Source organism: Lacerta agilis, chromosome 3 (genome assembly GCF_009819535.1).
Source record: "Lacerta agilis isolate rLacAgi1 chromosome 3, rLacAgi1.pri, whole genome shotgun sequence".
Classification (NCBI taxonomy): domain Eukaryota; kingdom Metazoa; phylum Chordata; class Lepidosauria; order Squamata; family Lacertidae; genus Lacerta; species Lacerta agilis.
In genome coordinates, this window is record NC_046314.1 from 15,753,762 (window position 1) to 15,815,242 (window position 61,481).

Consider the following 61,481-nt stretch of genomic DNA (forward strand, 5'->3'; position numbering starts at 1 on the left):
ATTTTTTTCTTTGCTTATCTCAGGCAAAGGCAACCTTCAGTCCTCCAGATTTTTTGGCCTACAACTCCCATGTTCCCTAGCTAACAGGACCAGTGCTCAGGGATGATGGGAATTGTAGTCCAAAACATCTGGAGGGCCGAAGGTTGCCTATGCCTGGCTTAACTACAGGAGTTGGGGGTGTCAGGGGCTGGGCAGAGGAGGAGGAGTGGTGGAGACCGCCTCCCCATTCTGACCCTTCCGGGGGGGGGGGAGGAAGAGGAAGACAGTATAGATTTACAACAGGGGTTTGCGGGAAGTCACAGCACAGAGGCAGACGAGGGGAAAAGTTGGGAAATCATGGGAGAGGAGGAGCAGGCAGAGCCAGAGCAACAGCTGGCTTACACGTTGTCACTAGAAAGCATTCCAGACCCTCCATCTCCCAAAACCTGGCAAGCCTTAAAAGTAGGAGAGCAAAGAGCTTGAAGACAGGGGTCACTTAGCAGCACCTGTAGAGGAGATGATGATGATGATGATGATGATGATGATGATGATGATGATAATGAATGAGGAAGTAGGAGAGAAGGGGGGTAGAGATTCAGTCGGGACAACGCCATTATCCAAGAGGCTGGGTTCTATAGTTTCTCTCTGTAAACTTTGAAATAAAGAAAGAACTGTAAGAAACCTTTCCTTGTCTTTATACTTTCCTGGGCAACCAACTGGGAGACACTGACAGCACCCTGACAGGGGGTCATGATTGTCCCTGAATCTTCAGTGCACAGAGATGTTCATCCAGCCTTCCCCAAGCATGATCCGGACAAAGATCACCCCTTCCTGCCTTGCGCACAAGGTTGTGAGGCTTAGACAAATGGGTGTTGTTAAGTGTTTTGAGTCCTATAGCTGTTGTGTCCTGCGGAAAGGTGAACTGGGAAGCGAGGAGGGGAGTGTTTCCGTTGGGAAACGCTGGCTACCTCTTTCCTGCGTAGAAGTTACAAGAGACCACTTGAGCGGTAAAGATGGCAAGCCACTCTCCGCCCTTCCTGCTGCAGCTAAGGTGGTTGTGTGTGGCTCAGATTGCCTGCCACCGTTACACTTTTTTTAACTGCACAAGGGTGTCAAGGCCAGGAGTCGGCTTCACCTGCTGAGCAGCAGCTTGAAGGAGCAGAAGGCGAAGTGACTTCACCTGCTGCTGATCAGCCTTCTTACTGCTGATGAGAACCACCTAGTTCCAGCTTTCTTAAGTAGGATTTCCAGCCTCAATCAGTTGCTGGAAATGACATTCGTCGTTCCTGGCCGGACCTTGCTTGCTGCTTGCTTTTCGTGACCATGGGCTCTTGGCTTTCTTGACCCCCCCTGACCATCTGACTGAACTGAGATACTCCAGGCAAATACCCCCTGGCCTCGCCCGCCACTCAGCTCTGCCGTGGCTGAGCAGAACGGGACTACAACAAGGGGACAGCTTAGAAGTAAATCGTGGAATCATAGAGTTGGAAGGGATCCTTAGGGTCATCTAGTCCAACCCTCTGCAGTGCAGGAATCTCAACTAAAGTGTTCATGACTGATGGCCATCCAACCTCTGCTTAAAACCTCCAAGGAATGTGGGTCCACCTTCCGAGGAAGACCATTCCACTGTCGAACAGCTTTTACTGTCATAAAGTTCTTCCTGTTGTTGTGTTGGAATCTTCTTTCTTGTAAGTTGAATCCATTGGTTCGGTTCCTCCCCTCCAGAGCTTGCTCCATCTTCCACGTGACAGCTTTTTTTTTTTTGAGTTGAATTATCTTAATAGAATCAAAAGGTAAAAACAAAAATGTGTGAATGCACCCTTAGGTGTACTTTTATCTTGTACACACAAAGATGGAAACCAAATCCTTAAGAACCCCAGAGATGTCAGCGCAATGATTAGCGGTAGTCTTTTTATCATTCCACATATGTTACTATTGATATTATAATATTTCTTGCCATATTATTATTATTATTATTTATTGAATTCATATACCGCCATGTACCCAGAGGTCTCAGGGCAGTTCACAGAAAAGATCAACATAAAAGCCACAAAATATATAATCAGAATATAAACAACAACCCAATAATCCCCCTTCCCGCCAAAAGAGCCACATTTTAGAAGGGCATTGGATGTCAATCAGATCAACCAAAGGCCTGGTTAAAAAGGAATGTTTTTGCCTGGCGCCTAAAGGTGTATAATGGAGGCGCCAAGCGAACTTCCCTGGGGAAAGCATTTCACAGACAGGGAGCCACTGCAGAGAAGGCCTGTTCTCGTGTTGCCACCCTACGGACCTCTCGAGAAGGAGGCACATGAAGGAGGGCCTCAGATGATCTCAGGGTCCAGGTAGGTTCATATGGAAAGAGGCGGTCCTAGAGGTATTGCAGTCCTAAGCCGTTTAAATACTATAAATACTGTGCTACAAATTCTGTTTATTGTATTATCATGGTAGTCTGTCTTGTATTTTATTCCCTTCTAAGGATCACCATATCAATGCTGTCTGGAAAACAATCTGTATTGACATAAACAAATCACTTCCCAGTGTCATGTCAGCATTATTAGCCCACCTCACCAGGGATGCGGGTGGCCACTGAGCCTCTTGGGCTTGCCGATCCAAAGGTCGGTGTTTCAAATCTGCGCAATGGGGTGAGCTCCCGTCGCTCTGTCCCAGCTCCGGCTAACCTAGCAGTTCGAAAGCATATCAACACAAGTAGATAAGTAGGTACCGCTGAGGCGGGAAGGTAAACGGCGTTTCTGTGTGCTCTGGCTTCCGTCACGGTGTTCTGTTGCACCAGAAGTGGTTTAGTCCTGCTGGCCACATGACCCGGAAAGCTGTCTGTGGACAAATGCTGGCTCCCTCAGCCAGAAGTGAGATGAGTGCTGCACCCCATAGTCACCTTTGACTGGACTTAACCGTCCAGGAATCCTTTACCTTGACCTTTTACTTATTAGCCCACTTTGAATGCTCTTTCTGGTGTAAACACACAATCCGTGCCATGCCATATCCAGGCGAGCGCCACTATAGGAAACTAGTTTGTCACAAATAAATACCGTGCCTAAACTCTGCATGCTGGTACACGGTTTACATTTTTGCTCTGGGTGCGTCTCCATACCAGTGCTACTCAGGGTGCTGAAAACCTGACACATCTAACTCCTCTTTAAATGTTGCCTTTTCGCCAGAATATTCCTGCTCAGAGTGCCAGCCAAAAAGCTATGGAGGCGCAGGTTAATCTGGTGTCCAGGGCAGCTGTCTACCAGCTCCATCTGGTACGCGACTAAGACCCTACCTGCTTGTGCACTCTCTCGCCAGAGTAGTACATGCCCTGGTGAACTCCTGTCATGTCTTGACGAATTAAGTAACTGAATACAGAAGAAATCTCATCTGTTTAAGGCCTTGGTTTTTGAGCAGCTGAGGCATTGAACAAACTGAAAACTGCTGGATGAGAGCGGGCCTTTTCTGCAGTGGCACCAGCCATTGGCACCCTCCATACAATCCAAAAGGCACAAACCGTGATGTGTTTTTGACGCTCATTAAAAATATACTGGTTTGTTCAGGCGTTCCTTGACTGTTTATATTTAGGTTGCTCTGCTCCATATTTTGTTTTAGTATTCTGATTCTGTCTTTTTGTCGGTGGTGGGTTTTTCCATTTGCTTTACATTCTAGACTTGCAATTTTATGGTTTTCGCTCTGTCTGTGTCTGTCTATAACAGGGATTCCCAAACTTGGGTCTCAGCTGCTGTTGTACTACAATTCCCATCATCCCCGACCACTGATCATGCAAGTTGGGGATGATGGGAGTTGTAGTCCAACTGGAGACCCAAGTTTAGGAAACTTTGGTGTATTAGTTGATTAAATTAACTAATTGCTTCTCGTCGATGAGAAAGAAGGAAGCAGTAGATTTATTTCCAATTAATAATCTTGTGGGTGTGTTACTTTGTATTTTGTGGTGCAGACGTTCTCTAAATACTTGCTAAAGTTCTTTATATCCCCTGTGAATAGCATAACCTTGCAAGGAGTTCCTGATGATAGCTTTGGTTGGAGCGCCGTGTAAAGATTTCTGTTGCTTTCTCCGGTTGGGAGCCTGTTAACGCTCAATCTGCTTGGAACGTTCTGGCAACTGTTCTATTCAGCCATTTTATTTTATTTTATTTTGCGGGGCGAGATTTTGCTCCGTCAGCGTGAGGGCGAGAATGAAGTTTTACATTAATCTCTTCCCCCTACTGTGAACCAAGAATTATATATGAAAGGGTGAAACACGTGACAGGGATTTGACAGCTTTGTGCTGCTTCCCTCGGCTTTTCCTGCTGACATGACTAAGACGAAAGGCAGTGTCAAAAGAAGCCGGAGAAGAAAGGAACAATGCAGAGGTTTGTCAGGAGTTGCAGTTATTACCAGGGCGCAGCAGGGGATTTGTTAAAACTTACTCATGAAAAATAACACGGAAATTGGCCTATTATCGCCCTGCACAGGATTCTGCACACATCGGGCCCATTTCCTCTCTGTTTATGTTGCAAAACGCAGGGTCAACTGGTTGGGTAGTTCCATCCAGTTACAATGCAAGCAGGTTTTTTATGGCTGGGTCTCTATGACTAATATAGGGTGGGTAAACTCTCAGATTCACAACTAGAAAAGATGGTGCCAGAAACATTACAAAACAATGCAGGGCGGTTTATCTCCGCTGCTATGATCAGCAGCTCTAAGCAGATGTGCTCGGCTGGGATTTTCTCAGCACAATGCTCAGTTTGGTTTAGAAAGTTGGTGTAAGACAACAGGTCCATGCAATGTCAACATTGCCAGTGTGGTGTAGTGGTTAAGAGCAGTAGACTTGTAATCTGGGGAACCGGGTTCGCGTCTCCGCTCCTCCACATGCAGCTGCTGAGTGACCTTGGGCTAGTCACACTTCTTTGAAGTCTCTCGGCCCCACTCACCTCACAGAGTGTTTGTTGTGGGGGAGGAAGGGAAAGGAGAATGTTAGCCGCTTTGAGACTTCTTCGGGTAGTGAAAAGCGGGATATCAAATCCAAATCCAACAGAGCAGGGCTCTTAAACTGCAAAGCCTAACTCTATTGAAGCCAATTCCAAGATTCCCATTGGTTGGAATGATGTTGGATTGAACTCCTCCTTTGTTTTATTAGCAGGTTTGGGGCTGAAGCTAAACACACTGCCCTAATATAAATGAGGACGTCGCTAATTGGTAGGGCTGCCACCCGTCCCGATTTTCTTGGACACATCTGGGGAATGGGCAGCATTTTGGCATCAGGCAAAGCCTTGGAAGATGTTGGGATCCATTTTGTGGCAAACTAGATAATCCATGAATTACCGTTTTCTTCCTCTTGTTAATTAGATCCACAGCCAAAAGCCCTTGATTTACACTTGATAGCTGTTCAGAAATGTTGCGCGTAGTTTGGATTGTAATTAACAATGTAGTTTTGCTAATAAAAAGAAGTAGCTTTTGGGAAGAAGATGAAGGCTGAAGGGGTATAATTAGGATAAAGGATTATTGCAGAATTCTCTGTATCAAGTAGAACAAGGCAGATAATGGCTCAGTTTTACTGAACCAACAAATACAGGGGAATGAGTCCATTACCTCCCCCTTTTTAGGATTTTTAAGGCAGGCTCGTATATGAAAAACTACTGTAAATTAGCACTGACATTTCAAGAGATTCTTGGCTTGTATACGTACATCAAAATCTAGTTGAAGGTGCCAGACCATTTCAAATGGGACAAGCTGGAGGAAGGAGCTGCCTCATTAATATGATTGTCAACGCATATAAAGGCACTTTGGTATTATATATTATAGCTAAATTTTTGCAACTGTTCAAGGCAAACTATGTATGTAGTCAGAATCGGAATAGGAGCACAGCGGTATCTCTGACCACTGTGCATACCAGCTGACTGCAAAAGTGACAGGAAAGTGTTGGTGCCAGGATCTCGCCCACTGTGCTGATTTTTCTCAGCACGGCACAGATTTCCTTTTCCAAGGAGTGGGAGGCATTTATATGCCTGCCCATCAGCACATGTGGAGATAAAAACAACCGTGGGATTGATTCCAAAGGTAGTTTGGAGAAAAGGTATTCCAGTTCCATTCAGTTGTACTGAACTCCAAAACAATGCCGATGATTTAATGTGAACCATCTTGGGCAGCCCTTGGGATGGAGAAACTGATCATCTTCTTTGCTTTCTCTTTTGCCTTTTGCAGGCATAATGGGGAAACAGAATAGCAAACTGGCTCCCGAAGTAATGGAGGATCTGGTGAAAAGCACAGAGTTTAATGAGCATGAACTCAAACAGTGGTACAAAGGGTTTTTAAAGGATTGCCCTAGTGGGAGGCTGAACCTTGAGGAGTTCCAACAGCTTTATGTAAAGGTAAGTTGGAGGTTTTTTTTTCTCTCTTTCTTTCTGCATGGCGACTCTAAAAGTGACACTGCAAGGTGTGACTGAATACCTTTCCGATCAGAAGGTCGGCGGTTCGAATCCCCGCAACAGGGTGAGCACCCGTTCCTCTGTCCCAGCTCCTGCCAACCTAGCAGTTCAAAAGCACGCCAGTGCAAGTAGATAAATACAGTATATTCTGGCGTATAAGACTACTTTTTAATCCAGGAAAATCTTCTCAAAAGTCGGGGGTCGTCTTATACGCCGGGTGGAGAATCTGTGGTCGAGTATATCTCAAACTCTATATTTTAACTGGGAAAGTTGGGGGTCGTCTTATACGCCCAGTCGTCTTATACGCCGGAATATACGGTAGGTACTGCTGTTGTGGGAAGGCAAACGGCGTTTCTGTGCACTCTGGTTTTCGTCATAGTGTTCTGTTGCACCAGAAGCGGTTTACTCATGCTGGTCACATGACCCGGAAAGCTGTCTGTGGACAAATGCCGGCTCCCTCGGCCTGAAAGCGAGATGAGCGCTACAACCCCATAGTGGCCTTTGATTGGACTTAACCACCCAGGGGTCCTTTACCTTAACAACAACAACAACAACAACAACAACAAAAAACCTTTAAAAGTAACCGTTTTCCATCCCTGGAAGGAGCGTGGCGAGCGTTCATACACTGCAGCTGACACACTAACGTGTCGCGACACACAGTTTGGAAAGCTCTGTCATAGCAACCTTTGGTTTCCCAGAAGGGAATTGTCTTCCTGTGGTTCTACTGTCTTTTGCCCTCTTTCTCCTAAGAGTTAACACGGCAATCTCCTCAGCCAGTGTGGACAGCTGACATTAGCACTTCTTCAAGAGCACCTTGGACATCATTCGTGATGAGTGACAAAAGCTGGCATCTGCATGCGCCGTACCGTTTTGTGACCTTTGTGTGTTGGATTTCAAATTCTTTAGCAGCTGTGCCACTTGAGTGCACAACAACTTGTGTTGTGCCCTTTTCTTTTTAAAAGGGTGACAAGACACAAGCAACGCATCTCCCCCCCATTTTGGGAATGCTTTGTTGCCTCCCTAGCCCTCAAGTTTGTTCACTCTCCTGCCATTATTGAAATGCACATCTCCCCTTATTTTATTTTTTTAAAGTGGGAAGCGCAAACCTATCAATTCTCTGCATTGAGGCTATCGCCTGTTAATAATTGTTTGAGCTATGATATCCTGCTGTCGTATTGAGGCTCACATGCGTATAGCGCTAGGTGGAAAATCCAGGTTTTATAATGATCTGTTTCAGTGTTTCCCAAACTTGGGTCTGCAGCTTTTTTTTGGACTCCAATTCCCATCATCCCTGACCACTGGTCTTGCTAGCTAGGGATGAAGAAGAAGAAGAAGAGTTTGGATTTGATATCCCGCTTTTCACTACCCGAAGGAGTCTCAAAGCGGCTAACATTCTCCTTTCCTTTCCTCCCCCACAACAAACACTCTGTGAGGTGAGTGGGGCTGAGAGACTTCAAAGAAGTGTGACTAGCCCAAGGTCACCCAGCAGCTGCATGTGGAGGAGTGGAGACACGAACCCGGTTCCCCAGATTATGAGTCTACCGCTCTTAACCACTACACCACACTGGCACACTGATGATGGCGGTTGTAGTCCAAAAACAGCTGGAGACCCAAGTGTGGGAAACACTGAAATGAAACTGTGGCTATCTCAGTGTTTTGGGGGCCTCAATTTCCCATAAGCCCCAACCAGCATGACCAAGTCATGGTAGCAAATTCCCCAGAGTTAGTCTGTTGCATCAGATACAAAGAGCTTTGTGGCATCTTAAAGACAATGCGACTTGTTGAAGAATGAGCTGTTGATGTGGGCTCTAACTGGCAAAATCTTACGTGGCAATAAAGTGGGTTCATCTTCTTTATTATAATTATTTACATTTATTTATTTATTTATTTATTTATTTATTTATAACATAACAAAGAATAATAACAAATGTGACATAAAATGAAAGCAGATAGAGTTATCCAGAACTAAACATGTTGAGTTCTGTTCGTCTTTAGGGTGCCAGCAGACTCTTGGTAGCTTTGCCGCAACAGATTTAACACTGACCACCACGTCTATTTGGTTATACTTAATTGCAACCACAGATCTCTGTTGGAGTTGTGACATTTGACTACAGTGTGGAAGAAAACCTGAGGAAATGCTAGGAGCAAAGTTGAAGTTAGACTAGAGTTTTGCAGTGAAGTGCGTTATAACAGGGCAGCCAAGGATAGCTTGGCTGAAATAAGGTTCCCCTAGGAGAGTCTAAATTAGATTAGTCTCAGAAAGCGACTGTACTCCTGAGAGGGTGGTAATATTGCAGCTTATGGAGAACCATGTTCCTGTTTTTTTTGGTAGGCTCCTGAAGACCACAGAGAAGAGACCAAGCTTAGCTGCCAATCTTACAACTTCTAACCATTTTCCCTTGACTGCTTTGAGAACTGGAAATGAGAGCTAGGGTAAACACTTGGTTCTGTATCATGGATTAGAGATATAGTCGGGACTGTTTTTCTGAGGTTCATGATAACATTTGATAGACTGTCAGCAATTAATGCTTGCAAACCTCTCAGGGGGAGGTTGGTGGAACTTGATCTGAACGTATCTTTAGACACTTGCTTAAACATTTCATAAACTCTATTTAATGTTAACAACTACTCATGGGGGTATGTAGGATCTGACCTTTCTACGCATGCGTCTTATCACTTGTTGTGTCTTCTCTTCAAATATCCCTGAAGCTGCACTCCGTAGAGCTTTGTATATGAATCTTTATGCCAATCCATCCTTTTAAACAGTTTGCTGAAGGCCACTCAGTGACCTCGTGGGCTTCTTTTTCACAATGTTTGATAGCAATCCATGTCCTTGCATTTTCCTGCCCTGCCTTTTTTAAATGGCATAGACTAAACCAGACCAACAAGCATTTTGTCTGTCTTCAAAATATTTCCGTAATGCAAGTGGGTAGGTGTTTCATAATCCCAACAATTTTTTCCCCTCCTCAAATGCCAAGTTGGATGTGTGGGATGTGCAGAATTCCTTTGTAAGTTTTTTTTTTTTTTTAAGAATACTTATCTACCCACTGGCTGATTGACAGTGTTTCACATGAATAGTTTTTAAATAAATAAATCACACATTAAATTTATGACCTTTGTGCAAGTTGCCCTTTCAGTAGGTAATAGGAACACAGAAGAGGACTGGAGCTCTAGACCAAGAATAGACCTATATCCCTCCCAGATGTGTCCATTATCCCTGATCATGGGTGGATCTACAGCTATACAAATAAGTCAGAAATTAAATTGTTATAACAAAAGAAAAAAAACGCTATTGAAAACCGCTTATACTTTTTTTGCTCTCTGGTGCCATCTGGTGTTGCATGTTTATAAAGCATTCAGAACACTGTTTCTTGACTAATGTAGCAGAGTCCCACGAATGGCTGATGGGGTTGAGCTACAACAACATCCTCTAGACAGTTTCAGGTTCCCCATCCCTGCTCTAGACAGTGGCCCTAAAACTCAACTCCCATCTTTCTTTATGGCAAGATCAGTAGCAGCTGGTGAGATGACATGGGTATGGGTTTTGTTCCTCTCCCAGTTTCCCAACATAGTGGGCTGCTGGTGCTTAATGAGAGGGGGAGTGGATGAGGTGCAGGCAGCTCCAGCTGCCGGTCCAATGGTCCAACGCCCAGCTCTTCTCCCACTTGGTAGACTCCAGTGCCCCATTATGTTGGGAAGCTGGGAGAGCCTCACTGCCCGTCACTAGGCAAGATACATCTCCCATTGAGTCACATAGCTGCCTCTGCCCATATAGGGATGTGGGTAGTGCTGATCAGAAAGTCAACGGTTTGAATCCCTGCAACGGGATGAGCTCCCATTGCTGTGTCCTAGCTCCTGCCAACCTAGCAATTCGAAAGCACGCCAGTGCAAGTCGATAAATAGGTACCACTGCAGCGGGAAAGTAAATGGCGTTTCCGTGCGCTCTTTTTTCCGTCACGGTGTTTCGTTGCGCCACAAGCGGTTTAGTCATGCTGGCCACACAGCCCGGAAAGCTGTTTGTGGACAAACGCCGGTTCCCTCGGCTTGAAAGCGAGATGAGCGCCGCAACCCCATAGTCGCCTTTGACTGGCCTTAACTGTCCAGAGGTCCTTTACCTTTACTTCTGACCATATAGCTTTGCAATTGTTTACATGGTATGCATGAGAACGATGCACTTGCTCACCCAATATGAAGCTGGAGAGATGAAGGGGAGGGAGCACTGAAAGCATGCTCCCCATAATATGTGCTTTCATACTAAAAATTCTGCCAGTTTTGTAAAGGGATAAGTTAAGGTGACAGACTTATCCATCCTTAAAAAATCAGCCCTGAGTGCTCACTGGAAGGACAGGTCCTGAAGTTGAGGCTCCAGGACTTTGGCCCCCTCGTGAGAAGAGAAGACTCCCTAGAAAAGACCCTGATGTTGGGAAAGATGGAGGGCACAAGGAGAAGGAGACGACAGAGGATGAGATGGTTGGACAGTGTTCTCAAAACGACTAGCATGAGTTTGGCCAAACTGCGGGAGGCTGTGAAAGATAGGCGTGCCTGGCGTGCTCTGGTCCATGGGGTCACGAAGAGTCAGACACGACTGAACAACTGAACAACAACAACAAGGTGACAGATAGCACCCACAATCACCCTGTGAGCTTCATAGCAAATGGGGGTTTTAATCTGGGTTTCCTTTGGCCCCAATCAGACAAATAAAAGATAGCACATCTGAAAAACAAACAAGCAATCTTTCAAAACTAAAGTCACAGAGCAAAGATTGTGCTTTCCTGTTCAGCTCAACGCAACTTAAATGTGCCTCACACTGGTTTGGATACACCCAAAGGGAACACAAAGTTAATCAAGCCGTAAGCCTTTTCACTGGGAGTTTGCTACTGAATCTTTTAAAGTGCTGTTATGTAGCGAAGAAGAAGATAATCTGAGTTGTTACAACCCAGCAATTTTTCATAAAGGATGCATTGTTGCCAATGCAACATTTTGTTTTGCCTTTACTCAGCTTCCTGTAACGCTTCTGTTGTCACTGTGAATACACCTCCTCCACACTTGCACTATGAAAAGAGGGTGTTGCGCCAAACACTCCCTTGCATAGTAGGCAACAACCGTTGCTTGTGACCTTGCAATTCTTACGGGAGCCAGAAATGTGTTGCGCCTGCTGCCACACATGCCAAAATGATTCATATTTAGGCCCAAATCTTCCCATGGGGCAAGAACAGGGCCAGGCCCTCCAGCATCTCATATCCTCATTTCCTAACAGTTCAGATTTTTTGTATGGGTTAGGGGTGTTCGCAAAGGGGCAGGCAGAATATTCGCAGTCAGTGATACTTCCTCATGTGCCAGGTAAAACAAAACAAAATAAAACAAAAACATTTTGTGTATGTGTGTGTGTGTGTGTGTACACACACACACATACACACCGTCCATCTGGCAGGCTTTCCCCAGCCACTCTGGGTGGCTCCCAACAGAATATTTAAAACACAATAAAATATCAAACATTAAAAACTTCCCTAAACAGGGTTGCCTTCAGATGTCTTCTAAAAGTCAGATAGTTGTTTATTTCCCTGACATCTGATGGGAGGGTGTTCCACAGGGTGCGTGCCACTACCGAGAAGGCCCTCTGCCTGATTCCCTGAAGCCTCACTTCTCACAGTGAGGGAACCGCCAGAAGGCCCTCGGAGCTGGATTTCAGTGTCCGGGCCGGACAATGGGGGTGGAGACGCTCCTTCAGGTATCCAGGACCGGAGCCGTTTAGGGCTTTAAAGGTCAGCACCAACACTTTGAATTGTGCTCAGAAACGTACTGAGCCTCTTGGGCTTGCCGGTCAGAAGGTCAGTGGTTCGAATCCCTGCAATGGGGTGAGCTCCCGTTGCTCCTCACGTACCATAATGAATGGGTCAGAATTTTGCAGAGTTCGACTTCCGGCGGCTGGCGCCATTGCGGATGGTCCTGGGTTGCTTCGGTGGCGAGGCACCCAGTTCATCCCGGGGGTTAGGAGCCCTGCAGCCGCATGCAGGGCTCTGGTTGGGGCGCGGGAAGAGCATCCCGCGCCCTGGGCTCCCCGGCTATGCCCGTTGTGCTCCGAACCCTTCCCCCGCGCCCCCTGTAAGGGGGGAGTGGGGGTGAAGGGACCACGGAGTCGGGCTTCAGGGGACATGCCCCAACCGGGATGTTTACATGCGGCGGCAAAGTCCGTGAGGAGCGTCTCTGTTCTACCTGTCATTAAGAAGTTGCTAAGAAACCAGAAGCTGTGAGTAATTGACTGACTCTTTGTACTTCGGGAAAAGCTCTGGGATCAAAAGAAAAGGCAGCCCGCCTCTCTCCCTTCGGGGGTTGGAAGGAATTAACTCTTTAAGTGACTGCTGCTACACTAATCATTTGAAAGTGCTTGGAATTTGAAAACTGACTCTGTAGAGATTCCCTCTTAGGGGTTAATTGAGGAAAAATATCTCCATTTGAAGTTTTGGTCTTTATACTCTGGCTTCGGAAGAAATGGCGGCGATTGGGAATTGCGCAGGAGAAAATTGAGACAAAGGAGGAAAAAGACAGGAAATGTAATTTGATACCCACCTCCCTTCCCCGAAGATGTTGGACTTTGCGCTCATGCTGGCACAGAAGGACTGGGAGGTAGAGGAAAAGCTCACTGTCTTTCAATTGGAGCTGGCTAATCGAAAATTAAGAGTCTTGTGTGGGATTATAAATGGAAATAATCTGTATTCCACAGAGGAGGCTTTCCAAAAAATCTACTCAATGGAAACAGACTTTTGCAAAGAGCTGGAAGATGTGCTGGAAGGATGGTCTGAGATGGCAGAGCAAATCCGATTGGAACAGGGACTGTTTTCAGGGGGTGGCAGAAACCCTGAAACGGAAAGTTTTTTAATATCTAGATTCCGAGGTGGCAGCTCGGGGTCGAGGGACAGAGAATTAAGATTTCTACAAGAAGAAGAATTTTGGTACAAAGCTACGGAGAAGCTCAGAATGCAGAGGATGAACATCTTGGAGCTCGATGCAGGGTTTGTTGTGGTTGTAACCTGGATCTGTGGACATTCAGAAGCATACAATAGGGGATTCGGTTCTGGTGAAAGACAGGAGAAGACAATGGACAAAAGGGGAGTGGGTTGAATTAATCATTGTATAACATAGATGGTCTGCCATGGTATCCGAAATCGGAGTGTGAAGTTTGTTAAATAAGTTTATTTTAAATAAGTAAGGAGATATTGAATTTAAGTTAAAAGCAGCATGCTAAATGATAGAAGAAATAAGTTTAGCTCTAAGAATATTTGGTTAAGTTTTAGGTTATAATGCAAAAGATAAGACAAAGGTGTTTTTTCTTTCTGTATCAAGATAAGTTAAACTTCTATGGAGAAAAGATGTTAAGGAGAAAGTGTATTGTATTAAAACCGAAGGTGTATAGGCGGGGGAAGTCAAGTGTCAAGATTCGGAACTAGAATTTTTTTTTTTTTTTCTATAGCAAGATATACAGATAAGAAGAAGAATCCTGACATTATGTGTATGTGTATTTGTATTTGTGTTTGTTTTGATATTTGTAGGTGTGGGGGTTGGGTTTATGTTGTTTTGGGAAAATGCCAATAAATTCTGTTAAAAAAAAAAGAATTTTGCAGAGTTCGCCAAACATTCGCAGGAACCGGCTGCTTTTCACGTGTAGTCAGTTTCACACATTACAATGGAGCTGTCTTTTTTCATTCTTCCGGAGTCGTCCCATCCATGCGGCAATGTCTGTTCAGAATCAGTGTGCAATTGAATGCCAGTTGATGGGAGCAATATTAAGAGAGGGCTGTGGCCTCTGACTCGTAGACGACTTGTGGGATTCCCAGAGGTGCTAGATTGGCCCCAGGCTGTAAAGGTTTCACAACATTGACCTAGAGTGTGCTTCAATAAAGAGGGAAAAAAATCTTCCATTTTCTCCCCCCCCCCCCCCAAGTTGCACTTTGCTAGCTAGAAATACTGAGAAGTTTGATCAGTTTTAGGGACATAAAGTGAATATTTAAACAAGTTGCTGGTCTTTTCTTTTTAAAAGTGTTTCAAAGTAAAAAAATAACCATTGTCTGTTCGGGATGCACAGTGCAATCCTATGCTTGGTTAATCAAAAGTAGTAGGTCACACTGTGTTCAATGGGGCTTAATCCATCAGAAAGCATGCTTTTTAGAATAGTAACCTCAAGTAAACGGTCAAATTATTTCCTTTGTACAGTATATGTGCGCGAGCACATGATACAGTATAGGGCAGCAACATTCATCTAGATCAGGGTTTCCCAAAGTTGGCCTCCAGCTGTATCTGGACCACAGATCCCATTATCCCTGACCATCCCTGACCCACCGGATCCTTTCAGTTATGCTTTCCGCGGTGCAGTCTGCATGTTGTACATGGACGGGAGAGATGGTTGTCTGGGCCAGCCTTTCTCAACCTCGGTTCTCCAGATGTAGGACTACAGCACTCACCGTCCCTCACCACTGGTCCTGCTAGCTAGGGATGATGGGAGTTGTAGTCCAAAAACAGCTGGAAACCCAAGTTTGGGAAACACTGAATATGATCAGGTACGAAGTGATCTCTGCACTTCAAGGATTCATCGGATAGTGGAACGCTTGCTGTTGACAAGAGTTTCAAGCTCCTTCTTGAGTGACCTTATAGGTTCCCCTGAGGAGAGGCCTGATACTAAGACTGGAGTGGAAAAATTGCTTCTGCGATGAAGCACTGTGGAATTTTTAAGTACAGGTTGTTACTTCACTGGAAGAAAAGGCACAGCCGTAAGGAACAAAGATTTTCCCCTTTTTCCCCATTTCATGACCCCTCTTCCTTACTGCTTCTGCTTTCTGCCACCCCCAGCTGTATATATAGGATGGCAATGCAACGCGGTACAGTGGTACCTCGGGTTACATACGCTTCAAGTTACGTACGCTTCAGGTTACATACTCCGCTAACCGAGAAATAACGCTTCTTTGCTTCAGGATAAGAACAGAAATCGTGCTCTGGCGGCGCAGCAGCAGTGGGAGGCCCTATTAGCTAAAGTGGTGCTTCAGGTTAAGAACAGTTTCAGGTTAAGAACGGACCTCTGGAACGATTTAAGTACGTAACCAGAGGTACCACTGTACTTTGATAAAGTAGAGTAAGTGCCATAAGATTCCTTGTTTTTGCTACAACACATCCCAGGGACAAACAGATGCCTTTGGCAAAGCTTTATAGGAAGTTAGCACAGCCTTGATTATTGCCTCCATTGAAGCAGCCACCATTTGTAGGATTTTTTTTCCCTTCAAAGGCTATTCCACACCGAACGCACACGCACCCTGAACTTTCCCAGTACCTCTGTGCTTTCGTTACATCCACTGTGAGTCAATATTCTAATCCAGCAGCAAGTTAGAGTTTTGACTCTGTCAATTTCGCTCCCTTAAAACAGAGTTGGAGGATCTTGAGACACCGCTTGAGCACAGCTCTAGATTTCAAAGATCAGCTTTGACATTGCAGGAGTTGCAGTGCAGTCCTAGCCGCCTGATGGTGAGGGTGGGCAAGATTATGTTTAGGCGGAAGTCCTTCCCTGCCGGTGGGATAGGGAGGCACCTCCTATACACAGTGTTAGAAACTGTGATATGAAAGCTAGGAGCTGAATGGCGCCTTAAGCCTAGGTTACGGGCGCAACAACGGAATGTCTAGGCACACTTTTCTATAACAAGAATACGTAGCTGAAAATGAATGAACTGCAGCTAAAACATTACGTTCCTTTTTCACAAGGTCTAGTCCTTCCCCTGCCAACCCCTTAATATTCTTTTTCTATTCTCCAGTCTTCAGAGAGTAGCTGGAAGTGGGGAGGCAGAAAAACGCTCCCCTTTCCTTCCACTCTACAGTTTTAATCTGAAATCTTAGGTGCAGTACCGCACCCGGAGCTCAGAAATTGCTTCTGCTAATGAAATTCCCTGTCACAACATGCACCTAGAACAATGGGAGTTTTGAACACTATGATGGCATTGGAAGCTAATGTTGGCGTTGCTTCCAGCAGTAGTTGGCAGAAGGCCCTCCAAACAGTGGGGAAGAGGAGCAGGACCAGTGACAGCAGGGCCAATGGATGCAAAGCTGGCCCATTTCTTGGAGAGAGACCTGATGCAAGAGCCTCTCTCTGCTAGTGTGGCGAAAACAACCACAGCATCCACTCTGCCCTGCAGCCTGCCCTTAGGATTGTTCTGTCGGTGTATTTGCGTTTTCTGTCTTTGGCCTGCCGTGAGGCGGCAGAACCTGCACAAATGCCACACTTTCCCACACAAGATCAGCGCCTTCCCCAAAGCACCACTTCACGGTGGACTTTTACGAAGTGCTTTATCGATTGTTCCAGTTACAGGTGGGTAGCCGTGTTGGTCTGCCATAGTTGAAACAAAATAGAAAATTCTTTCCAGTAGCACCTTAGAGACCAACTGAGTTTGTTCTTGGTATGAGCTTTCGTGTGCATGGTATCTGAAGAAGTGTGCATGCACATGAAAGCTCATACCAAGAACAAACTCAGTTGGTCTCTAAGGTGCTACTGGAAAGAATTTTCTATTTTGTTTTGCTTTATCGATGTTGGACCAGTTCCGGCTCCCAATGTTTCCTGAAGCTCCCTTCAAAGGAAGTGGGACTTGTAAATCCTTATTACCTCAGCAGCCACAGTGCCAACTTGAATAAAATATGGGGTGCGTGGGCCAGGTGGCCCCATATAAATTGACCACATGATGTGGCACGGACGCATCTTTTGAGTGGCAGTGCCCATCAACTTTGGTGGGGGTGGCACCCTCAAATATTTTATTGGGGGGCCTTGAAGGGAGCTCAGCCCCCAGGAATTGGCCCCTGTGTTCAGCAGCATAGGAGAACCACTTCCTGCATTGCGCCAGTACATAAGAACCAGTGCTCCTGAACTCGTCATGAATGCGCCTCCCTTATTCTCTTATAATGGCAATGGCGCCTGTCTGAGAAGCGCCGTAACTGAGTTCCGGAGAGTTCCGGCTGGAAAAAAAACCCTGGTCAGAACTTCCTGCCTCAGTTAATGTGGAAGGCATTCCTGAGCCATTTTCTCCCCACACAAACATTAGCCTAGTTCCTAGAAGGATCTCCTAGTGGTGGCCCTGGGTTTTTCTAAGAGTTACTTGACCGGCATGTGGTGGCATGTCATGGTGGCTTCTCCTCCACCTGAGACAACTTTGGAAGAAGCGCTTTTCTAATGTTTTCTGTCCGTGGCATTCGTATCCCACTGTCATTAGCCCAGGCAGATCAACAATGAGCAATTATGCACTGTCACGACCGATTTCTGCCACGCTGTATGCAGTGGTTTTTGTGTGGCATCAAACTGTAGCCAAACACCTTGTGAGTCATCAGTCTAGATACCTTGTGTAATTGTGAAAGGCAGCCGTTGAGATTCAGGTCATGTTTCTGCTAATCATAGATTGAACATTTCCAGCACCTTGGGACATCAGCCTTATTTTTTTTCCCCCTTCCAGCCTGAAGGAAAGCAACTTTCTCTCTTTGTGTTCCATTAGGGTTTGCACGAATTGCCGTCTTTTTGCCAACAGAACCGCAGAGCTCTTCCAACGAACCTTGCTGCGCAAATTTGCTCTCTTAATTATATATTTCAAGCATGACAAAACAACAGTGAGGGAAACGTTCGTGCTGGAAAATTAAGTTGCTGAAGCTACAAGTGAGAGAACAAAGGGAGTGAATGTGCTGTTTTTCTGGTTAGTGCTAGTGAATTAGGTTGGGTTGTTTCATATGTTTTTACAGAATCCTTCCTGCTTAGGGGGTTTCTAGCTATTTCCATGGCAGAAGCAGGTCTGTTTATGAAAAGTACAGAATATTATTCAGCCTGTCTTCTAAAAAATATATTAAAAAGCTATATGGAGGTGTTAACACTAAGAGTCTACTTGAGCATATTGCTGAACTGTTAAAAGCATCAGTGAAAGAAACCGAGTCCATTATTCCTAATACTTTTATTCCTGTGAGACAACATATCGAAGCACATAATAACAGTTCCTTATGTGCGGATCCGTTCACACACCCTAAATGTAGCTTGGCATGACCACCATATTCTTGGCTCAGGATAAGGATAATTGTTTATCCTCCTGGCCAGTCTTAAGTTTGTCGGAATGGAGCAAGTTGGTTTTCTGAACCTCTGGTAAGTTCAGGACCTTTTTGGATGGATCAGTGCATGGCCTCTTTCCATGCCAGATCTCGCTCACGAAAAGCCGTATCTGCCTGTAGCGAGGCAGGGCCAGCCCTATTGTGGGTCCTACTGCTAATCATTTCCTCCTGCATCTTTGATGGTGATCCAAATCTTTTACATCTCCACTGTGTTCAGAATTCACCTTTTAAACTACAAGTGATATTCCAACCCTAACAATTTTAACTGTTTACAATGGTCTTTAAGATAAGTTTTAAATTTTCCCCGTTCCTTATCCAAAATTTTGGTCTTCCCGATTTCTGATTCTTCTGGTTATTTTAGCCATTTCAGCATAGTCCATCAACTTCATCTGCCAACTCACAATTTTAACTTTAAACCAGTTTCAGGCAATGTATCGCTACATCGCCCAGGCCTACACACATCCACACACGTGTTCCAGGAAGACCATACATTTCCCAGTGTACTAGGAGAGCTGTGTGCAGACAGGGCCCTTGTGGAGGTAATGGGCAGGGCCAAGAGGTGGTGGTCCTGCTCCCCATGTTCATTGAATGCCTGAACAGGACTCCTTAGTACTCCGAGGCTACGGTACTGAGTGCAGATTGCCGAGTGGAGCCAGGAGGACTATTCTCCATTCCGTTCCTGCTGCCACTACTGTGCCAGAATGCGCTTCAACATACTCAAGCAATTTAGCTGCTTTTGGCAGAGGCCCTCCTGCATCTCACGTTGCGTTATTTGTCAGCCACTCGCCCCCAGGCTGTGCACATGGCCCCATTTCTACTTCTGCTGAAAATAACCTGCATGCGGGAAGAGCAGTGCTGCCTGATCTTGCAATGTGATGCACATTGGAGGGTCAGTAGTTTGAAGCAATTTTCCTGGCCTGAATTGGAACATTCTTCTTGAATCTCTGTGTGAGCAGATGTGGTTATGGGTGGCATCAGAGCCCAGCTATCCTGCCCCTTGCAGCTGAGTTGGGTAGAAGTGATGCTTGACTGGATCCCAGAACAAGTATACTTGACTGATCCAATTTATCTGAGATTTGATTATCCCACCTTGCTTGGTGGCCCATAGAAATCTGCAGTAAAGGGTTCTCTTCTAGCAGCTGCTCAAATGACTTGTAGGACAGTAGCACTCTTAGGAAACAAACCACAATCTCTGCTTTAGTCCAAATCGGGGATTTCAGTTTGTTTGCTTATCGATAAACAATGATCTATAACCAATGTTTGTTCTTGACTTACTGATGGCTTGGATGTGGCCCTAAGCCGGGGTCATGAATTTTTCCAAACCATGACTTCCTGTGATGTACAAACGGGGCCACCTTGTTCATGAGTTTGAGCCTTGAATTGCTTGACTAACCTTATCTTTGTGTTTTCGTTTTTGATTTCATTTCACCAGTTGTTTGGGTCCCTAGGATGGTACAAATTGCGGCTGGGCTTGGTGGTCAAGTGTTTGTTTATGGTTGCCAGTTGTGAAGTCCATGCTAGCGCAACAATCTGATTTATTTATATACAGAGGGAGGTTTTTAATCCTGCTCTTCTACGTGCTACTCGAGAGTGGCATACAGCAATTTAAAATCAAAATGTCATAAAATATAGCAAAATCATGACATGCATTATTGTATGTGTTTATCAGCACTGGTGTTGTCTGGTTGTTGTTGTTCCATCATTCAGTCATGTCTGACTCTTCGTGACCCCATGGACCAAAGCATGCCAGGCACCCCTATCCTCCACTGCCTCTGGTGTTGTCTGGTAAAGTTACGTAACTCCAGGTTAATTTCTTTTCTTCTTTCTTTTATTGATTTTCCAAATTATTACAAGTCAGTCCAAATCATTTTAATTTAATACAATTTCTTTTTTTAAAAAAATCAGGTTTCCCACTCCTGATGCAAACATTTGTCCATTTCTTCCCCATGTTGCCACTTCATTCTTCTTAAATCTCCTCATAATCCTTAATTTCTTTTCTTCTTTTACTGGGAGATTCATTGACAGCTTCTGACAGTTCCCCCTCCCCATCTGCTTTCAAACTTTTCTAGCACTTGTTCCTCACTCTGCCACATATCTTGTACTGTATATAAGTTCATATATGAAACAACGTTTACATTGCTGTTTTCTGGTGCAGCCACAAATTGAGCGAGAGCTTGGGATTTGGCCAGCAGAGTGCTTATTTTAATTTTCCCACTAAGAAATATCATTACAAAAATGAAGGAAGACGGAGCAGTTTTTCAATAAGATGCCTAGTTGTAACTTAAAGACTAAATTCCTTTGTAGCATGAGCTTTCATGTGCTAGAGCCCTGTTACTAAGCTGGATCACTGAAACTTTCTGCCTGTGGGATTTAGCAAAGCTACACTGGAGTTTATCAGAAACAAATTCTTTTTGTACTTGATCTCCTTTATTTAAGGTCCCCAGAATAGTAATTTGCTTCCTCCTTCAGTAGCCTGCATGGCAAATTATATGATAAAATCACGCTATCAGAAGCAGACACAATTTTGCTCTTGCGCCTGGTGAGAAATGCAAAATTTGGCAAATAAAAACAACAACTTAGGTATTTACATGGATTGTCAGTGTTTCTTGATACTTCCAAAATCCCAGAAAACGCTGAGTAAAGGTCAGTTCAAAACTTAAGAGTAAGATGGGAAAATCTACTAAATTCCAGTTATAAAGCACTGCTGAAATTCCCTCTGCACCATTCTTCTTACCGTACTTTAATTCAGAGTGCATTCCTATGCAAACTGGGAGTGTGCTTGCATAGGTTTTGGCTTGCAAAATACGTTTGTTTAACAAAGGCAGCTGATTTGCAAGCTCTGGCTTTTAATTAGAAATGCAAGCAATCTTGCAAAGAAGTTTTGTTAAGTCTGAAGTAGGAATCCCATTGAAGAAAAAGAGGGAAGTAAGTATCTCCTTAGGACATGGGTGGCGCTGTGGGTTAAACCACAGAGCCTAGGGCTTGCCGATCAGAAGGTCGGTGGTTTGAATCCCCGTGACAGGGTGAGTTCCTGTTGTTCGGTCCCTGCTCCTGCCAACCTAGCAGTTCGAAAGCACCCCAAAAAGTGCAAGTAGATAAATAGGTACCGCTCTGGTGGGAAGGTAAACGGCATTTCCGTGCGCTGCTCTGGTTCTCCAGAAGCGGCTTAGTCATGCTGGCCACATGACTTGGAAGCTGTATGCCGGCTCCCTCGGCCAGTAAAGCGAGATGAGTGCCGCAACCCCAGAGTCGTCCGCAACTGGAACTAATGGTCAAGGGTCCCTTTACCATTACCTTTAACTATCTCCTTGCTTGAATACTTGCTCCCTTTTATTTCTTCATTTTTGGTATTTTGAAATTGTAGAACTCACTGAGTGCAAAAAGGCTGGAGATCAAAACAGAGGATCCAGCCTCTCTTCCCCAACCTCTCCCCACCCCCTTTAAGCTGGATTCCCGGCTTGCTACAGTTAAATAATGGAACAAGACTGATTAATCTTCTTTTATTTCTGTGCCTTTTGAATGGAGCTAATAGCCATCACAGACAATAGTAAAATTTCCCCAGGACTAGTTGTTGTTTATTAGATTCAAACACCGCCCTTCAAGATCACAGGGCAGTTGACAACTTATCCTCATCCACTCCTCAGAGCAGGGAGGGCTTTTCACCAGAATGACCCTGGCAGGAGGAATGTCAAAACCTGTCAGTCATGTGGACCTGTAAGCTCCCTAGAAATCACCTTTAACAGGTTTTGAATTGGAATGCTAACTTTTCTAAGCTGGTCCCCCGAGACTGCAATAGATAGTAAAACAAAGATTTTGTGGTGGCATGTGGTGCTAAGTAAAAGACAAATATTATTTAGCATTCCTTGGACTGTGTTTTTTTTTAAAGTATTTTTTTAAAAAAGATTTTCTTGATTTACAAAGGTGTGTGCAATGTCTCTCTCGTATTTTTTGCATGTAACATTTTTACAAATCAGTTTTTGTTGTTGAGACATTAGGGAGGGGGGGGAAGAGGTGGGTGGGATGGAGGGATGGGTGAGGTGGGGAGACGATGTTTCTATTTTCCTTAATATATGTAGGGTTTGGTGTCAGCGTCGTTTGTGTAGGTTCTCTGTTGTTCGCTTATGCTCCTTTGGCGGTGAGAGACGTCGGGGTTGGCGTAGGGTGTGATTGTTCATTTGTGGTTGGCTGTGGTGATCTTTGGTTTCCTGTGTGAGTGGGGTGGGTGGGTGTTTTTGATCAGGTTAGCCATATTGATTTGTATGCTGTCGGTAGATTTTTGTTGTTGTCTTGTTGGGCTGTGTGTGTGATAAAGGGGAACCATACCAGGGTGAAGATGTCTTCTTCTGTTTGTCCCCGTGTCAGTTTCAGCTTACTGGTTAGTTTTTCTAGTAGGCGTTCCTTGGACTGTGTTAACCAGGAACAAAAAACCAACAGGTATGTCATTTAAAAAGTTCCACCTGTTTCACTTTCCGGTTGTACGTGCATCGAAATCAATCAATCAATAAAAATATCCACTGCACATCCTAGAAGACAAGCCCCTTATGAGTAGGCCACATCAAGAGATAATGATGTGATCTAAATAACTAACAATTATCAGAAATTATAGCAGAAAACTCTTCCCCAAGCAGGCATGTGTTTTCCACAGCTGTGGACAGGTTGAATAATACCACGTTTTCTCAGGAATAAATCCAAATCCAATGTTTTTCTTTGTTTTTCTTTTTTTGTTAATACAGCTGGTGATATAAGTGAAATATTTGGGTAACAAGGAAGTTGCTGTTGTTGGCATCCGTCTGTCTCGAGAGACAATGGAGTGTGCCTCTGGGGATGAAGCCAAACTGCTGGAGAATCACAGCACCTTTTGTGGCTGCAGAGACCAGTAACTCATAACTGCTGCCTCCGACATTTTTTTTGCTGAGTTAGCGGCACGATAGTGACCTCTCTAGGGCACAAGCCTGAGCAGTGAGGTCGTGGGCTGCCCAGGCAACAAGATCCCCTTCTCAGCTATAAAACTGCAGGAGAATAAGATGTTGCCTCATCTCTTCAGTGTGTTGTTCCACGTCATACTAGATATTGAATTGACTGAGAAAAGATTTATCCCCGTAGAGAGTCTTTCCATGATACAGCTTTAAACAGGGCAGCGCTCAACATTTGAGGCCTGATAACAACATTTGAATCCTCCTGTCGAAACTGTGGTTAGGTTGAAGATTCAGCCACGACTTATAGAAACAAGCCAAAATCAAAATATGTTTACAGATCTTGGTTTGTTTCAGTATACCATGGTTTAAACCAGTTTATCCCCCAAACTGGTGCCCTCCAGGTATTTGTACCAGAACGCTCACCGTCCCTGACCATTGGCTGTTGCTGAAGTTTAAATCTTCTCTGATGGAAAATGGTTAAGTACAAAACATCGTGTTATATTCTCCATCAAAACTTATTTACACTGTTGAATTTATCTTGATGCTGCCAGCATTTTCAGCTGCACACAATTATCTCCCATATATTCAATAAACATTTTCCAATCTTCTATAAAGGTATGTTCTTCTTGTTCTCTTATTCTATATGTTAAGTCTGCAAGCTGCGCATATTCTGTCAACTTAAGTTGCCATTCTTCTTTAGTTGGGACCTTGCTCATTTTCCATTTTTGGGCTAACAAAACACGGGCCGCAGTAGTAGCATACATAAATAGTCTTTTCTGACACCTGGGAATTTCAGTCTGAATTATCCCCAACTGAAAGGACTCTAGGTTTTGGGGAGGGGGAAGTACTTTTAAACATTTCTGTCAGTTCATTATGGATCATTTCCCAATACTTTTTTTTTTACCCTTTTACAAGTCCATCCTAACATCTGTTGTCTGTGCTCTGGTAACCTCTAGGCTAGATTACTGCAGTGTGTTATACATGGGGCTGCCCGTGAAGACAGTTCAGAAACATTAGCTGGTGCAGAATTCAGTGGCCAGGTTGGTTTGAGCATATAACGCCGATCCTGGCCTGACTGCACTTACTCCCAGTTAGTTTCCCGGCCCAATGGAAAGGGCTGGTTTTAACCAGACCTTGTATTCGGAACTAAGCCGCATGCATAAGTTAGAACCAATGCACCTGGGATAATTTGCATTCTGGTTTGAACATGACTGTTTTTGACCTCTCTCCCCCCCACCCCAAGTGACGTGCTGGGAAACAATCAGAGCAAATGCCCCCATTGAACAGCATGCATCAAGGCTGACTGTAATAGTCACAGAGGGTTTGGCTAGCATCTTGCATAGCTAACACGCAGTAGTCTCATGGCTGGTGTCAAATGCATCAAAACTACTTTGTGGGGGCTGAAGTTATTTCTGAAATACCTCTGCAGCACAAAAAGCAATCTCCAGGGTGGCCGTTCTCTCTAGCTGAGCAATGTTGAGTCATACTGGTTTGGAGGAAGAGAGATAAACAGAGAAATTATCGCTGTTCAGTTCACGTGATCACCACCAAAAACTATTTACATGATAACAGTTGTCTGTGCTTTGCTGACAAAAAGGGGGGGGGGGAATCAACGTATTTGCTGAATTGTGCACCAGTTTACAGCAAATGGGCAGAGTTTTTATATTCACATTTTTGTAGCATACTTTTGTGTATTGGAATTGGTTAAAAAACAACAACAACCTACCGGTACTTCCCCCCCTAAAAAAAGAGTTGTCATCTTATTGTGCCAGTTTTCCACATTTCTTTCCAATTGCTAGTAATGCCTGTCTAGAAGAAAAACAGCCAGTTGTTTGTGGAGGGGAAATAAAGAAGGGTTCTTTGCAAACACCCCCATCCACTTGGCACATGCTCCAGTTCAAGTGCGCACCTCCAATCATAGGCATGACCCACACTGTAATACACAGCTTGTGCCACCATTACCTCTGGTATGAGCGGGGCTTTTTTCCAGCCAGAACTCACCGGAACTCAGTTCTGGCCCCTCTCAAGCGGGAGCCATTGCCATTATAAGAGAACAAGGGGGGCATTCATGGTGAGTTCCGGCACCTCTTTTTCTAGAAAAATAGCACTGGGTATGAGCAATTACACCAGGCACCCCCAACCTTCGGCCCTCCAGATGTTTTGGCCTACAACTCCCATGATCCCTAGCTAACAGGACCAGTGGTCAGGGATGATGCGAATTGTAGTCCAAAACATCTGGAGGGCCGAAGGTTGGGGATGCCTGCATTACACTAATGCAATAATATTGGTTTCACTATGCTATTTTTTTTTTATTTTAATCCCACACACAAAACACACTTGTGCTTTTATTGAAGCACGTCTAACGGCTAATCTGTTGTTGGTTTTTTTTAACAAAGGCTTTGTGCATTTTGACTCTCAGATGAAACAGTCAAAGCATCTCCGTTTTCTTATCTCTTGCAAAATAATTTAGGTGAGCCCTAGAAATTGGTGGTTGCGCACTCAGATTAAGTACCTCCTCCTCCACCGGATGATTTCAGTTACGCCTTCTGCGGTGCAATCTGCATGTTGTACGTGGGCGGGAGAGATGATGGTCTGGGCCAGACTTTCTCAACCTCGGTTCCCCAGATACTGTAGGACCACAATACCCATCACCCCTGACCACTGGTCCTGCTAGCGAGGGATGATGGGAGTTGTAGTCCAACAACATCTGGGGAACCGAGGATGAGAAAGTCTGATCTGGGCTGCCGCATGGTGATTCCCGCCACATCCCCAGCTGCAAAGCTTGGAGAAACACTGGCTATAACTTTTCCTCTCTGCATCTTTGAAGTGTCACTCTTGGTGCTCAACGACTCGTTGATTTAGCACAACCTTCCCTAATTTGGGACACCCCAAATATTGTTGGGAGTACAACTCCCATCATCCCTCCCCATTGGGCATTCTTGCTGGGGCTGATGCGAGTTAAAGAGCGCAACAACACCTGCAGAATTGCAAGTTTCCCACACCTGGCATAGAGAATATGAAGACGAAGAGATGCTTTCTTTGGGACCAATTGCCTTTAAAGAACATCCATACACTTTCAAGCAACACAGAGCTCATCTTAAGGCAGAAGGAGCAGTTGACTGTCTCCTCCCTGGGTAGCACACTCTTGTCAAGCTCAATGAAGCTGTTAAAACTGTTACATTTTAGCGGAAGGAATGTTGTTAATCTAATATTCCCACTTAGTGGGTTCCTAGCTGATTTGTAACTCTGTGCTTAAAAAAAACAAACCAACAAGAGATTTCCACTTTTGCAACTGTTAAGAATCTTCGTGATTGCCTGTTCCATGTGCATAAGGCAGCTGCTTAGTAACTAGAGTGAATTTCTTTCCGGAGCCAGGATTTAAATCTTGATTCTCTTAAGAGGGAGAGGGGAAGATGGATTGATGACTACATAGACAGGCAAATTACCATGTGCAATGTGCTTTCACAAATGCCTGTGTTTCTGAATCTCTGAATAGAAATGCAGGTGTGTGTGTGTGATGAATTAATACATTAAGGCTTAAGAAAATGGTGTATTAGCAATATAACCATTATTCTGGAAAAAAATGAAAAGCCCTATTTATTACTTTTAAGCTCCTTGTGATAGCTATCATAATGCTTCTAATGTGTTTTGCCTCAACTCCACGAGGCACGCTAGTATTATGTCTGTATTACAGATGGTAATATTGAGACAAACACAAAATGATTAAGAGAGCCTTCCGAGGTCCTTTTCATTGTCCCACAAATTTCCAGAAATGTGACCTATGGAGTGATTCACTTGACATAGCCTGGCATCTTCTGGGTGCTTTTAATGCATCCAACCCTTCAAATCGGTTGCTCTGTTTTCATGTCGACTTTGCTGCTGGTGGTATTATTTTTTGTGTGTGGTGATTTTAGTGTTGAGCTTCCGTGTTCTATTTTTGCTCTTTTAAATCATTGCGAGCCGCTCCAGGAGCCTTCAGGCCAACGAGTGGCCTATTAAACCTTGGTAATAGTCATGTTCTTGCTCTTGATGAGGTTACGCTTCCTCTGAAGGAGCAGGTTCATAGCTTGGGGGTACTCCTGGATCCTTTGCTGCTGCTCGAGGCTCAGGTGGCCTCAGTGGCTCGGAGTGCCTTCCATCAGCACCAGCAACGCCCCTATCTGGACAGGAACAGCCTAACTACTGTTGTCTATGCTCTGGTAACCTCAAACTTAGATTACTGCAATGCGTTATACGTAAGGCTGCCTCTGAAGACGGTTCGGAAACTAGCTGGTGCAGAGTTCAACAGCCAGGTTGCTCACCGGAGAAAGATGGTTTGAGCATATTACACTGACTGGACTGGCTACCAATTAGTTTTGGGGCCCAATTCAAAGTGCTGGTTTTGACCTATAAAGCTTTAAACGGCTCAGGACCGCAATACCTCAAGGACCGCCTCTTTCCATGTGAACCTACCCAGACCCTGAGATCATCTTCTGAGGCCCTCCTTGTGTGCCTCCTTCTCAAGAGGTCCAGAGGGTGGCAACATGAGAACGGGCCTTCTCTGCAGTGGCTCCCCATCTGAGGGATGCTCTCCCCAGGGAAGTTTGCCTGGCACCTTCAGTATACACCTTTAGGCGCCAGGCAAAAAGGTTCCTTTTTAACCAGGCCTTTGGGTGATCTGATTTACATCCAATGCCCTTTTAAAATGTGTTGGGGCTGAACATGGATTAAAAGCCATATAAGCAAACTTAGGAGTGTCAGTTGAGAGCAGTGTCAGTTCAGTTCTGGTGGTTGCTGGGTTACGGAGGTCCTTGTGACACGCCCTTCATTGTGACACCTCCCTCTGCTGGCTCCTTGGTCACTAGGGCTCTAGAGGCATAGCGATCTCCTTTGGTTTGATCATTCAGCAAGTAAGAGAGAAAGTGGATGGAAGTGGATGGACTTTCTCATCAGCATCTGCATCCTGTGCTGATAATGCTCCATGTGAATCTTAGGGAACATTTAAAAGATTAAGATCAGGAATGATTTAAAGGCTTCAGCCAGCCCTTCTGGGCTTTTGTATGACTCCACCCACTGTTTTGTAACAGTGAAGGGAAGTGACTGTGGATTCTGCTTACACTTTAGGAAAAGGAAAAGGAATAAGATGTCATGCCTTGGAAAAGGGCATTCTTTTTAGGCTAGTGACACAAGAGTCACTTGATAACTCCCCATGGGAGCATTAAGCATGCCCTCTGGAGAGGGTAAAGCCTTGCATTGTCTTCCTCCCCTTCTTGCCTCCCAGGGCCAATCTTTCAAAGGACAGCCAAGGTACAAAACCCTTCAGCACGCTGATGTTCCTTCCATAGTAATATTAGTATGTGGTATTTGATGTTTCCCTTTTAAACATCCCTTCTCCACACTAAACAAACCCACCTCTTTCAATGAGATGATGAGAATTGTCTTATAATATCCAGAGGGCGCTATTCTGGCTACAGGATTCAAGCACTCTCTTCACAGGCTACCCATTATGATATGCCTAGGAAAGTGAATCCATCTTGAGCTTTGAGTCGTGAATGCCCAAACTTGTTTAGGGATGTAAATCAGGAGAGTGCTTTGAGTCCCATTTCTCACATTTTAACAGGCCTTCTCTGCAGTGGCTCCCCGTCTGTGGAATGCTCTCCCCAGGGAAGTTCGCCTGGCACCTTCATTATAAACCTTTAAGCGCCAGGCAAAAAGGTTCCTTTTTAACCAGGCCTTTGGTTGATCTGATTGACATCCTATGCGCTTTTAAAATGTTTTTGGTTTTTTTTGGGTGGGGGTTGGAGGCTACTGGGTCATGGTTTTTATTTTTATTATGCGTTTTGTGGTTTAAATCTTGATTTTATTCTGTGAACCACCCTGAGACCCCCAGGTATATGACGCTATATAAATTCAATTAATAATAATAATAACAACAACAACAATAATAACAACTATTATTATTCTCTGCTTCGCAGAGAATTATTGAGCCTTAAAACCGGCAAGCGTCCAGCTCGATAGTTCATGTTCTTAACCACTGCAGTAGACTTGTCTCTGAAGTTGCAATTAGGAGAGCAACCAAGGGTGTGTTTTAGCAACACTCACATGAGGCAAGTTGGAGGGCATAAGTATATAACCGTTGTAATGTGTTTAAGCCAGCAGTGTAATTAGGCTGTCACCTAGTCACTTCTGGTAAGTAATGGTTTCCTCCAGGCAGCAGATGATGTATGTTCCCCTCTGCCCTCCCTCTGTTATGCTTACAGTAAAGTGGAACCTTGGTTCTCGAACAGCTTAGTTGATGAACAAATCGGCTCCTGAACGCCGAAGACCGTGTTCCGGTTTTCGAACGTTTTTCAGAAGCCGAATGTCTGACACGGCTTCCCCTTGCAGCCAATCGGAAGCTGCGCCTTGGTTTTCAAACGTTTTGGAAGTCGAACGGACTTCCAGAACGGATTCCGTTCGAGAACCAAGGTACCACTATACAGTACGCTGAATATCGAAGGTCCCATAATGAGATGCTGGAGCAGCAATCTCTGTGCATATAGTATCCTAGGAATTGCTGCCGCATGGCTTCTTAGATTGCTGGAGGTCCAAGCTCAAGTAGGAAGTGTCTCCACGCCTCCCATCTCATGCCGAGGATGCATGGGGTTGGGTCAAGGGTTATCAAGGGGTACAGGAAGATGCTACTTGAAGTGGCTTCCATGCTTTTCAAGGTAACATTGGTAGGACAAAGCGGGTATTTCAGCCAGAAATCACTGGCACACATTTCTGGCACCTTTGAGGTGGGCGTCATTGCCATTATAAAAGAACAAAGGAGGCGTTCGTGATGAGTTCCAGCACCTCATTTTCTAGAAAAATAGCTCAGACACAAAGCATCCTCCATGTTGCACCCATTTCCCAGTTGTAGAATACACAGATCAATTTGTAGGAGTCTATTGGCTGGGAGCTGTTGCTTTGTCACACACCAAACTGGCCCCGTCCCAACTCTGTAGTAGCTCTTTTGCCCCCTTCAGTCTGAACTTGGCCTAATTAAAAATAGATCTTCTTCAGCTAAATTAGGGTCGCCATATATCTGGAATTTCCCAGACATAACTGGGATTCAGCTGTCTATAACCATACCCAGGCAGAAATCGCTTAAATGTCCAAGAACATCCGTACGTTTGGCAACCCATGTCGGAAGTGTAGATTTTGGCGAATTTCCTTAAAAATAGCACAAAAACTTCCTTTTTAAAGAGAGATTTTTTTAAAAAAAAAAAGCTCAACAACTTTTGTGTCCGAATTTTCACTTTCTGAAATATGGCAACCATAGCTAAATATTTATCTTAATAACTTTATCATTTGCTGCGTATCAGTGAGTTTGGAGCCATGCTGCTTCCTGCAAATATTTTATTTCTCTCCATAGACAGGTAATTTTATTTATTGATTCAACCTACTGCTTTAAGTTTTTGATGCTATGCCTACTTACCTTGGAAGAATATCCATGATTTTCATCACTTGACTGCCGCTGTGATAATAGCCACTGTAGTTCACGTACGAGGGACAAGATTTAAATGCAGTCCCAAACACAGTGGGAAGAATTCAGCATCGCAATACACTTCTGTCAGGGCAAGCATTTTGACTTGACAGACAGAAGGAGCCCTTCTCTCCTCCCCCCTCTTGTGTGCTGCTCCAGGTGTTCTCCAACCCCCCCCCCATGCCACTTTAGGGGTGGGGTGCGAGGGAAGAAGAGGCTGAGGAAGCCCTGTTGCACAAGCAGGAGTCCTTGCTCAGGGCTTACACCAATGGGACTCCCTATATGTTCAGTGTTGGCCATTTACCATCAAGTGAAGTACTGTCAAATGATATTAGCGGCATATTCTCCAATGACTTCTGTAGAGTTTCCTGTTCACATCTGTGATGCCAAAGTTGGGGAGATCTGTAAAGATTATTCGTGATAGCTAGTTAGAAAGAACTGTTAATTTACTGAGCTGGACCAGATTTGCCTGGCAAACTAGTTTATTTTCCTATTTAATTCCTCTCACTAAATGATAGTCATAACTTTGGCACTCGGAGCAGAGGAAGATACCCGATACCAAGTCGAGTGACTGATCCATCTAACACAGGTGTTGTCTATACCGCGACAGGCAGTGACTTTCAAACAGGAGTCTTATTCAGCCCTACCTGGAGGGACGCGGGTGGCGCTGTGGTCTAAACCACTGAGCCTCTTGGGCTTGCCGATCAGAAGGTCAGCGGTTCAAATCCTTGCAACGGAGTGAGCTCTCGTTGCTCTGTCTTACCTCCTGCCAACCTAGCAGTTCGAAAGCACGCCAGTGCAAGTAGATAAAGACCACTGTGATGGGAAGGTAAACAGCATTTTCATGCACTCTGGTTTCAGTCACGGTGTTCCGTTGCTCAAGAAGCATTTTAGTCATGCTGGCCACATGACCCAGAAGGCTGTCTGTGGACAAACGCCGGCTCCCTCGGCCTGAAAGCAGAGAGGAGCGCTGCAACCCCATTGTCACCTTTAACTGGCATTAACCATCCAGAGATCCTTTCCCTTTCCCTTTTACCTGGAGGTGTCGGTCAGGGACCGAACCTGAATTATTCTACATGCAAAGCATGTGTCCCTCCGCTGCATTTCAGGAAAATATTGCAAAGTTTATTGAGCAATCCCAGCTAGCTGCTGAGCTTCATCAGATGTAGTTCATCACTACATCTGCTGCCCAACCTCTCCAAAAAGTGGCACAGAATGGTGTTGGGGGTAGATAGATTGGAGCCGTCACAGAAATGAGGTGCAGGCTCTCGCAGAGGTCATGTAACCTGCGCCAGCTTGAGAACAGCTTGGCACCCAACAAATCAGTCCTGCCCTCAGAGCACCCCGTTTGGGGACCTTCCGCCACGCTGCACAGGTAAGCGTACTGCTTGCGGTTTTTCAGAAGTCTCTGCCAGCCGAGTGGCCGAGGCATGCTTCCAGGAAATCCAAATCCCACAGAGCTTTGCATAAGGGGCGCAGGGGGTTGGATTTCACCTCGTCGGTACTTTCAGGGCTGACAGCACGTAGTCTCCCTTTACAGGAATCCTGATATCACAGAATCATAGACTTGAAGAATTGGAAGGGGCCCCAAGAGCCATCTAGTCCAACCTCCTGTAATGCAGGAATCTCAATGAAAGTGTCCATGACAGATGGCCGTCCAACATCTGCTTAAAAACCTCCAAGGAAGGAGAGCCCACCCCATTCTGAGGGAGTCCATTCCACTGTCGGAAGTAGTAGTAGTAGTAGTATTTTTATTACGACCATTGGTCCATATCACCCACTGTCGGAAGGTTTTTCATGATGTTTAGTCGGAATTTCCTTCCTGGTAACTTGAAGCCATTGGTTCGTGTCCTACCCTGTAGAGCAGGAGAAAACAAGCTTGCGCCATCTTCCCTGTAACAGCCCTTTAGATATCTGAAGATGGCTGTTGCAATGAACCTCCCTTTCACACTCCCGTCCCCTGTTACTAAGTTTGTTTGTTTGTTTATTTATTTATTGCTCAGGTGTTCCGGGTCAGACTAATTAGCCCCCCCCCCCACCTGTCCCTCGGAGGTCCGTCAATGAAGTAAACTCCCTAGTAGATACAAAACGGGAGTATCTTAGTAACCGGAGTGTCTTTGTCCAGCTGCCGCGGCCGTTTATAATCCTTGCTCTGGGCTTCAGGGGTTAAACACCTTTTGCCTACAGCCCCAGGGTCTCTCTCTCTCTAGATCCCTCACTTTAGCAGTCTGCTAAACCCTTTTAGCAACTCAGTGGCATACACAATGTTTCAGCCCGCTAGCCCCTCCTGAGTGAAACCCCTAAGACACAAACTAACACCCCGCAGGACAGTTTGGACTCTTCCCTGGGTTCACCTCTTCATGAGCAGTTTATAACCCGCTGGACCCAAAAATTGACGACGCCTGACTTATAGCAACAAAAGTTAGCCTTTATTTTTTTAAGAGCATAACGGTTTCAGAGAATCAAAAGTTTAAACGTAGTTTCATAACAGCCTAAAAGGTTTACTATTCAGTATAACATACTCAACCTTCAACCTAGCCTAACCTACCCACCACTATCCTAGTCTCTAACCCTCTCTCCCTCAGTCACCACTCACTCCCTCTTTCTCCCTCCTGACCAACTGCCGCTCCCTCCTTTTAAAGGGCAAAAAGTCCCACCTCCTGCGAGCGAACTGCCACTCAACCAGACGGAATCTTAACTCTTCACATGCTGGGGTTTCTGACCATACCCTGCCTAAGGGCAGATCCATTACAGCTGTCATATGATATAACTAACCAGAGCAACCTACGCTCAAGTATTTGCATTTAAGGACCTTAAACGCTCTTCATATTATCCATGTAACTAAATAGGCCTAAATCCAGGTATCTATATTTAGCTGAGTTATAGGTTATGCTGAACTTTGCTAGTCCAAAGCAAACTTTGGATGTGGTTTTTGTTATAGCACAGAGCAACATTCTGAGCAAAATAACGTTTACTTGGAATGCTTAAACAATGGATATGCCATCTAAGCCATTTGTTTTGCATTATTGTTACCCTTGTGATTTCAAAGGCTTCAATTTTATCTTTACTCTTACAAACTCTTCCAAATGCATGAATTATTTTGATGGTGGCCATAAAGCTGGCAGGTAGTAACAGAGTTTTCAGCAGTGCTGAAACGGAAAGAATCGGCATCTTACTAAATACACCGTTACTAACCCAGGATGTTTAAAATAATTTGGTTTTTTAATACTGTTAGTTAGAAATTCTAACAGGCATTTTGCAGAAGGAGAAATCATGTGGAGATCAAATGAAAGAAAAGCTTCCATTTAATTGGAATCAGTTCTGCCTCTTTAGCAGAGATCCAATATTCAGTGTGAATGCTCTCCTTTTGTGCTAACTTTCCATGCTAAGATAGTGCCTGGCAGTGAGAGTGACTTGACTCATTAAATCTACTAATGGGTTTCCTTTAATACACCTCCTGATTGGGTTCATATCGACCTGCCCCCTACAGGGTCGGATCCCATATCAGACCATGGAAACTGATTGCCGCGGTTCATATGATAAGTTTTAATATTTGCTTTTTCTCTGCAGAGGAGCAGGGAGGAGGAAGATACGCCATTTGAAATACTCTGTCCAGGCTGCATTCCCCAATATTTATGGTTTTCATGATGTGCTCAACAGCTGAGGCTGCTAGATGCGGATAAACAGGCCCATCTGATTCAGAAATTTCAGGAATTGTCCTGAAAATCACACCCTCCTGGCAAGACATGGTTATAATGTTAGGTTCCAACATAATGATGAAGATAATGTATTTTGTTGGCTGCTGTTTTATAGATTATGAATTATTTTATCTTCCATAATAGCTCTTTTGAATGACGTGAAAGCAAATGACCAAACCGTTGACCTGACCACAAACTTACCCAGAGTATGTCCCATTGAACTCAATGCAGCTAATTTCTGAGTAGGCATATAATGGATTGCACTCCAAGGGAGTTCTGGAACAAGGCAATTAGATTTTGCTGGCCAATGATGTTGCTGCTATGTAAAGCCTGCTCCATCTCCCTACGAAAACCCTCAGTGGTGTCCCCAAGCAACGGCCTCAGACTTTGAGCTTTCTTTTAAAAAATAAAAAATAAAAAAGCATGTCTCTAACCCCCACCCCACCCATAGAAAGAAAATTCAGAAGCACAATGTACAAGTACTCTTACTAAGTGATTTCTGTGGAATGAGGCAGCCTGGCTGCTTCTGCCCATCAGTGTTTTTAGCTAGTGAGTGAAGTCAGAGCTGTGATTGATCATACAATTCTAGAGTTGGAAGGGACCCAAGGGTCATCTAGTCCAACCCCCTGCAAGGCAGGAATGTCAGCTAACGCATCCATGATAAGTGAGGTGTTTGGACAGTAGGCCATAGAAATCCCTGTGGTTCTAAAGAGCTGCTCCTTTTTCTCCCCCTAAATGGACTTTTTCCTGTGTCTGTCCTATTTTCTAGTCATCTCTGGAATCTCTGTAGTTTGTCCTTCTGTTTTCCCCTAGAAACCAGGATGCATCTTTCCTGTGGTGGGTTAATCTGAGATGAGGTTGTTGTTGTTGTTCAGTCGTTCAGTCGTGTCCGACTCTTCGTGACCCCATGGACCAGAGCACGCCAGGCACGCCTATCCTTCACTGCCTCTCGCAGTTTGGCCAAACTCATGTTAGTAGCTTCAAGAACACTGTCCAACCATCTCATCCTCTGTCGTCCCATTCTCGTTGTGCCCTCCATCTTTCCCAACATCAGGGTCTTTTCTAGGGATTCTTCTCTTCTCATGAGGTGGCCAAAGTACTGGAGCCTCAACTTCAGGATCTGTCCTTCTAGTGAGTACTCAGGGCTGATTTCTTTGAGAATGGATAGGTTTGATCTTCTTGCAGTCCATGGGACTCTCAAGAGTCTCCTCCAGCACCATAATTCAAAAGCATCAATTCTACGGCGATCAGCCTTCTTGAGGTACTCCCTAGTAATTTTGTTCTGCAAATACTACTACACAGTACAGTCGTACCTTGGTTTCAAACAGCTTAGTTCTCAAAACGTTTTGGCTCCCAAATGCCGCAAACCCAGAAGTGACTGTTCCGGTTTGCGAACTATTTTTAGAAGCTGAACGTCCGACGGGGGCTTCCGAATGGCTGAAGGAGTTTCCTGCAGCCAATTGGAAACCACGCTTTGGTTTCCGAACGTGTTGGAAGTTGAACGGACTAACAGATTCCGTTTGACTACCAAGGTACGGCTGTAAGTGGATGTTAAAGAATCCCCCTCCCCATATGGCAAATGCAAAATGTGAGAACTTTGCAAACGGGTTAAGAATTTCTCCAAAGCCCAAGCATTCAATAAAACTGAGTTCATATCTATTTGCCTAGAATTCTCTTTGCATGTGGGCATATTCACAGGTAAGCTGAGTACAGCATGGCAGCCTAGGCTTTGCTATAGGGTTGACATTGGAGAAAAGCAGGGGTTTGTGCCTTTAGCAGCTGTACGGCTGGCAGAAATTCAATAGGTTAATCCTTTCCAGTTGTTGTTGTTGTTCAGTCGTTCAGTCGTGTCCGACTCTTCATGACCCCATGGACCAGAGCACGCCAGGCACCCCTATCCTCCACTGCCTCCCACAGTTTGGCCAAACTCATGCCAGTCGCTTCGAGAACACTGTCCAACCATCTCATCCTCTGCCGTCCCCTTCTCCTTGTGCCCTCCATCTTTCCCAACATCAGGGTCTTTTCCAGGGAGTCTTCTCTTCTCATGAGGTGGCCAAAGTACTGGAGCCTCAACTTCAGGATCTGTCCTTCTAGTGAGCACTCAGGGCTGATTTCCTTGAGAATGGATAGGTTTGATCTTCTTGCAGTCCATGGGACTCTCAAGAGTCTCCTCCAGCACCATAATTCAAAAGCATCAATTCTTCGGCGATCAGCCTTCTTGATCCTTTCCAGTAGGGAAATGCAATTATGGGAAGATGTGCATTTGTTTGGTTCCAGGCATTTGGAGCAGCCAGCAGAGAGGCAAGTCTTCATTTTAGAAAGTGCCCACCCCTGAAATGTTTTGCAGTGTCTGAACATGTGCAGAGTACATTTTGTCAGCCACTTGCATAATCAGACCTTACTCTCCCCATACTTCTGAAACTATGGTAGAATGCTTCCATCCAAGCTATGGCTTCCGGAGAGGCTCTTTTCAAGCATTAACCCCAAGATGTAGACTTCTCCTCTTAGCATTTTATCCCAGCACTGGATTTAATGCAAAGCAGATGGGTAGCAAAATGCAATTAGCCTCCTAGACACTTGCACAATATAATAATATATAATAAAATCACACTAACCTATTAAAACAGATTTTAAAAGACGAAGGGAAGAGTTAGGTTCACTGAACAGGAAAGCAAGAGTGGAACCCATAATAACAACAACAACATCGTTGAAGCATTTGTATAAAATAAAAGGGATCAGCAAATGCAAATAGGCAACAGATTATTATTAGTATTATTATTAGGAACACAGAGAACCTATTTCACCAAATTGGATCATTTCTGCAAGCCATGTCTGGCAATCTAGAATGAGAAAGGTCTGTGTTGTTTCTCCCGTTCTAGGTTATTATTTGTTCTCCAAGCATCCTGAAGTGCTCTCAAGGCTGTTGCTGTTTTAATTTAAAGTTGATTGAAGCATTTTTGTTGTTATCAAACGCCTAAGCAAATATTTTTACCAGTTGCCTTATTATCTCACCCCATCCTATAAATCCCAACTATTGGAGAGAAAACGATAGCAAGTGTTTGTGTGTTCGTGTTCAGACCAGATACCACTATCATCAGTGCTGACATTGTGTCTCTTAAATCCTAGTCCTTTGCCACCTCTAAATGTTCCTTGATCAAGGTTTCCCTTATTTATTTGTCTATTTCTTCTTCCTCGTTTAAGATAGGCGAATGAATAATGTGCCTGTTTCCTTCCTTCCGGAAGGGCTTTAGCCCTTTGTCCCATCCTATCAACGAACCAACAAATAATTTCCAGGGACCTTGCAGTATGACAGTTTCACGCACAGCATCACCGGAGACTGCAATCGCAGATTTAAGACCCGGCAAACTTTACAGATGGCAGCAGGCTATAATTGCTATGAAGCCCGGCACAATGTTGGAATCATTATGTGCATGACGTTGCTAAATGAATCCTTTTAAAATCATGGCTGAGAGGGATGTGTGTGCCTGGATATAAGAATAGCTGGCCTTTATTTGACGAAGAACTTGGCAGCCTCAGAGCTGATCATCATCCCTGCAAGTCTCCTGTTAAATGGAGGAGTCTGGGACTTTTCTGCAAATGACAGTGTTTGCCCAGCACTGTGATATAAGTTTTTTTTTTTAAAAAAAAAACTGCTCCTTTTCCCTTATGGGGTACCCAAGAGCCCATATAGAATCCTTTTGTAGGTTCTCTATCGGTAGGAGAATATAACAGAGACCAACCAGAAAATTGTTGTTGTTGTTGTTGTTCAGTCGTTCAGTCGTGTCCGACTCTTCGTGCCCCCATGGACCAGAGCATGCCAGGCACACCTATCCTTCACTGCCTTTTGCAGTTTGGCCAAACTCATGTTAGTAGCTTCGAGAACACTGTCCAACCATCTCATCCTCTGTCGTCCCCTTCTCCTTGTGCCCTCCATCTTTCCCAACATCAGGGTCTTTTCTAGGGAGTCTTCTCTTCTCATGAGGTGGCCAAAGAACTGGAGCCTCAACTTCAGGATCTGTCCTTCTAGTGAGCACTCAGGGCTGATTTCTTTGAGAATGGATAGGTTTGATCTTCTTGCAGTCCATGGGACTCTCAAGAGTCTCCTCCAGCACCATAATTCAAAAGCATCAATTCTTCGGCAATCAGCCTTCTTGTACACCTTTAGGTGCCAGACAAAAAATGTTCCTTTTTAACCAGGCCTTTGGTTGACTTGATTGGTATCCTATGACCTTTTAAAATGTGGTTTTTTTGGGGGGGGGTGTTACTGGGTCGTTCTTTTTATTTTGATTATATATTTCGTGGTTTTATATTTTGATTTTGTTCTGTGAACCGCTCCGAGACCTCTGGGTATAGGGTGGTATATAAATTCAATAAATAATAACAATAAGAGAACAAGGGAGGCGTTCGTGGTGAGTTTCGGCACCTCTTTTTCTGGAAAAATAGCTCTGGTAAAATCCAACCCTTTTTAATCTTCGGTGTTCGGCTTGAAATAAGAAATGATAGTAAGACCACTTTACATTGGTCTGCTGTCACCAGCCATTGGTGCTTTTTAAAATATATATATATACAGTAATGCATCTCCAGAGCCAGCCCAAGGCATTTTGATAATTTTCAGTGGGTTGCACTAGTTAAAAGATAGTGATGTGAGGAGCCAAAACTGCACCAGGCTCCTCATATTCAGAACTCTTTATTTTCAGATTACTGACATTCACGGTTATGATCTGTCAGCTGGTCTCACATCCTCTAATCCATGCTGCGTATTTTATTCTGAAAGTATAGAGTCGTGAAGCACTAGCCCAGGGTTGCTGAGAGTAGGATGCTGGGGAAGTTTCCTTCGTTCCGGAATCAAGATCTCTTGTAGGTTACGGAAACAGGTTTAATTATTTTCATAATTGTACCAATTTTTCACTGAAGCATGGCTTGAACTTATATGCATCCTACACTTCTCCTCAAATAATGGTTTTCCTTTCAAAAGCTCACCCCAGGGTAATTCGGTCACATGCATTAGGTCTCTATGGAAATCGGTTTTTCCCCTTTTCCTTTTTTGTATAATTAAGCCTAGCACAGCTTTGCATTTTCCTTCTTTATGCTAAATTAATACCTTTCAGCACGAGGCTCTGGTAAGTGCACTGTTAATTGAAAGCACCTTTATCAATGGAAAGTATTAAGGAGTAATGTCTGCCACCCTAAAAGAGGCAGGGTGCACCCTGTTCTGAAGAGGCCATGCCGCACCCTGGGGTATTAGGTGGGCCTGTCTGAATTCAAGTTAAGCCTCTGACATTCTAGCAAAACCTTGGGTCTGTGCAGCGAAGTAATTCCTATTTAATAAAGTTTATCTTGAAAGGATTGCAAGATAGCAAAGGTCTTGCAAAAAGCTTTGCAGCTCAGTTTCTGCACAACTGATTCAACTTTTGAGCAAAGTGTCGTCTAGTTACCTTATCTCGGAGCTTGACAGTGGGTAGGTGCTGAAGGCTTTGAACGTGGCAGGAAATGAGTGGGAATTTTTGTCCATAGCGAGCCAAAGGAAACGCCACAGTTCCTGCAGCGTTGCACAAGAAACAGCAGGCTTGACGGGACAGAGAGTGAACTACAAATTCGGGTGTAGGAGGAAACACATAGAAAGAAAGTAGGCAGAAAACAGACGGGAAGTACAGGAGAGACGTTTGGCAGATCCTGGGTAAAGGCACTGGCGGAGGCAGAGGGGAGCAGGGGGAGCACACCGCCCCCAGCAGCACGATCCTGGTGGGGTGCCTTCGTGGCTGCCCCCCTGCTGTGCTGGGCACCATGTCCCCAGGATGTGTGCCACGCCCCCGGCACACGCACCAGCCCCGCCCCATCTGCCCTCCACCCCTCGGTGCCGGAGCATGAAGCTCCGCCCCTGGGTAAAGGATGGTTTTTATCAACCTACACTAGTGGCCAAAATTGTGGAAACTTTTTGGAAAAAGTGTATTTCCGAGGTTTGATGACTCAGGAGCTGTGGTCTAAACCACATAGCCTAGTGCTTGCCAATAAGAAGGTTGGTGGTTCGATTCCCTGCAATGGGGTGAGCTCCCATTGTTTGGTCCCTGCTCCTGCCCACCTAGCAGTTCAAAAGCACGTCAAGTGCAAGTAGATAAATAGGTACCACTCCGGCGGGAAGGTAAATGGCGTTTCCGTACACTGCTCTGGTTTCGCCAGAAGTGGCTTAGTCATGCTGGCCACATGACCCAGAAGCTGTATGCCAGCTCCCTCGGCCTATAGAGCGAGATGAGTGCCACAACCCCAGAGTTGTCTGCGACTGGACCTAATGGTCAGGGGTCCCTTTACCTTTAACACCTGATTGGCTTTCTAAACACTCATGCTCATTGGCTACATTCAAATGAAGGAAAGCTACTGCATGCCAACCTAAGCAAGTTGTGCTTCCCTTTTCTGGTTATTTGGCCAGAACTTTTGATAGAATACAGATAACTGAACAAACTTTGTTGCATTACATTCTTCATTAGATTGTCTTACAGTGGTGCCTTGGGTTAAGAACTTAATTCATTCTGGAGGTCCGTTCTTAACCTGAAACTGTTCTTAACCTGAAGCACCACTTTAGCTAATAGGGCCTCCCACTGCCTCTGCGCTGCCAGAGCACAATTTCTGTTCTTATCCTGAAGCAAAGTTCTTAACCTGAAGCATTATTTCTGGGTTAGTGGAGTCTGTAACCTGAAGCGTATGTAACCTGAGGTACCACTGTTTAATGTTATATTACTCCAAAAGAAGTGGTGTTATGAGCCATAAAACCTCAGAGATACACTTTCCCCCCAAAAGGTTTCTACAATTTTGGCCACTAGTGCATGCAAATAAAAAGTCCTGCTGGCTCAGACCACAGGTTTCTCCGGACTAATCCAGCATCCCATTCCCCATGGTGTCTAACCAGAAGCCCAAAAACATGTTCTCAGCCCTTTCTCCTTATATCTTCAGCTATTTGATTTTTTTAAACAAAGACAAAAAGATAAGTTGTTCCTTGATTTAAAAGATACACACACAGGGTCAATGGGCCTTCAGAAATTCCCTAGCTCTTAAAAATTTTAGTCCACTAAGTACCCTCAACAGATATCATAAGGGAACCACTGTTTTATCACCTGTGTTTTATGGAGGCTTGTTCAATGGAAACACAGATGGGAAATAATCAGTATTTATTGTTTGTAAGCCATAGGCCACTGCAAACGGTACAAAAGGAGCAAAGACAAAGCGCGAGTATTTGAACTCCCCAATTCTGCCCTAAAATAATGGCACCCATAGAGTAGCTTTAAAAAAAAAATGATGATGGTAGAAAATTTTACCAGCATTTTAAGGCTTTGGAGAACCATCGGCGCTTTTCCGTTATTGTGATTTTGTATTTGAGCCTTTACGGGGGCTAATCTGCTTTGCACATTGCCTCAAGCCATTTTAAAGAAAGGATTTAGGTATTGTAGAAATAAATAATAATGACTCGGAGGTGAGCTTCTGGATTCTTTGCTGTCTCAACTGTAAAAATAGGGCTATTTGAGGGCTGGCCCTCCTAATCTCATGTTTGCTGTTGCGTGTCTCTACAGATAGCGCTAGCTGAAATACCTAAAAAAAAAAACCTAATTTTTGTGTGCTCTGCTGGGATCATCTATGCTGTCTTGTTGACCTTCAGAGTTCTGGGAACTGATAGCCTCGGATTAATACCATGCAAAGTCTTTTACATCTTCATCATTAGTTTTAATCCAGGCCAGTTAGGAATGAGGCATGAATTACCATTATCATGTTTGGCATGTTAATCAGCTTGACTGCATAGGATTGCAGGCTTAAGGATGAGGTAATCAATCATTGCATTGTCAGGGGGCGCAAAATGTTCAGTGCGTATCATTAATCAGATAAGAGCCGTCTGGAAATAACTCCTGTAAAGTGCAAGCCTATACAGTGTCTACTCAGAAGTAAGTGCCATGGAGTTCAGTGGAGCTTACTCCCATATAAGGATTGCAGCTTTAGCTATCTAGAGAAAACCCATTCTGCAGTTTACACTGTCACTGACTGACTTAGATATGTCAGTATCTTGAATTTAAAGACAGGCATAGGCCATAGGGTTTAAAGTTCAGGCTACAAGGGGAAAGTTGGCCAGTTTGACGCTTTTTAACTTCCACAGTTGGTAGACTTAGCCGTATATTTTCAATATTCAGTGTTTAAACTTTGACACTGTTTCAGATTGGCTCCGGGCAACATGTTATTCAATATTGTCAATTTATTCAAGACTGCCTATTCATTATACCGAATAAAATTATTTGGTAGGTGCTAAGAGATGTGAGGAAGAATGAGAGCCCTTCAAAGGGTTATTGGAGTATTATAGTTGGTTATGCTTTCAATTTCTATAAGTTATGATTATTGCTTGTAAATTTATTCATGATGATCTGATAATGGGGATTTTTGTACACTCGGAGACAATATTTATATTCTACCATATGTGAGGACATGGTTGGTTTTAATAGTGAATGTTGAAATGCTGTGGATTAATTTGTCTATCGAATTAAGAGATATGTTTATATTTTTAATTTAGTTAAAAAGAAAAAAAAATCTAGTCACCAGTAATATACCTTCATCACAAAATCCTTGTTTATTTATAACATTTATGTGTTATAAATAATACATTTATGTGTTGCCCTTTCAAATCAAGTTTGCTGAAGGCATCTTACATATGTTTGTTTTCCCCGCTTTTCCTCCTCCAAAGAGCTTAAGGTATCGTACATGGTTCTGTCTTTCCAGCTTTTATTTTATCTTCACAACAACTCTGTCTTCCCATAATTTTTATTGAGTTTTTCCATAATTATAATTTAAACAAAAGTATACAAAATTTGAGACTTATATATATATATATATATATACACAAATTTGTATGAGTAAAAGTGCTCTTAGGCTCATATCATATACATAGCTTCTTCACAATTTTGTACACAATTTTGTATGTTGTACGTATACTAAACTTATAACTTATACATTTACATAGCTTGTACACAACTTATACAAAGAACAAAAGCTGATCGAGAAGGAGCGCGGGCGATCTCCTGCGGAGAGACCCCAAGCTTTACAGGGGAAAAGGGGTATTGTCAGGGCTGAACAAACCCTGAAACCCGGGACAATAAAGTCCAGGGGACACAGGACATGGCAGCGTCCAGGTGACTCTCCAGCTCGGACACCAGGCTCGTACATCTTCACAACAACTCTGCAAGGCAGGCTAGAATGAGATTAATCAACTAGCGCTATTGTTGGTTTAACAGTAGGGATAATTTCAGTTGGTGGAGTCAAATCTTAATGAGTGGAGGCTGAAAGTCAAGGTCAAAGTTGCTTCATTTAAAAAAAAGATGAATTGGTTATTCATGGGTTTCTGCAATAGGGATTTGAAAAGGAAATATTAATGATTGCCTGTCCATCTAAGCCCATGTGTGCTGGTTTATTCAGAGTCAGAGAGCCTGACCGCATCCTTTTACACCCACAAACATTGATCCTCTATATTATCATGTGAATATTGAAATAATGTAGGGATGCTCGCTGTCCGTTCCCGTCTAAAAATAAGCTGAAATGTTTGTTGCAAGCCTGTCGGGAGAACTATGTTAAACCAATATTCATTATTCGCTGTGGAAAAGCATCAATAGCATCCCTGGTGTAAGCACATTAATTAGCTGGTTGGGAGGCTCGCATTGCGTCAGGGTGAATTTTCCAGTGTGCCTTCCTGAGATACTGTTTATGAAAAGATACAAATAATATTGAAGCATCTCTTCATCTGCACATTGTGATGTCTATAAATAGTTGTTTTCAGCTTCTTCTTGACAAGAGTTTAAATATTCAATATAAGCTTGGAAATATTTTTTAATGAAAAACAGCCGTTGGGGGGTGGGGAGTCGGAGGATTGTTTAAAATTAGAAATAAAAATGTGTTTCCCCTTTCAGTAAGGAAATTATATATTTATTATATGTGTTGATAATTGCAAGTGCACAAGGCTGTGCCCAGGCAATGGTGGTCGAGCCCACAATGTTTTTTCTTAATGGACAAAAGAGGATGGGGCTAAAGTTTCCAACCCTTTCTGGCAGCGCCTTCATGCGTTTAAGGTCTGCACACACACACACACACACACACACACACACAAACACAAATCGGCAATCTAAATAATTTGTTGTTGCTGTTCAGTCGTGTCCGACTCCTCATGACCCCATGGACCAGAGCTCGCCAGGCACGCCTATCCTTCACTGCCTCCTGCAGTTTGGCCAAACTCATGCTAGTCGCTTCGAGAACACTGTCCAACCATCTCATCCTCTGTCATCCCCTTCTCCTTGTGCCCTCCATCTTTCCCAACATCAGGGTCTTTTCCAGAGAGTCTTCTCTTCTCATGAGGTGGCCAAAGTACTGGAGCCTCAACTTCAGGATCTGTCCTTCTAGTGAGCACTCAGGGCCGATTTCCTTGAGAATGGATAGATTTGATCTTCTTGCAGTCCATGGGACTCTCAATCTAAATAATAGCAGAAGTAAATTCTGTTTTGAGAGAAAGGTTCAGCTGTTGAATTCATGCCTTCCATCAAAGGTGCAGGAGCCCTTGCAGGGGCAGAGGAGAAAAAGACAGCACTAAGTTGTACAACTTGGAAAAAGGGGCATCGTTATGCAACAATATTGTGCCCCTTCCCTCTACCCCACTAGGGCCAATATCCACCTGCCATGAAAGGTAGAGCTACTGTTAGATTACTTCCTGGGTGGCTCACATGGCCAGTCTGCTCTTGTTTTTAATGCATACTGCTATTAGAATTGCACTGGGTGGGTTATTGTTTTTGGTTTGATTTTCTATGTTGTGGTCTTGTTGTGAATTGCCCTGAGACCTCCGTGTATAGGGCGGTGTATAAGTTGAATAAATAACAACAACAACAACAACAACAACAACTGTTTGCTTTGCCAGTAAAGAGCAATGTACATTGTTGTTTGGTTTGGCATCTTACACTTTTATTTGCTGCCAGATCCTGAATCTGTTTAAAAGAATTGTGTTTTAATGTTGTAACCCACCGTGGGACCTTGGGGTAAAAGGGCAGGTTAATAATAATAATAATAATAATAATAATAATAATAATAGGAATCAATGTACTGGCAGGCAGGGGTACAGCGGTCAGCATGTGGAGCATCTTCACTTAGCCGTTACGTTAGTTTTACCAGATGCGGCAAAAACCTTTAAGACTTGAGTGGAAGAGGGGATTTCAGCAGTTGCCACAGCAAGCTACTACACCAGACCAAATGGCCTCCCTTCTTCTTCACGGCCTTTCTGATTGGTGGCCGGGATTAGCAGAAGAGGCACCTGTATCGACGGAGATCTGCGTGCAAGAGCTGGCCATTTTGCTCTGAGTAATACCCACCTGGAGCCACTGGTTCGCGTCATTGAGCGATTTCTTGCAATTCCATCAGTCTATGGAGGGTTTGGTCCATTAGGGTGCTGTGTCACCAACCCCAGTCTGCCATTTGCCTGCCTTCTTGCTTCCTCCTCCTCAGTCTCAGTGTTGCCCCTGGCAGAACTCATCGGGGAACAGGATGCAAGTCAAAATCCAAATTAGTTGCCGTTGCCCGTCTGTGGCTTTGACTTCACCTGCTTTTGGCCTTCCTGCCTTCTGCCCTGACAATCCTAACATGCAGCAGTTAGCAGGGCTACAACCCTACAGATATAAATCTTATATACTCAAGATATACCTCTTGTAAGCAAGCTAACAGATTGCCTCACACACTCCTAAAACAGAGGAGGGGGCCTGGCTGGCAGCTGTAGAATGGCACAGTTATTTTTTTCCTCTCCAAATAATACTGAGATGGCTATGTTTGAGGGTGGATCCATTCGAAAGTATCCTCAAGTGTTCAATTCAGTTCTGTTGAAAATTATTTCCTCAGGGTAAAAAAAACTGAGCTTTTCCTTCTCCATCGGTCTCTTGGGGCAGCTACCAAGAGGCTTTATTGAATTTTAGAAGGTGAACACTAAACCAGCTCTTTAACATTTGGCAGATCACAAGGACCGCTGTGCGTTGTTGCTCCACCGTTTCTGTCCGGGACATGCATTTATATGAAAAGGATCGAACAGTTCAGACAGAACACTCAAGTTGTAAATATCTCAAAAAAAAGAAAGAAAATTTAATGAATCTTCTGCTTTCTTGCCCTTACAAGTTATGTACTATAGAAGTCTCACTGTACCTGTATGTTCATAAATGGAAACCATGTTGGCTTGTTGCCCTTTCTTTCTTGGTCCATGGCACACTGGATTGGGGAGGATTTTATGGCTTCAGCTTAGACACTTTTAAGTTGAATTCCCAGGAACTCAAGTCTTAAAAGCTGCATCTCGTACAGTGCAGCCTTGTGCATGTTTGCCCACAAAACTCTCTGGGCTTGCTCCCCGATAAGTGTGCCTAGGATTGTATAGATAACATATGCAGTTTAAGTCCATTTTTTTTTTTTTGCATTTACTCATGTCTATAATTTGAATGGACTAGTTGAGTATGTAATCAATGTACAACTGTTACTTGGAGGTTTTTGTCGCAATTAACTATGTTCAGATAGGGGATCACACTGAAAGCACAAAGGGCCCGTGAGATGAATATTATCCCTTTCATCTAGCAGTTATTTTTTTGGCGAATTTCCTGATGAAAGACAGGGTTTCATAAAACCTACATGCCTGCTCCCTGCCTTCCCATCTGCATTTATCATTCCCCTTATTTGATTGAGTCTCTGATCCTGGATTTGTCTGCATTCGCCTTTATCAAAAGTGTAAGGAAACTTCAATAAGAAGACAATCGGCTGCTCCCCTTGCCAATAATAGCTTTTTTGTTTATCGTGTCTAGATTAGAAGACAGAACACACATTCACCCTCCAGTCCTGACCAGCTGAGGAGAGATGCAGACGGTGACTAGCATCTATCATACTGCATGCTTTGTGATGCTGCAGGCCCCTGAAATAATACATTCTTTCCCCCAGAGAATTCTGGGTACTGTAGTTTACCCCACCCCCAGTGTGAAAATTCCCAGCAACCTTTAGCACACTACAGTACCCAGCATTCTTTTGAGACGGGAAATATACATCGAATGTACTTTAAAAATATAGTGCGGATGCAGCCCAACGAGAATGAAGCAAGTGTTGAGTCTAATTGAGAACAATGGATACGATCCAGCCAAGTCACTGGTTTCCATGGGATGGACGTGCAACACAATCCTAGGCATAGGAGTATAATTCACATTTCCCGCAATATTCAGTGGGACATGCTCTCAGATAGTAAGTGGGAGTAAGATATCCGGCTGCAGTTTTCTTACTGAAATCAATGAGGTGAATTTGCTTCTCCCCCCTGAAATGGAACAAAAACCCTCCCTTCTTCATCCAAATTTCCCCTCACATAAAACAAGTGTCAGTGACTCCCTGAATTTCAGTTTCTCTCTCTCTCTCACACACACACACACACACACACAACCACTTTGCCTGTATACACTTTATACTGAATTTCTGTGTTGTTTTTCTTTTCCTGTTCATCGCTTTCAGTGATAGCTGGGCCTGAGAAGTGACAAATAAATAACTGAAATAACAACAGCAATTTAGGATTCTAATATATTTCACATCTCAGTTTGATTTTAAGGTGCTATGTTGTCTTCAGCAGAGTTTCAAACACGGATGTTCAGTGCAGTTAGTGGGTTGGAGGAAAATCAACAACAAAGTCGCACATACTTAGCCCCAACCATTGACGTCATTGTCAGAGTAATTGTTTCAGCCATAATGCCCAATGGGACTGCTGGTGAGCATTGCATAAGGGCAAGACTGCCAGCGTGCTAGCCTATGGCACTGTTTGAGTGCCCTCGGATTCTCATTGTTCAGATCTAATTAGAGGGCACTGTAATTCAAAATCAATTCATTTCCTGCTGGTTAGTAACTAATTCTCCCATCAGTGTGAGTCAAGAGATTATTTTTGCAGGTTAGAACTTTATTTAAGCTACAGTTGCACCTGAGACCAGCCGTGTGTGCAGGCGATAAACAACAGGCAAGAAGCAGACATCTTTCTCAGCCTGTTGTGTTAGTTAAAAGAAAGGTGCTTTAGTGGAGAGGGGAGGGTCTCACATGGGTGATGCACCGTACCTGAACTCTGCAAAGGCAAAGCCTACCGCAGCAATGGCGCAGAATAGGGCTATTTAACTTAGGTTACAAAATGGTAAAGGGATGCGGGTGGTGCTGTGGTCTAAACCACAGAGCCTAGGGCTTGCTGATCAGAAAGTCAGTGGTTCGAATCCCAGCGACGGGGTGAGCTCCCGTTGCTTGGTCTCTGTTCCTGCCAACCTAGCAGTTTGAAAGCACGTCAAGTGCAAGTAGATAAATAGGTACCGCTCCTGCGGGAAGGTAAACAGCGTTTCCATGTGCTGCTCCGGTTCTCCAGAAGCGGCTTAATCATGCTGGCCACATGACCCGGAAACTGTACGCCGGCACCCTCGGCCAGTAAAGCGAGATTAGCGCCGCAACCCCCGAGTCGTCCACGACTGGACCTAATGGTCAGGGGTCCCTTCACTTTAACCTGACCATTAGGTCCAGTCGCGGACGACTCTGGGGTTGCGGTGCTCATCTCACTCTATAGGCCGAGGGAGCCAGCATTTGTCTGCAGACAGCTTCCAGGTCATGTAAGGACAAAGATGGCTTGCTTAAGCTATGCAGTCTAAGCTTGGAGCATCCATCCTAGACTTTCTTACTGGTAGGGTTTGCATGGTGGAAAGGAGAGGGCAAAAACCCTCCCCAGATGAAAGGTATGTGACCTAGCTAAGCCTGGCAGGACAGCTTATTCTTTGGTCTTAACCTCTTCCTGCATCAATTAGAGTTGATTAATCTTGGTTATATGAGACTGGAGATATCCCCCAGAGGGCAAAGACAACTTCTCCCAGAAAACATATCATAACCCCCTTTCTTTTGAGTACAGTGGTACCTTGGTTCTGGAACTTAATCCGTTCTGGGAGTCCATTCAACTCTCAAAACCATTCAAAAACCAAGGCACAACTTCCAGTTGGCTGCAGGAGCTTCCTGCACTCAAGCAGAAGCCACGTCAGACGTTCAACTTCCGAAAAACGTTCGCAAAGCAGAACATTTACTTCCGGGTTTGTGGCGTTCAGGAGCCGATTTCTTTGACAACTAAGCTGATCAAGAACCAATGTACCACTGTACATGCTTCACTTAATCTAGTGCAGGCCATCAAGTCTAAAGGGGGGCGGGGAATTAGCTTCCTTTCTTTTTTATAATGGGTTGTACAAGCCATGTTTTAGTAGAAGGGAATGCCTTAGAAGAGGCATGAGCAAAGGGAATGATTCTTCTCAGATTTATTTTACTTACTACATTTTCCTATGTTCCGCAATTATTTTAATTATCTCAAAGCATTCTACACTGGCTGCTTCCCATTCATTCTCATGACAGCCATGTGAATTTTCTCACATTTTGGAGAATGTGACTGACCCAAAGTGAGTGCCATGGCTGAATAAGTACTCGAGCCTGGATTTTCCCAGTCCAACTCCAATTCTCCAACTCGGGGGTAGCCAACATGGAAATATCCAGATGTTATTGGGCTAACAGTAAGGTGAAACTGGTAAGACAGAGACTTGGTGGGTGGTTTCTGGACACGTGTCACCTGCTAACATTTTGCATGTCCTAAAAACAGAGAACATGCACGGAAATATGTTTGCAATCCATGATTCGTTTAGGGCATCCACTTTTTCCTTGCAAGATGTCTGTGCAATAAGATAGAAATACAACAGATGCAGCTTCTTTAGTATGACAATGAAGGGCAGGTGGTGGAAACTTCACCTGTTGAATTTGCACCATTCATGTGGCTGTTTAAGAGTTTGGTAATCATCCAGAAACAGAAAGCTGCACCCAATCTACAGCTAACACAAGAGAAAAATATTGTAAGGGGTGGAAGGTTGGGTCTTAAGTTTAGACAACATCTTCTGAGCTTAACAACACATCTTCACAAGTAGGCCTATTCTCTTTCTGCAGGTCTTTCCAGGGATGATAGATAAGTTTTCCTCTCTCTTCAGAAGTTCAAAAAAAGTTCAGCTATTTTCTAAAAATGAAACCTATGGGGGTCCCCCCCCCAAGCACCTTGTTTTTGCTGTGAACTAGTTTGCTGTGAACCAGTTCTGGAAAAAAGGACCTCATTCTCAGGGAAAATATTTACTTCTTGTTGTTTGAATCCTGGAATGATTATGGTCTGGGTGGTCTCAGAAATTTAATTTCTGCAACTTGGTACTGTATGATCATAACACATTTTCTTCAGAAGGATAGAATTTCAAACCTATTTTATTCAAAATATTGCACACACAAGCCAACAGATTTAGAGGAGTCGTTGCAACTTGATTTTATAGAGTGTAATCATTAACATGTTAGCAGTTCCTGTAGAAAATCTAATTCATTAAAGCATTTTCTGTAGAAAAAAACCAATGGCTTTTTCTTCTTCTCCCAGTAGAAGTGTGACTTTTAAGCACGACAGGTAGTAGTTTAATCATGTCAGCATTATTTAAACACATGGCTTTTGTTCATTAATTAGTGCGGCTTCCAGCTTTGCTTAGTTTTACTGTGTAGTTTGGCTGCTTGTGATTAAAAAAAATAAAATGTGGCATCACGTGCTGCTAGATGGTAAGCCCAGTCCAATAATCCTCAGTCTGCTCATCTTGTTAGTGGGGTGGGCCAAGTTGGATCCGCCCTTTCATATATAGGTATTACACGGGATGCATAGCCTTAATAGAAAAGCAGTGCAACAAACAGTAAACTGTGGACAGCCGATGTTTACAGATGCAAACCCCATGTACTTCGTTCAGCATCTGAGATCCCACTATGGGTCTCTTCCCTTCCCTAACCAAGGTTTTTTGTAGTGGGACTCCAAATTCCATCACTCCCAGTCGGCATGGCCAATGATCAGGGAAGATGGAAGATCATCGGAAGGGCCAGTGTTTCCCAACTCCAGCTCAACTGTTGACCTCTCTGAATTCCCCAATAAAAGAACAGCAGGATCGACACTTTAAAACAGACTCATCCCTTTTATACCCATGTTTAAGACATTAGGAATCCCCAGGCTAATCGGACTCCTAGGCACAGAGTGTTTGGATACGAGCAAGATATATTCCACGTATAGTGTGGACCATCCTCCGAGGCAGACTCAGCCGGTAGTGAAACCACCAATTTCCACTTTGTGTGAATGTTTGCGCCGAAAGATAGCAAGATACAAAATCATTTCCAGCTCACTTGGAAGTATTTCCGAGTTGATTAAGAGAATTATCTCAGTTGGCAGTTTTTTGTTTGTTTTAAGAAGGATAGGGAAATTACCTACCGATTGATTTTTCTTGTGGAAACTTAATCGCAGGTATCGGTGTGTCAATGCAGATGTGAATATGTTATTTATAAGAGTGAGCAAAAAAATTAATTGGAAGAGTATTTTTTACACCAGTGTTTTTCAACCTTTTTTGGGCAAAGGCACACTTGTTTCATGAAAAAAATCACGAGGCACACTACCATTAGAAAATGTTAAAAAATTTAACTCTGTGCTTATATTGACTATATATAAAGTAATTCTCTTGAATTTTTCAATTTTTCCCACGGCACACCAGGCAACATCTCGCGGCACACTAGTGTGCCGCGGAACAGTGGTTGAAAAACACTGTTTTACACAATCCCAGTATTGGGGGTGGGTGGATCCCACTCTAGGTTCAGGAATCAGCTATGAGATAAAAAACCAAAGGTTTATTGTTGTTACACCTGAAACAGGAAGACTTCATTTTTCACTGAGAGCATTTGAGATGCTCGTCATTAGATATTTCCCCGCCTGCTATACCACATGGCATTCCAACTTTCCCAGTTTAATGTTAGTGCACATGAGCAGGATTAAAAATGAACCTGTTTTGTTTAAGCACAGCCCAGCTCTTCGGCTTCCCTGTTTTCTACTCTCTCTCTCTCTCGCCAGAAGTGAGGGAAAGCTGCAGGCAGGAACGATTAGAACAGGAATGGGGAACCTGTACCCCTTCAGGTGTGTCTCTCTTGTAGGAAACATAAACTCTTTTTAGGCATTCTGCGTTTTCCAATTTTTGGGCTACAGCTTCCAGCATCCCTGATCATTGCCCATGCTGACTGGGGCTGATGGGAAGATTAGTCTGGGAACATCTGGAGGGCCACCGGGCCCCTATCCTTGAGTTAGGGAATACTTGAAAGGCAGGCAACACAATTGCCATCTCTCTTCCTGACAGGGGCCTCAGTGACTTTAACAGCTGCACGGCGGGCAGAAAATTGAAACTCGGGACAGCATTTCCTCTCATGAGGATGCCGCGGCAGAAAAGGCTACGTCTGTTGACGTTCTGCCTGCCATATGGTTCTTCATGGCACACAACTTTGGGGGAGTTGTGGTAACTCTGCATGACAGTCTTCTGCCTATTTCGCTGGATTCACATATTCCGTTTACAGCTCTCCGCAGAGTTGCGAAGGAAACCTTCAAAAGTGTAAGAAGTAGTATCTCGTATCAGTTTGAGCCTATGCACACGGGCGGCAACAGAGCCCGAGGTGTTATTTTATTTCAGCAAGTACTCCTTCTGGTGCTAATATTACATGTCAACATGCCTTGGCTTTTCATTATCAGCTTGAATGGAGCCAGCAGCAAACTACTCTTAAGCACAACTCCCAGCCCCAAAGAGTTGGGGTAAGAATTACCCGTCCCTAGAAGGGCTCCCAGGCCATTTCCCCATATGAGGCCCAGTGCAGGGTGAGCCTATTCATTAAAACAGTGTTTTTCAACCACTGTTCCGTGGCACACTAGTGTGCCGCGAGATGTTGCCTGGTGTGCCGTGGGAAAAATTACTTTATATATAGTCAATATAGGCACAGAGTTAATTTTTTTTAACATTTTCTAATGGTGGTGTGCCTCGTGATTTTTTTCATGAAACAAGTGTGCCTTTGCCCAAAAAAGGTTGAAAAACACTGCATTAAAACAAGGCAATGCCCAGGTCTGTTAACTCATTCAGAGATGCAACAGGACAGTGTCTTCTGAGTCTGTGCACTGGGAATTGTTCAGTCACATCTGCAGCAGAAATGGGACAGACATACCCACCCTCCAAACTGGGAGGAAAGACGACAGAGCAGCTTCACCTTACTTATTTAGCTCTTTTATATTCCACTTTTCCTCCAGTCCAGGTTGTTCCTCTCCCGCCCCTTTTTATCTCCCTCGTAGATTTGAGCCGATAGGTACTGACTGGCTCAAAGCAAGGGCCCATCTGCACTAGACATTAAAAGCAGTATCATGCCACATTAAACAGTCATGGCTTCCGCTCCAGAGAAGAACTGGAACCATAGTTGGTTAAGGGTTCTGAGAGTATTGCCCTCGTGGAACTACAGCTTCCCAGAGTTCCATGAATACAAACTGTTAAATCACTCTTGAGCACTGTAGGAAAATAGGGGTTGCCTAACTTTCACTACCCTTAACCAGCCACAGTTCCCAGAATTCTCTGAGGGAAAGCCACAGCTGATACCGCTTTAAATGTGTACAGCATATGGGACCCCAGGGAGGTGCACAGTTGAAACTCGGACTCCCAATTCCTACCCCAATGCTCTAACCACTACCCCACACTGTCACCGACACACAGGAAGAATTGCACATATTTTTAAGTTCCCATTGCTACATTACAGAGCTAGTTACAAAATGATTTGCCCTCTTTTTCCTGCCCCCCTCCCCAATAGGAGAATGACCTAATTATATCTCCCCCTGGGCCGGACCTACAGTGCATGCACATTCACTCTCTGATGCAAGATTAACTAGTTCTAGGTATACCTACGCATTAACTACAATGCGTCGTGTGCTACTTTGGTGGCCATTTTGATGAATGTTCTTAGTCCTGGCATCCCTCTGCCTGCTTCTCCTCATCCCATCGCAACTAATTATGGTGTACAAGAGAACACCTTAATACGGGGCATCAAAATAAAGCTGGCATTTGGGGCCACGACTGACTGAATCAAAAGTTTTGCTTTCGCCAGGTTGCCTCCATCTTGTCCCCAATTTTGTCCCCATCTTCTCTAACTGCCTAGCTGACAAGGGTTGGAAATCAAGGACAGGGAAAGGTCAAAATCACCTTTTCTCTCTCTCTCTCTCTCCCGCCTGTCTGGTCTTTTGGCTCGCTCTCTTTATCCCGAGTTCCTCCTCCGTCTTGTTCCAGCTTGGATTCAGCCTTGGCTCGCTGCTATCCAAACACACAATCTCCCTCCCTTTTAAGAATAGCCTTTTATTTGCTCTATTAATAAAGCACCCTTTTCTGGCAATGCATTGATCTCTGCTGTGTTTTCCCTCCCAAGGAACTCTACAAGGACAATCCACTGTCCAAACCAAAGATCCTAACGCTACCCACACTGTGCTAATTTATAAATCTTTCTAGGTTTCAGGCCGGCTCTGCTGGATTGTCTTTTCGGCAGAAACAGAGCCAGAAAGGCCACATAGCAAGGAGGTTTTCCTAGCAGCAGGTCTAACTTCCTTCTGTCAAGTCTTTTTTCCTGAAGGGTTTACTTCCTGAACAGAAATAGGTTTCAGACATGCATAGTCACGTGTCGTGAGCATTGTTGCGTACTATGAATTTTTTAAAAAAATGTATGTATTTTTAAAATGTGCTGGGGTGTGTGTGTATGAAAGAAGAGACAGCAAACCCGAGGAAATTGAAACTACTCTTTCCCCTCATAATTAGAATTTCCAGGTTTTGGTTTGGAGGTTTTATGGCTAACCTGACCCAAAATACCCACCAACCCCACTCACACAAGAAACCAAAGATCACCACAGCCAACCACAAACGAACAACCACTTCCCAAGCCAACTCCGACCTCTCTCACCGCCAAACGGGCACAAGCAAACAACAGAGAACCTACATAAACAATGCTGACACCAAACCCTACTCATATCAAGTAAAAAAGAAACAGTCACCCCACCCCACCTACCTCCCCGTCCCACCCACTTCTTCCCCCCTTCCCCCCTTTTCTTTTCTAATGTCTCACCAACACAGACTTATAAAAATGTTATATGGAAAAATTTGAGAGAGACATTGTACTACCTTTGAAAATCTTTTATATATATATATATAATTAGAATTTCCACCATGCCAAAGTGCATCCTTGTTAGAAACATTGGGCACCCGTGAAGTGTTTGCTTTAAATGAAAACCACAAATATGGGAGTGGCATCAGCCTGGTGTGCATGCCATGCTGGCCAAACCGTGCCTTTGTGCAGATGTGTTAGGATCCTGTGCTCCTTTCCCAGTCCTGCTGCGCTATCAAGGCTAAGCAATAGCTTGATTGCTCCAGGTCGTCCTAATATAAAGGAATGGACAAAATGAGACCGGACAGGCAGAAATGGCAAAGGAGAATAAATACAACGTTCCGTTCTCCCTTTGGATAGCCAATATGTAGGCACCCATGAAATTCAATGCTACAGAAGGTCAGACAGACACACTTTCGTCTTCATTTCATAAATGGACAATTTCATGGTTATTAGAATTCATAACTAAGGCCAAAAGGAAAGGGGAAAAAAAAAGAGAAATGCAGTCCTGATGAAAGCCAATAAGTCTCATGCTTCATGGCATAAGATGACAGCAGCTGGAAATAGCTAATTCTGTTTGATTTATAATATTATAAATTCTGCAGGCGCTTTATAGAATTAAGAGCCAAGATGTCATCTTCAAAGGGACCCAAGGCTACAGACTCAGAAATAGCTTCATTGATGTCAGCTGAGTTACAATGGTGTCCAATGGGCAAGAGAGTGAAGCACTGAAAAAAACCAAATATTCCAGTAGGGCCAGGGGTGCTTAAGGCCTGGCTCTTACCATGCATTTTATACTTCAACACACAAAGGTAATAATACAGAGGTTTACATTGCCTCCTAATACTTTCATTTGTGTTTAATTTTGCAGTTCTTCCCCTACGGAGATGCTTCAAAGTTTGCCCAACATGCCTTTAGAACCTTTGATAAGAACGGCGATGGAACCATTGACTTCAGAGAATTTATTTGTGCACTATCTATCACCTCAAGGGGTAGTTTTGAACAGAAACTAAACTGGGCCTTCAATATGTATGACTTAGATGGAGATGGAAAAATCACAAGAGTGGAGATGCTGGAAATTATAGAGGTGAGATTTTGCACACATCATCATAGAACCGTAGAGCTGGAAGGGGCCCCAAGGATCATCTAGCCCAACCCCTTGCAATGCAGGACTGTGCAGCTGTCCCATACCAGGGATTGAACCTGCAACCTTGCCATTATCAGCACTAAGCAACTGACCTATCCAGGCTGAATGAACATTGAAATCCAGTTTCCCTTTTCGAAAAGAATGGGGAAATTATATGACATATATAGACAAGATGTGTATAGTAGATTAATATGGAATTAAACCTCATAACGGGAAGAGAAATTTAGTAAATGGAAATAGAACGGAAAGGTAATTGGTAGATGTTTGGAAAAAGGAAACAATCTGTGTATATTTTGTGAACATTAGATGTATAAGCTTGAGAGATTAGTTAATATATTATGGAAATTGGACAAGAATGTGAAATTTAAAGATTGATTTAAAGAAGACAGAATATGGAAGATTGGAAGTCGATATTAGATACAGAATATAAGTTACTTTATGTAATTACCAGATGTAATTATATGTGTATATTAAAATCAATAAAAATTATTGGGGGGGGGGCAAGAAATCCAGTTTCCAGTATTCTGTCACATGTGACTAAAAAACAGCTTTTAAAAAAGAAAACCATTCTGTGATACCTTTGTGGGTAAACTGCCATTCCTAAGCATATGTACTTCTAAAGTAGAGTAGACATTAAATTCAGTGACCTTCTAGTTGAGGAGCAGAGAGTTGTAGCCTAAATAAATTTAACACAGGATGAGGGTAAGAAGATAAGAGCAGGTCTGACCCACAGTAACTGGCAATGCCAAATGTAGGGCATAGTCTATGAGTGTCACTGAGTGCACTTCTTAATTTTGTCCTATATACCTGAAATCATTAAGTCCCATGAGAAATAGTAAAATGCTTCTGCAATAACTGCAAAACTTGCTCTCTATTCCTGGCCCTCTCTGGCAGATGCACCCCCAGTAGTTCTCTCACTGTAGCCTTCCCAATTCCAAAAGCCAAATGTTGAGCACCCCCTAGACATTATTTCTAGTGGTTTGTGAACTTCGCTGCAGAATCGCAGGTGCTCATGCAAGATTCTCACTAGCTTATGAACACTATGTAGCAAACATGAAAATACTCTTGTAGTATAGCAGTTCAGCCTCACATAATGCATTTCATGTTTCCTGCTTAACTCTCTAGTTAAAATCCTTTAAATTTAAAAATGCAAGACGGTGCAATTTAAAGTTAAGTTGCAATGCTATACCTGTTTACTAGTAAATAAGTGCCACTGAACTCAACAGGGCTTGCCTCTGAGTTGATACCGTGTTTCAAAAGGCTAATGGTGCTGGACCTTATGTTTATGAACTTTTCTTTCTTTCTCTTTCTCCTCAAGGCCATTTATAAAATGGTGGGCACTGTGATAATGATGAAAATGAATGAAGATGGCCTCACACCGGAGCAAAGAGTGGATAAGATTTTCAGCAAGATGGATAAGAACCATGACGACCAGATCACACTGGATGAATTCAAAGAAGCTGCAAAGAGCGACCCTTCCATTGTATTACTCCTGCAGTGTGACATTCAGAAATGAGCTCATGTAAAAATGCTTTCATGGACTGCACAGAAATTTAAATGTTCCATTCAGTTTGCAGCTATTTCCACACATACACACACACACACACACAAAACAAACAAACAAACAAAATTGCTTGGACTACCTATCAATGGACTTGCTTCTTGTGTTTGAAACACTTGTGTGCATGAGAATGTCAATTGCTACAGAATTTTAAAAGTATATATTATAAGAAAAAAAATGCCACGATGTGATGTGTGCAGTGTCATTTCATGAGTCTTATTCCTCCGATGCCTGTGCAGCATTTCCATGCTGCAATGAACTATATACTATTTATTGTTCATGTTTTACTGATGCTAGTTGTATGTCTCCTAAACTGGGTAATGTTAGTGACACTGAAAACCCCATGGTAGTGTAAACTGTTCATTAGCAAACATGACACCCTTCTGCTGTATGTAGTGGACAGACAGAGGGGAAGCTCCTCAGTTCTTGAGTCTGGTCCAGACATGTGCTTGTACTGTCAGTGAATATTAATGTATTCATTTGCATGACTTTTAGGTTTGCCTTAATTCTTACCTCATTTGCATCCTTTCAACCAGACGAAAAAAAAAGAGAGCTATGTCAGAGGAATGAAGTATATGATGAAACCTTCTTTAAAAAGCTAACCCTGCTAAAGTGTTCCCTAAATTGAAAGTTAACATATAAATATATATAATATAAATATATATAAAAACACATTTAAAATACTGTTTTACTGGAAGTTTAAAAACGTTTTGTTGGGAGTGTATTAATTTCTGCTTGAAGTTTTCATAAGCTTCCAAAGAGGTTGAAATCAATGTCCCGAAATAAATTTATAACATTTGACTTCTCCTTTGTTTTCTTTTACATGAACAATTTGTCTGTCTTTGGCGGAGGGCACCACTGCGGCTTGCTGTGATTTATAGACTAGTCCACAAAGAAGCCTGTAGAACATTTGGATTTTGAGGCATTTGGGTCCCACAGAAGAAAGCAGAAGTATGGCTGCAAGCTTCAGCGTTTATGTTCCATTAAAATCACTGAGTTACTTCCAAGGTGTATGAGTAACTTTAACAACCCTGTGCGTTTCTGCTGAGAAATCAATCCAGTAAGATTTACTCCCAGGAAAGTGCTACAGGATTGCAACCTAGATAACTTAGATAATACCAAAGTACCGGTATATCAGTGTAGCTGAACCGTGGACCAGGTAAGGCCTATCACACACACAAAAACAGTTAAGTTTTTGTATGATTCAGCAACATCAGAGAAATGTATCTGAGAAAATCCATGGTGGAGCGCTCCTAACCAAAGCTTTCATTGTGGATGCTTTGATATTTTGTGATTTACTTATTATGGCAAGACCCAAAATTTCAACAGAGAACATTGAAGCAAATGGGAGATTCACCACTGCCAGTACAGGCAGCCCAATTCCAGACCTCTTACCCAGACCCAGCCACCACACTATGATTTTGACCCAAACCAGAATCTCTTTCATTCGCCATTTTGGTTTTAAAAGCTAGTACAGTGTAGTTAAAAGGGTTCTGGACAAGAACCTGGAAGACCCAGTCATGAAGCTTACTAGGTAAGCCTGACCTATCTCGCAGAGCTGTTAGGATAAAAAGGGGGACGGGGATGGGGGGAGAGATGCGCACAAAGAACAATGTATGCCTCCTTAAGTTCCTTGAAGGACAGGTGGAATATAAATGCGATAAGCAAACCCCACACTCAAGGTCACAGGGAACCAACTTATCATTAATTTGGCCAATGTGAGACAGCTAGCTCCAGACAGCCAGCACAATCTAAAAAGGAAATCTTCCTCACCAGTACTGTTACATTTTAACATTTGCGGTGGTCTTGTAAGAAAGTCAAAAGTCTTCTGGGAAATGATTTATATGAACTGGAGAGGGGGCGAGTTAAAGGTAACTTCTACCAAAGAACCAGAAGCCTTTCTATTAATACAGCAGACCACCGAAAGACCACAAAAAACTTTTATATATGCAACCATGGCTGCCAGAATGCTTTTTGCACAGAGATGGAAAGACGGAACTGTCCCAACCAAGGAAGAATGACAGATAAAGTTAACGGACTATGCAGAAATGTCAAAATTAATGGGAGGACTAAGGAATCAAGAATTTTCAACAAAGAATGGGGGAAATTTGTGGACTATCTCAAGGACTATTGTAAACAACTAAACACATTGGCAGCATTAATCTAAAAACAAGCAGTTAAAAGGTTAATTTAAAAGTAGAGAGTAATTAAGGAAAAGTGGGAGATGCAGTTTTGGAAATGATTTTATATGAAACCACAGAAGGGGAGTCAAAATGAGTATGTACTGATTTAGATGTGATTATTGTTAAACTGAAAATTGGAAAATAAAATTTACCAGTTACTGTCAGATGAGATGTCAGGTCGGTGGGCAGAAGACGCTGCAATTACCTTCTCTCCCAGCTGCAGATTTAAAGCTGTAAAAAGGAATCTGTGAGTTACAGCTGGCCAATTTTAGGGAAGGGATCCTCTGTCCCAAATCCATTCCAGTAAGTGGTTTAACAAAGTACAACTATTTTGAAGTAAAACATTTTACCACTTGTCTGCAATTCTTTCCAGAGAGTGTACCTGTCAAAATTGCCCTAAATAAAGCAGTGTGCAGGAACTATACCATGCACTTAATATTATCAACAAATGCCTTCAAATTGCTACCAATGGAACAAATCCTTCTGAATTAAAATAGGCCACGCTTCCAGAGTTTCAAGCAGGGTTCACAATGGCTGCCAGCAGCAGATAATTTAAAGATGTGGCCTGCGGCAGTAGATAATTTAAATCCTTAAAATGCCATGGGAATAAATTCACGCCATGAAGAAAAAAAAGTCAGAATAATCAGCAAATGAACACAACCTTCAATAGACTCAGACGTTTGCTATTACAAGAAATGCCACTTGCCCATACTGTCTTGGCAAAAATACTGTCGATCTTCATGCATTTGGAGCCTTATCCTGGCAGAAAGTAACAGAAATCAGGTTGAAGAAGATTCTGCCTACAGCAGCAAAGGGGGACTTCTACTGCTTTATTGTGGAAATTAGCAGGAGCATGTGTCAATAAAGCAAGTTTTCTGTAAAACTCAAAAGTGGAGCATCAGGGAGGAAACTTTTTGATTA

The 61,481-nt window shown here is 43.7% G+C and overlaps 1 protein-coding gene across 2 annotated transcripts; it reads left to right on the forward strand.

Moving 5' to 3' along the window:
- Window positions 1-2,315: 2,315 nt before the first annotated feature.
- VSNL1 (visinin like 1) lies at window positions 2,316-58,915 on the forward strand. Of its 2 annotated transcripts, none has more exons than XM_033142903.1 (4): window positions 2,316-2,324; window positions 6,178-6,344; window positions 56,541-56,756; window positions 58,135-58,915. In XM_033142903.1, the coding sequence occupies exons 2-4, from the start codon at window positions 6,183-6,185 to the stop codon at window positions 58,330-58,332; spliced, it is 576 nt and encodes a 191-aa protein (XP_032998794.1). In that variant the 5' UTR covers window positions 2,316-2,324; window positions 6,178-6,182; the 3' UTR covers window positions 58,333-58,915. The 2 variants fall into 2 exon arrangements, with proteins under 2 accessions (XP_032998794.1, XP_032998792.1); XM_033142901.1 differs by lacking the exon at window positions 2,316-2,324 and adding an exon at window positions 3,496-3,523.
- Window positions 58,916-61,481: the final 2,566 nt, after the last annotated feature.

Bases quoted from the DNA above. Each gene is read 5' to 3' on its own strand.
- VSNL1 (XM_033142903.1), top strand. From the start codon at position 6,183: ATGGGGAAACAGAATAGCAAACTGGCTCCCGAAGTAATGGAGGATCTG. The intron at 6,345-56,540 runs GTAAGTTGGAGG...TTAATTTTGCAG, and splicing joins TCCAACAGCTTTATGTAAAG to TTCTTCCCCTACGGAGATGC. The intron at 56,757-58,134 runs GTGAGATTTTGC...TTTCTCCTCAAG, and splicing joins AGATGCTGGAAATTATAGAG to GCCATTTATAAAATGGTGGG.